Here is a 71,249-nt window from a genome sequence, read left to right as displayed (position 1 = left end):
CACACACACACACACACACACACCCCCCAAAGTAATACAGGAAATTAGGCATTTTAACAACTAGAGCCAAAATAGACAGGTTTAAGAATACTCACTGGCGAGTTCTGACTGGAGGAGTTTGAGGATTTGGCTTGTGCACTTGGGCCTGTACCTGTAATATGGAGCAATGGACATGAAGAATAAATACAGTGGTGTGTTGAGATTTGGATTTAGTCTAGAGATAGATCTTATAAACAGGTTATACTAGTATCCTCACAGAAAGTCCATGACACATTCAGGTAAATCTACAAATACAAGACATTTAGCAACTCTCAATGCCACACATAACCATCATGTACCTTGAGTCCTCTGCGAAAAAGAAATGTGGCCTGGCGTGCTTCCTTCTGAGTGTGCTGGACAGGCGGCAGTGGTCTGCATCAGTGCACCACAAAAACAGTAATGAAATACATCTGTGTATTCAGTGCAGGTCTATCAAAGTGTACTGTGTGTGTGTTGCTGTATATTGTATACACAGTTAACCACATAAAAGTAGCAAATTAAACTCTAGATCACACCTCTTAAAAATTTGTTTTGCCTCAACTGCCTGACTTACTGTTCTTACACCACTCCCACAATTCTCCTTGTATTCAGAGAGAACTGTACATTAGCACAAGTGCACCGAAGGACTGTACACAAGTTGTTATAAGGTGTTCTCACCGCCGTTGCAGCTGAAATGGTCTCCTGACTGATGTCGCATTCTGGCCTCTCTGTGGATCGGGCTGCCTGTACGGCCGCCTCTGTACCTCTGTCTTCCTGTACTGGGCTTCAGGGCGTTGAATGAAGGGCTTTGTTTTCTGTCTTGTTTTCTGAAAAAGGGAAGTGCAGTTGAAAACAGATACATCATAACCAAAGGCAAAACCTTTTAAACTGGACTTTCAACAAATAGACAGCAAGAGACGAAGGAAACAAAACCACCATTGAAATTTGAATAAATAAGCTGACTATGCTGAATCTATGGATTACTGTCTGAAATTAAGTGTGATGCAGCTTGATATGAGAACAGTTGCTTCATCATTTTAACTCTTAAAAGGACAGGTAAGCTCAGAGGGGACCCCTACCTGATCAACCCAATCAGCTTGAAAATATAGCAGTAGAATTTCAGTGTGTAATTTTTGTATGCGCTTTGGAAATAATTAGAATATAACTTTGATAAGAATTACAGAAAGTCAATGAATCCCCAAGTGGGATGACAACTGAATATTAAGTATGCAAAACACAGTTTTAAATGAGCTTACTGAAGTTTGATAGAAAAAGAAAAATAGAAAAGAAAAATAATTAAGGATACTGTGGTGGGCTACGGTTCAAAGTCCCAATCACATCTGCTGAGATTCTTATTAATATTAGCCTTAAAGAGATAACAATCCTGGGATGATGGGAAACAAAATGGAAAAGTTTCTAAAAAGGTCGTCTGGAGCAAGCAACAGAGAGAGGCAGCTAACAAAGTTAGCTTCTGGATAGATGGCAGCCGTGGATGTCTGTTGCCAGGCAACAGGATGTGGAGAAAACTAAACCTCTGGGCGTGATGAAGGTCAGGCAGATCCAGGTCGTTAAAGCAGGAGGAGTACAGTCTGTTGGTGTGCTTGCTCATAGAAAAGGCAAGCAAGACTGGCTTTGGTTACCAAGGTAACAAAATAATGATGTACAAGTTTTTGAAAAGCACTTGAGCTTTGTCTTTTCTGAATCTCTCTTTGTCAGCTAGTGCATGCTGTATAAGGTCTTGCCGAAGATCAAGCTTCGGTGCAACGCCACATAGATATAGTTTCAGTGTAATTCATCTTTGGTACTGTTTCTTCTCTTTTTCCTCCTACAGTCTCTGTGCTTCATTTTGTTTAGCTTTTCTTTGTTTTTACTACTTTAAAAATGATTTTCCTATTACACTTTGTATTCAGGAGACGGTGTCGTAGTGGCCAGCATTAAGCACTGTTTGAGTCTAAACATTCCTACTGAATAATATGCCTACTGAAAGACAGATAAGTTGACATGGTATTGCAAAATTGCTGTACCAGTGTTTGCCCTTTTCAACATGACACAAATGATATGCCAACAGCTTGAAGAAGGCTGCTAGTTCTATGTTGGATTTCTCAACATGTTTGTCCTCTAATACAGACAACTTACACCATTACAGAGAATATAATACATAATAAATGTTCTCTCTCTTTTTTTATTCGATTACATTAATGTTATGATGCCACAATAAGCTTTGTGCATAAATGCCAACGTTGCCAGCAGTCTAAAATGAGGTTTCAGGCCAATATCAGAGGCTACTGTAATTGCCCAGACACATGTTCCTAACCTGGTGTGCACGCCAGTATGTCCTCCATTAGCTACCTGGTTGATTGCTGCTCTGTTAAGTGTTCCGACTCGTTTCAGCAGGGTAGCTGGTCTCCTGGCTGCCAGTCCTGTGATAACCCCTTGACCCCGTCGTCGACCCGGTGGTGGAGGGACCCTTCTGTTTCTTAACTTAGGTGCGCCTCCTCGGGGCACGCCACCTCCTGGTAAAGATAATATTAGCGACATTACACATGTACAGGTTTGTTTCGACAGAAAAAAAACAGTAAAGCTTACCAAGCAAACAAGAAACGAGAAAGTGTTAGCACACACCTCTCTGGAATGGCCCAGCAGTCCTTGACGAAACTCCCTTTCCTTGGGTTAAATGGCCTTTCTTCTTGACAGGTCGGCGGTTCACGGTGGCCTGTCTCCTTTTTAGCTGTTGCTCTTTTTTGTTCAACCGAATGATGTCATCTGTTAAATTTATCACACGATAAACAAGGCGTCTAAATGCTCAAATTAGATACATTTAGCTAGCTAGCTACTGGCAACCTCCCACCAGTTAGTAGCAAACATTAGCTAGTACTCTATTTTAGTAACGTTTGTGTTAGCCATCGGGGGCCTTACCTAATGACATGTCGACTTTGTCGGGAACTGCTGGTCTTCTCCCCCGACCTGCTGTAAAATAATTTTTGTTCATGCTTTAAAACCACAACAAGAACCCCCGAATGCAAAGAGAAATGCAATAATAGTTGGCAATCGTGCCAGCTGACCGTCCCTTTTGAGGCTACGCTAACGTAACAGAACCGCCTCTGAAGTACGCAAACGGCGCCGCGCATGCCTTGCAAAGACGTTCCATTGTCATTGTGGGAAATGCAGTTCAATCCAACAAAAACAGTGTGTTATAAAACCTAAACAGCAGCGGGCTCGTGAAACCGGTTGTATAATAGGAAACAGCTAACGTGTTTCTCGTCACTGGACTGCTAAAAAGCCCGCTTCTCTGTCGGAGGTTTCTCTCGGTTCGCTTCAGACTTACTTCAAGTTTTATTTATTGTATGTTGCACTGCATTTGGAGGAGGTAAGTTATATCTTCAACGCGACGGTCATTTGAATGAGAAGCTTCTCTAGCTAGTCGTGTTGTTGGCTTTTTTTCTATCGTCACTATCTGGCATGTGTTTCTTAATGCATTCTGTCTTCACAGTTAAGTCCAACATAAGCTTGTTATCGTTATTTTTTGGTGTCTGTAATGTTTTGCAAACGCACGCTGTTATCATGAGTTTTCCCCCACCATTTTCACTGTGGTTTACCTGCAGCTCATCTTTTTCCTCTAAACCAAGGCAACTCTTGAGGCTTGCTGCCCACAGTAATCAGAGGCCCTCCTCAGTATTCTCCTGCCTGACCAAGTCATTCACCAGTCAAACCATCATGTCAGGCAAAAAACGCAAGGCAACATCTGCTGCTGCTGCTAAAGACCCCAGTGCCAAGCAGCAGAAGTTGGCTCCCATGGAGGAGGAGAAGGAGGAGAGAGCTGGGGGCTGGCTGCAGGACCTTGTGAAGCAGCAGAGGACAAAGAATAAGGAGATGAAATTCAACAAAAAGCGCCTCCGTTTTATATCTGACACTGAAAAGATAAAGCAGGGCTCAGAGGGTGTCTTGTACTGGATGTCAAGAGACCACAGAGTACAAGGTAAACACTCACAACAACAACCAGCAGTGCAATGAGAGACCTTTTTGGACTTGTATTTTCTCCATGTCTCCATTGGCAACATGTTTTCTGTGTTTCCCCTCTGTGTTTTAGATAATTGGGCGCTGGTCCACGCTCAGCAGCTTGCCCTGAAGGAGAACCTTCCTATGCATGTCTGCGTCTGCCTGGATGTCCCAAAATCAGAACTCTCCACTCTGAGACATTACAGCTTTATGCTGAAAGGTCTGGAAGAAGTTGCAAAGGTATTGATTATGATTTTTTTGAATGTACTGACCACAGCCACAAATTCCAGTAGTGCATTAGTCATTTTATCCATTCATTTGATTAACAGAAAAAACACACATTACATTACATTTATTCCATTAAATCAACCAGATCAAGAAATACCACCAAACACTTGCAGGCTCTACAAAAATGTATTGCTTTCTTTTTTTATTTAATACAAATATAAAATGAACACTTGCAGGTTTACGTTGGTTAGAATCTGGTAACTTTCAGACTCCGGATCTGGTAACCTGAGGTGGACATTTGTCATTTTTGACGAGCTGAAAATATTAAGTCAATGATTGTATTGACAGGAAATTAATCACTTAAAGTTATGATGTATTAATTGTTAAGGTGAATAAACAAGTAAAAATGCCAAACATTCTCTGGTTCACGCTTCTCAAATGTGAGGATTTGCTGCTTCACTTTTTATCATATCAAACTGTTGGTCGGGCAAAACAACAGGGTAATTGTGACAGGCGTTTTTGACTACTGTATAAGGTTTTAAAGATGAAATGATAAACGATTGAGACACAGATTCAATAATAAATCATTATTTGCAACCCTAGTTAAAATCAAAGACAGGTGGCTCCCTTACATGTATCGTTACTGAGTATAGGTGTAGTTACAGATAACATTACAGTGTAATGTGTGAAGGTTTGGGGGGCATTTATAAGGCACACAAGTCAAATACATTGTTCAAATAACATCCAATTTCTTGGCCCGTTTTTCAGTGGTTTGTGATCCAGGTACTTGAACCCACAACCAAGTCTATAACTTTGTTGTTCTGCTACCAAACAGGAATGCAAAACCTTAGACATCCAGTTCCATTTGCTGCATGGTTCAGCAGGGGAAGTTCTCCCTGGCTTCGTGTCAGACCGCTGCCTGGGGGCGGTGGTGACAGACTTCTCCCCCCTCAGAGAGCCACTGAAGTGGTTGGAGGACGTCAAAAAGAGGCTTCCAAAGGACATTCCCCTCATACAGGTAAAAACTCTCTGTCAGAGAGGGAGAGAGTGTTGATGGGATGCTCTGCATCCTGGTTATTTCCGATTGGATATTATTGTTTGATTTCTCCGTCATCTTTCCCTGATGTCCTTACTCTGTTTGTTGTCCTCATCACATTGGTTCGCAAAGAAATAAATATGAAAAACGATGTAATTGACCTCCCTCTCATTTTATGTGTATTGCCTTTATTTGTGCACATGTGTGCTGTCAGTATTTATACACCTCATTTTCCATTTTATAGGTTGATGCCCACAATATTGTTACCTGCTGGGAAGCATCGCCTAAACTTGAGTACGCCGCCAGGACAATCAGAGGAAAAATCAACAAGCTTTTGCCAGAGTTCCTCACTGATTTTCCTCTTGTAGAGAAACACCCCTTCACAGCTACAAGAACTGCCAAAGTAAGTGCTACACTAACAGTGAAGGGCACATTCAGATTGTTGTGAATAAAAGTTAATATGCTGCTGTAAGGAGAATAAAGAAATCATGTATTTATGTTTTTATGTCACATTCAAGGACTGAATCAGTTAAGACAACACAATTGTAATTTGGCTTCTCCTAACAATATTCATTTGGAAGTGTTTCCTAAGATCAATACAAGGGATAAGTCTGCTGTCAGTGAGCTCATTGATGGGGAGTTTGGAAGTCAGACTGCTGCAATAAAGCACTTTGTTCAACCTTCAGCCACTCCTGTTCTCTGCACATTATTTATTGACGAGTGAATATAAACAGAAGATTTTTTTGACTGTTCAAAAGTTAAAATTTCCTTCCCAGCACTAGGTATTAAAGCTGCAGAGGTGTGTGCTTTCACTGCAGTGCTGTGATTGATATGCAATTCACTGGTTTGAGCCTCCTGATAACGTAAAGTAGATGAAAGGCTCAGAACTTTCTTCACCTCTTTTGATGTTTACAGTGTATATTTTAGTTCAACACTGTCAGCTGTGACCTATTTTTCTCTTTTCTCCAACCTTCACCTTACAGCCAGTAGACTGGGACAAAACCCTAGCTTCCCTGCAGGTTGACCGAGCAGTCGGAATGCCGGAGTGGGCTAAGCCAGGCACCAAGGCAGGGATAGCCATGTTGGAGTCCTTCATTGATGTACGCCTTAAACAGTTTGACACCCAACGCAACGACCCCAATGCAGCCGCCCTCAGCCAGCTCTCCCCTTGGATCCGCTTTGGTCAGTAGTACCATAAAAAAGATAGTGGGTGTGAATTTAATGCATGGCTGTCAAAAAAATTACATCCTATGTCTTTTTCTAGACACTTTTCCTTAACCTCAATGAAAAAAGGCCATGAGGTGAAGGAGAATTCATAAGGACTTAGCACACGGTTGTCTTTTCCTAAGAGAAACCAACTTTATTTATAACACTTAAGATAAGTACAGTGACAAACTCAATGCTGTACAATTTATGTAAGGTTTCCTGTCCAAAACAGAATCACAACTCCTAAGAAAGGATGTTTTAAATTTATACATAGGTACTTTTACTTTTACTCACATGAAGTAACAACAAAATAGATACTGTTGAAAACAAAAACAAAACAAACAGGATTGAAATGTTGAAGTAATATAATAACATAAAAGGAATATACAAGCAGAGAGAAAGTTGAGCCATTAAATTAATAATTAAATAAAAATAAGGAATTGAGGAAGGGGCCAGAGTAAATTATATTCAAGTATATAGAGTTTCCTGACATGGATAAGATGGACATTGCGATGTCTATTTTTATGCTGACGATACCATCTTGTACACCCTCAGTTCTACCACAAGGCCTTCTCCAGGTTATAGTCTGCTTTTGACAACTGTCAGACCTCTGTTATTCATTCAAAGCTTGCTCTAAACTCCAAAAAGACAAAATGTACATATTTCACAATAGCTTTGATGTTTCTTCTCCGATCTGTACTCGTAATGGAAATATAACGCTACAGTACAGCATTATAAGTACTTAGGGATTTTGTTAAATAGCAGATTGTCCTACTAAACTCACGTTGAACACAAAAACAAAAAATTCAGATTTTGGATTCTTACCTAAACAGAACTTGTTTATCCTTTCAAAACAGAAAAACCATTATACAGTCCACCATCCTATCTACATTGGATTATGGAGATATCCTGTATGCTCATACGACTTGACACTACCATTAAACCACTGGATGCCATTTACCAGTGTGCCATTTGAAAGTAAATGACCATGACACCAGATGACAGAATAGGTTGGCTTTAAAAGTTCCTCATACCAACTCTGAACGGGGGAAGACACCCTTTTGTAATTGCCTCCTGATTCTGTCCATCTTTATCTGCCTCTTTTATCTTATCCTCTTCAACCATCTCTTCTTCCTCACTTCAGGCCACCTGTCAGCCCAGCGTGTGGCGCTGCAGGTTCAGAGCAGAGGGAAGAACGCAGGTCAGTCCGTCTCCTCCTTCATCGAGGAGCTGGTGGTGCGCAGGGAGCTGACTGACAACTTCTGCTTCTACAACAAAAAGTACGACAGCGTGGAGGGTCAGTTGAGTTCTCATTAAATTGCGTCCCGTTCACTCTGTTGTGTGGTGTCATTTAGATGAGTCATCTGCTCACATCTGCTCGCCAGCTGTATTAATTTGTCTAAATTGATAGCTTGTAGAGTATGTTTGAATTGACTCAGCTATTGAAGTTGTCCTTGTTTTTTTTATTGTTCCCTTTGAATGTTCTTGTATTGTGTGTGTGTGTGTGGGGGGGGGGGGTATTCAGGTGCGTATGAGTGGGCTCAGAAGACGTTGAAAGATCACGCCAAAGACGAGAGGCCATATCTCTACACGCGTGAGCAGCTGGAGAAAGCAAAGACACATGACAAACTGTGGAACGCCGCTCAGGTACAACAAGTGTTTTCGATTTAAACACATTTGCTCACTAGTCCGTGTTCAGATTTGTTTCTTACTGCTGTTTATTGCATGTCTTCATTAGCTCCAGATGGTCACTGAGGGGAAGATGCATGGTTTCTTGAGGATGTACTGGGCCAAAAAGATTCTGGAGTGGACTTCTTCACCAGAGGAGGCGCTCTCGATCGCTCTGTACCTGAACGATCGCTATGAGCTGGATGGCCAGGACCCTAACGGTTTTGTCGGTGAGGATATAGATTAAATTCTCATTTGTGCGAGCGTGACACTAATTTACTGAATTACTTTTCTCACATATTCATGCCACCCCCGCTGTGTTTCCCTCCTGTAGGTTGTATGTGGTCTATTTGTGGCATCCATGACCAGGGCTGGGCAGAGAGACCCGTTTTCGGAAAGATCCGCTACATGAACTACAAGGGCTGCCTTCGGAAGTTTGACGTAGCCCGATTTGAGAGAAAGTACTGTCCCAAAAACCTTTGAAGCATAAAATGTTTTGAAGGATGGGAATAAAATGCCTGACAGCCTATATCTCCTACACCTGTACCCCAGGGAACATTTGTACAGCCTATCTTGCAGTGGATTGTCTTCTTTTCTTTTTCATTTACTGCTTGTTTTGTTCAAAACACCCAGTATGTTGTTGCTTGGGGCTGTTTCTTTTACTGAATATTCAGACATGTTTATGCTTATCAAGACTGTAAACTGTTTACTGGTAGTTTACTCTATGGTGTGCTGTTGCTTAACATTAGATTATGATCTGTGGTGCCTACTTAGTAAGCAGAAAGAGCTTTTACTTTGTTTTATGCTACTTTTATATATTATAAATTTTATTTTACACAAAGGATGCCTTGTTTGTGGTTAGTAGTTCAACAACTGATTCCACAACACATGCTGTTCTTTTAGAGAGTTCCTTTTTCTAAAAAGCCCTCTTTTCATACCAAACTGTAAACAAAGTTAAAGTCGTAAATTTAATGAAGAATTAAATTTGATCAATTCTAAATTTATTTAATAGCACAGTAGCTTGTAGTATTGCTATCTACAAGCTACTGTGATAGATCGGTGACTTTCAAAATAATCTAATCAAAACAGTACATAGATGCTGCTGTTTGTTTAAAAACACATTTCAGCATCAACTGTCAAATGGATGACAAAAAATAATTTTATTTGTGAAATTCATGTTCTTTAATCCAAAATAGGAAACAATAAAGACAAATATGTACAGTATCACATGCTCGTATTTGCAGAGTTTGGGTTACACAGTTGCAAATGTGTTTTTATTGAGCAGTGATGTAATTAAGCACAGACAAAAACTTTTACCCAACCTAATTAACTGCACCCTCAGTAGTGGATAAAAACAATCCCTCTAGGTAACAACGCACTTAACACCGTTTTGCAAATGGCAAAATGGAACCTCCTCTATGCTTTGGGCTCTTTTATTGTGTTACTTCATTTCAGGTGAAAGAGATATGTCTCCCAAGACTGCTTTCTTGTGCTACTTAGCTGAAATCAGTTGATTATAGTTATAGGGAATAAGAACATTACAGTATAATATTTTATACTGTAATTTACTGGTTCACGGTCCTCAGCACTTAAAATTGTTTTATGTTTCAATCACACTGGCTATTTGCTTTCACATGCTGTTGCAGAAGAAGAGTAAATCAGTTCTTGATACGGTGGGTGGATGAAAAACAGCAGGACAAGAACTGAGGTTTTAAACATGAGTTATTTTCCTTTAGGAAATAAGCTTGCGTTGCGTAAACCCATAAAGCAGTATGTAGAATAAAAAACAATCACGCTTTAGCAGTATGTCAATTATATTCTAACTAATCGTGTCTTGTGAAAATGCAACATTTCTTCACATAAATTGATTTGGTAGTGATGTGTGGTTTCACTCAAAGCTGTTGTTGCCACATATGCATCTTATTCAATGTGCTCCCCTAACCAGTCCCACAATAAAGTCATGCTTATAATGGAGAACGGTGTGGGTATACGAGCTGACAGGGATGTCCATATTTAGATGTTCTTCTTCTGCCACAACTGTAAACAGATGAGCCGTATTTCATGTAAAGAATTGTTTTATCCAGTGCTGAAACAATAGGCTTGCTGGAATAACAGTATTAACACAGGACATTGCATCAACACTGACTCAAAGAGGATGTTGCTGGTAATCTTCAAGCTTTATAGTTGGGGGGGCAACTGGCTCTCCTGCTTTATTAAATAGATCATGGCAGAGTGACAGGAAACTACTTGAAGTCGCAGCTTTATAAGAATACAGTCACAGCTCTTTTTACACTGAGGTCTAAGCTTGCTGGCATAATTATGGCAGCCGGTATTTGGTTTCTGATAGAAAAATGTGCAGCAAGCCAGCCAACCTTTGAGCTAAATGCTAACGTTGTTGTCCCTAGAGCCATGCCGCTAGTCCTCTTTTCATACCGAACCGTAAACAAAGTAAAAGTCAAACCATTTCAAGTTTCTTGATACATTTCCACTTTTCCAGCTGTAATGTATCTAAGACCTGAAACACAGCATATTTTGCCTTTAACGGACTTGTTTGCTTATTCTTTGCATACATCCACTCACAATCACTTTGAATTTAGAATTAGATATAGCCACACTGAAAATTGTTATCTACAAACTCCTGTGATAGATCAGTGACATTCAAAAATAATCTAATCAAAACAGTACATAGATGCTGTTTTTTTTAAAAATACATTTCAGCATCAACTGTCAAATGGATGACAGAAAATTATTTGATTAGTGAAATTCATGTTCTTTAATCCAAAATAGGAAACAAAGAAAATTTTTGTACAGTATCACATGCTCGTTTTTGCAGGGTTTGGGTTACACAGTTGCAAATGTGTTGTTGTTGTTTTTTTTAGCACTGATGTAATTAACCGCAGAAACAAAAAACACTTCTACCCAACCTAATTAACTGCACCCTCAGTAGTGGATAAAAACAATCCCTCCAGGTAACAACGCACTTAACACCGTTTTGCAAATTACAATATGCAACCTCCTCTATGCTATGAGCTTTTTTGTTGGTGTTGTGATAGTTTATTTCAGGTGAAAGAGATATATGTCTCTCAAGATTGTGCTTTCTTGTGCTAGTCAGCTGAAACTGGTTGGTATAGTTACAGGAAATATAACCACACATGTGAACCTGGTGGCGCTAGAGGAAAAGTCACAGGATCAACAAAGTCATTAGGATTCATCCTCTGGGGACCATGAATGTCTGTACAAAATTTCATCCACCAAAGCGGTGGGCCGACAGACAGACTGACATTGTCTTCCCTAGAGCCACGACGCTAGTGGCTAAAAACACAAAAAGATGAGATGTTTGGACCACGTGAACCGTGACTTTCTCCTGCTCTCCTGGGGGGTTTCTTCTTCTTGACTTTGCAGGTGTATGAGTCATTTCAGCACAAGAACATCAGACTTATGAACATAAGGAGAATGCAATCACAGCAGAACTCCTGTGTCCTGGGATTTACCAGTCTTTTGTGAAATAGCTTGTGTATAAATTGAGTGCAGAGCTAATCTCACCCACTAAGACTGGTATAACAAGAAGAAAATGAAAACAGTGAAGCGGTGCCAGAGTTTAATCAATGTGCTGTTGATATCCCCTTTTCCCTTTTATCTACCAATATTTACAGTCTCTGAATTACTTTTTGCTTACACGGACATTCGCCACATTGTTGTAAGTACATTTTTCTGCAAGTACGTGAGCTTATTGCGCCAGGTGCCCAGCTGAATAATGTTGTGGCACAACCTTGACACTCCAATAATGGTCTGTACAAGCAATTTACAGGAGGGAAGGAGAGAAAATGCCCTCAAATGGTGTTTCTTACATTATCATTCACTGGCCAGGTTTCTTTAAAAGAAAATCCATACCTCACATGCCCACATTTGCCCTGGAATCTGTGATACATTAGCATTCAGTCTCATTTTCCATCCGTTCATTCTCTACACCCGCTTATCCTGTTCAGGATCATAGGAGGAAGTGATAGCATTCTCTATGTGCTGGGCCAATGCATGGTACACCCTATGTTGAGTTTTGTAATTAACCAAACCGGCATGTCTTTGGACTGTGAGATGACACCCACACACACAAAGAGAGAGAACAAGCAAACCTCAGAAATAGCCAGAGTTGTTGTAGGTTTATTCCCGGTGAGGCAACAGTACTAAACAGTGATACACTGTGTAATACAATATACTCACCAAAGAATACTCACCATTGTGAGTTATATGAAAAGGTTGGATGGTCATCACTGGCATCTAGAAGGCATCAGCATACCCGTGTCTTCAGTTGTAAGGCCTTGCTATCTAAGAACTGCAATGCAGCTTGAAGTTAGAGACACTCTGAGAAACTTACTTTACTAGCTTATATTTCTAATAGTATTTGTGAGTGTGTACATGTAATTTGTTCTCAGGTCTCTTTTGCAAAAGAGATCTTGATCTCAATGACATTTCCTGAAGACATAAAGCTTAACATTACACATACATTTCATTCTCTTAATATAATAGTTGCACAAGTGCTGGAAGGAGGACTTATGCACCAGATTTACTAAATTAAATAAAAGATTATATTTAGTTTATTTACTGCGGGTGGAAGCTGCTGCTGCTGCTGCTGCTGCTGCTGCAGCCGATGTGCTGCTTTGCTACGCAGCCAGTGTAGACAGGGTGTCAGCGTCACTCGAATCCTGTAAATCATGTACAGTACATGGACAATCTAAAGAAAACTGTATTAATTGATTTTTTGGCCACTTGGGGGAAGCAGAAAAAAATGGAAACAAAACATAAACATATTATCACCTTTAGTTGATATGACGTGCTAGCAAACACATGCTAGCTCTGTAAGGCCATCTGACGAACATCATTAAGTGCAATGTCGTTACCATAGACTGTATATAAAGATGGACAACGCATCTCCACTTCCTCCCACTGTACAAAATGAAGCCAGCTGCAATCTTATACTGGCTAAAAATATTGATTAGTGCAGTTTTAAGTTTAGTTTATGAAGTTATTTGATGGTATGCATGCAGCCAAATTTACACCATAAACTTCACAGTTTCGTATGCTCCACCCCTCTGCTGGATGTTGGGTTTTGGATATACAACACTGCTTCCACGGGCTGCCTGTGCTGCTGATATTGAATTCTAAACCAAGGTGCACAGGGCTGCTGATGGAGCCCTAGCCCAGCCCCCGTGCTCTGATCTCTGCTTAACACGTCAGGTCTCACATCTGTTGTCTTTCTCAGCTGCTTTTCTTGTTTTCATGACCTTGAAGCTCCAGTCAGACCATCAGCGTCAGTTCCCTTTCTCACGCTTAAACTCATCTCATCATGAACCGACTCACATCATCCTTTCTGCAGTGAATCTTATCTCCTCCTCCATATCCTTCTTGTGCTTCTACATTACCTCCTGTCCCTGCACTTGTTTCAAATGATCATTTTGGTGTCATGAGAATATTGTAAGAGTTCTGTAGCTCCTCGGTTTCCATCCCCTATCATCTGCTGCTCTAATAGAGGTGGTCTATAAGTTGCATTAACTGTGTCAATAAAGATTCTAAATTAAAAATTGTAACTCTCTACTTACATTATGTTGTGAGTCAAAACATGTCAGGATGATGCATGTAAATTACAAATTTCCATGTAGGCTGAGTTTGAACAGAAACTGGTTGAAAACCAGTGATGTGAGGCCACAAACTTTGCAATTCATCCCTTCCACAACTCCTACTGAGCATCACATTGACTTTCTATTGTTTCCAATTCTGGGATTTTATGGTTTTCAAGAAGTGGAAATTTCCAGATCTCTGCTCATTTCTGTGAGTGAAAGTCAAAATGAAACACATCATACTTCTCATTTGGGTTGATTTGTGCTTTAATTTCACAGCACGCCACATTCTGCTCACATCATTTTTTAAAGTTAAATGATACAGTCTGCTCCATATTGTCATATCAAAGTGCCACGGGTGGTAATAATAACCGCTCTTGAATGAATACCATTACTTGGGTGATGCTGTGACGCGGCCTTTTAAACGAGTCTATTTGTGGAGCCGATGGGTAAACAGTGTATTCTGTTATGGTGATGGACATTGTGGGTAGATTGTTGTTCATTAGTGTTGGTGTGGCACACTGATAATACTGTGCCATTACAAAGTGATTTGTCAGTATCCATCAGTTAGCTCATCTTTGTCTTCTGTTCTCCTCCTACTTCATGTCGTTCATTATTTAATTTTTTCCAAATTATTGACCTGGTGACATCATCTTTATCCTTAGCCTCTACCCCTCATAATCATCATCTCCGTTTGTACAAATTAGTTTTTCCCCTGCACTGTGTGTCACCCAAAGTTGAGATGAGACAGCCTAGTGGAAAGGTTCTCTTGGCATACCTCATTACTCATAAATAACTTGTATTGTTCGGGCAGCACTTTAACCATGATGTTTACACAGAAGTGCAAAGATTCATTATACTAATTTGTTTCCATGTCAAACCAGTAATAAGAACAATAACTCTGCTGGCACATCGCACCAGCAGCACTGATGTTTGAAAGCGGGTCATGAAATCACATATACTATTTCAAGGGTACACGCTGAGAAAAACATGCATGCTTTTATTAAACAGTAGAGAACACTGCATCAGATCCTGTGCTTTATTGTATTTTTATAAATATTACATTCCATTTCTGCCAATAGCTCCTCCAAAATGTTACACACTGGCCCTTTGAGGCTTGTCACGTAGCCTTTGCTCACATGGTTCTATCCATGCAGGGTAATGTCTGGTCATCTTCATCTGACATCCCCCACCACTTAGAGGGTAATATCCTTCCATTTGGGGCTAAGACCTTCCCATTTGAAGATCTATGGGCTACTTATATGTTCGAATGGGTAACAAATTAAAGGAAAAACCAACATAAAGTGTCCTAGTAAGGTGGTGGAACACCACAAGTCTTCAGAACAGCTTCACTGCTCCTTGGAATAGATTCTTTAAGTCTCTGAGCGCTACTGCCATTTTACATTCACATTTATTTAGCTAACCTCCCATAGGTGTTAGTTGCATTTCTCCACTCAAATTCAGTTTTTCCTTTAATTTCTCCCTCATCTGTGTATAATATTCTTGGACTTCCTTTCACCCAGACTGGCTCAGAAGAGCCTAAGTCCATTTCGTACTGTTGGTCATTGTCTCGCTCAAGGTGCTGCGTTGGGTCATCTGTAATCTGGAGCGAGTTGGCCGGCTGTTACAATAACAGGTAATGTGACTGAACATTTCTCTGAACCTGGTGGACATGAGGCTGTAGAGGATGGGGTTGATGGCAGAGCTCAGGTAGAAGCAGACTCCGGAGACGATGTGGACGTGCTCGAAGACCCTGAGGTGCTGCTCAGACGAGGCGTCAATGTAGCTCCATATCAAGCGGTCCAAGTGGAAGGGAGCCCAGCAAATGCCGAACATACCCACCAGCACACCTGGACAGGCCAGATGGACAGTTTAGGTGAATGATAGTCAACTGGACAGATAGATCAACAACACGCAAATGGAAACACACATATATGCATACTTTATACACCCATGATTCCCAGACATGTTGAGAATCATGACGTCAGTCCAATTACCAGCATGTGACAGACAAGAAGATAAAGCTGAGACAGATGGGCGTGTAAGTTAAAACTAGTTAAACTGAAAAATTGCATGAAAAAAATAACAAATGCATATGGGAACAATGAGTATAAACACTCATGCACACACATCAGTTTTCTGCTCCTTAGCAGCTTGGAGAAAACGTGACTGAAATGACACCTACACAGCATTTTGGTGACTTGCAGGTTGCGTTTGTTCAGCTTCTGCATGTTGGCCCTGGAGCGACTTTCTGGTCCGAAGCTACACCTGGTGTCCACCACGGTCATCACCCTCTCCCTGTGCAGCCGCAAGCCAATGAGCAGGTAGAGAATGCTAATCATCAGCATGGGGAGCAGGAAGAAGACCAACGTGGAAATCAGGATGATCTGGTTGTATATCCTGGTGGACTTGACCACAACTGATGATGGAGATGTGACAAGGGGAGGGAGTGGGTAGAGTAGATTTGTCAGTAATCATGATCCCAGGTGTATACATGGGTATTATAGCTTCACATACCACTGCAAAACCTCATTGCCCTTTTGCTAGAGATGGCCATATCGGTGTGTCGGTTTGTCTACCACTTTGGTCCAGACTGAAATATGCCAATCACTATTAGATGGATTGTCGTAACCTTTTTTACAATTACCAAAGTCAGTGTTCCTACTGACTTTTCTTCTAGCACCATTAGCAAGCTGACATATTAGGTTTTTAATAAAATTTCTTGACAGCTATTGGATGAATTACCATGACATTTGGTATAGATATTCATGGTGTCCAGAAGATGAATCCTAATGACCAGCAGGTTAAAATTTTCACTTAGCCAGTCAAATATCTGTTACATACTGTTCATGGTTCCCAAATAATGTACCCTAATAACTTTAGTGATCTCCTGACTTTTACTGTAGCACCACCATGATGTTGAATTTGTGGTTTTCAGTGAAATGTCTCGACAACTATTGAATGGAGTGATATGACATTTTGTACAGATATTCATGTCCCCCTCAGGATGAATCGTAATAACGTTAGGGAACCCCCTAAATCTTCAGGTCAAATTTTGAATTTATCCAATACTTTTCTTTATGACCAAATACCTGCTTGGTTGTAGACTCTTAAAATAGCAAAAATAATATATAAATCATATACGTACAGCAGATAGCAGATCGGGGAAACTGTCGTCCAAACCTTGGAGGCAGCACCGAAATCCCATGCAGACTGGTGTTTGGCACAGCACACAGCATGGACAGCACCCACAGAATGAAGATGACCCTCTTGACATGAGCATGTGTGGTCATGTATTTGACTTTGAGGGGGTGCACCACTGCCAAGTAGCGCTCCATGCTGAGCGCTGTGACGTTGAGGATGGAGGCGAAGCAGACGGTCTCAAACAGGAAGGTTTTGAAGTAGCAGCCTCCCTCCCCGAGCACAAAGGGGTAGTTCTGCCACAACTCGTAGAGCTCTAACGGCATGCCCAGCAGCAGCACCAGCAGGTCAGACACAGCCAGGCTCAGCAGATAGTAGTTGGTGGGAGTCTGCATCACCCGGTAGCGCAAAATCACTGCACAGGTCAGGAAATTGCCCAGTACGCCCACCATGAAGATGGTGAGGTAGGTCAGACAGACTGGAAGGAACACAGGGGACCTCAGAGGCCCCAGGTGCCTGGCCAGGTACTCCTCCTCGCTCAAGCACATGTCATCCAGATCTTGTTCTGTAGCATTAGCCAACACCCAGGAGATATTCATCCCACACACCACAGCAACCTCAGGGCAGCCTATGTCACTGAAAACTTGGTCTCCAGTTGTGAAAAGAGCTGCACGGGAGCAGTTTAGCTCCGGCATGTTGCTGATTGGCAAGAAGGTTATTTGACTTTCTAACCTAATGGAAAGAATAAAGAGGAGACATTTTATAAATGAAGTTCAGTTCACTCGTCACGAGGAGTATTACTCAGCCTGCGACAAGTGTTGTGTAATGTCTTTTGTGGGTCAGGATGGAGATTTCCAAAGGGAAAGGGAAGGACCTCTCACTACTTTGTCTATTAAATGCAACAATGTTAGGGTCAGAAAATGTATTGTAAAACTGTTGCCAGCATATTTGTAGCTACCAAAAAAACTTAAAGGCATGATATACCTAAAGGATATCCTAATTTTCTGACCAGTTCAGTTACAGCAGACTCATGTTACCAAGCAGCTGTAACTTAGCTCTCGTCTATAACAACTATAGCAGACAAACGAATATGCTCATAACTGGAAGCAACATGCAGACAAAAAGCAGCCTAACCAGTTTGAGGAATAAATTCTATATGCAGTATCACCACGGCAGCAATAATTACGATCTCTGACACAACTTGTCATGTTCTCGTAGCCTTAGACATGTAATTTTGCTGGGAAAAATCAGCTTTCTATAATTTGCTTAAATATGTTTGGTATACTCTCTTGTCCACCCACAAAAAAATGTTGTTTAAGAAGATGCTGTCACACTGTTCAGCAGAATACTGACTCCAGAGAAGCTTTTGTTTAGATTCCCACACTGGATTTGTTTATCCATTCAACATGCAACAGAGTTATTAAGATAACTTCATGCCAGGAACAAAAAAGAAAACACACCTGCCGTTTGTGGGCTCCTTGAGGGCTTTATCCTCTTCTTATTCACAAGATGAATATTTGAAGAAATGTGAGCAGTTGCGTGATCATCATTTTTCTCTGCATCCTGGACTTAGTTTATCTGGCACTTTATCTTGACTGCTTTGGTGCTTCAGTGCATCACTGCTGCCTTGACTTCCCATATTTAAACGATACAGTTCACCCCACCTCTCTCTCTCTCTCTCTCTCGCTCTCTCTTGCTCTCTCTCTTTCTCTCTCGCTCTCTCGCTCTCTCTTGCTCTCTCTTGCTCTCTCTTGCTCTCTCTTGCGCTCTCTCTCTTCATCACTAGAGCATTGAGTTTGCAGCCTCGACCATTAGCCACCTTCTTCAATTCAACTTCTTTTCATCCTTTTCTCTCTCTCACTCTCTTTCACACCCACCCACACACACACACATACACACACACACACACACACACACACACACACACACCTTCCATTATCTTTATATGTGAGTCTACAGAGACTCTATACCTTTTCATTCTCCATTCTATTACTTTTCCCATCGAAAGACCACATATTGCAGCAATGAGAAAATTAAGGCTGAGATTGATTTGACCCTGGAACCCATGGCTTGAGTGTGTGTGTGTGTGTGCGTGAAGTGGGGGCGTATAGAAAAATAATTAGTAATGTTAGTATTCCCATATATTCCAAGTCAAAGACTAAACAAACAATAATCAATAATAAAATAAGAATTTAAAATGAGACACAAAGATAACAAATTGTGGAAGATTAAATCCTGTGGCTAAGTACACAGAGTCACGCTTCAGTCTTGTTAGGCTACTAATCAATAACTATAAAAAGCTCTTAAAGGACCCTGCCTGGACACATTTTTATTTGTATGCTATATTTCAATACAACCACAATGACGACCCTCACTGGCCAGTGAGAAGTTGTGTTAGCATGGATTCAGACCAAAAATAGCCCTGCGTTGGTGGGGTTGTGTTGTTTAAGGTACCGGTGAGACAATGAAATCTAATCCAGGAAGACCTTTTTTTTTCACGCAGGGCTACTGTCGGTCTGAACACAGCCTTTATAAACTGACAACAATTAGCAAGCAACCTGCATCCCCTTGGCAACCTCTTTTCTCCTGATTATAAAACAAGTCAAACTAAAGGTATTTTTTGCCAACGGTCTTGTGCATGTTTAATGTGTGCTTTGTTGTTATTTTCATATTTTAAAACATAATTAGATCCAGCCTAATCTAAGCTGCACTGCATGATCAGCACAGTCTCATTGCATCTTATTTCATCACATCTGCTGTGACTCGTCAGAGAATGAAAATCAGGGTAAAGCCATCTCAATGTGCGAACAGATGTTTTGATTTCAAGTGATTCATGCCTTTCAGTACCTTGTGTTCCTGCATTAAACGTACAGCATGTGAGTCATCAGGTGTGTTACCATGATTGAACATTAGGAGGTAAAATATTTTGATCTTTAAGGCTCAGATGTGTATTTTCTCTACTGCAAACCAAAGCCTAATTAATAAGAAAGACTATGTATGCATGTGTACCGGGGGGGAGAGCTGATTTGATATGCTGATGATCGCTCGGCTAATAGACCAGCCCAATGAGAAACATCCTACGCAGTACATTTACCAACAGGACGGGAACAGGGAATTGTGTGTGCAATAAATCAACAGAGCTTCTGTCAGAGGGCAGAAAATTCCGAGTTTTGGCCGGCTGCACACGCCTGTGTGACTGTCTTGTAACCCCACCTCCCCATTTCTCTGCCTCCCTCTGCAGTGGTGTTTAATTCAATCACAGCTTTAAATCCCAATGCAGGGGCTCCAATACTTCCCCAGCAGGAAACTGACATGTTCTCATTGGTGCCTCCACTTAGTCGAGCATTAATTGGGCTTCTGACTGACTGAGACAAAAAGCTTTGATTGTGACGAGACCCCCCTCAACGTCTTTTTGAAAAATTTGGGCTCACGGTGAGAGTGTATTTGTCCATTCAAATGTGTGATTATTTTATCAAATAATGGGGGTTTTTTTCTAAAACTGTGACCACAGAACCAAAAGTCACCCTGTGATCTGTACAAAGACATGGTAAAGGGACAGTCTGCCCACATTACAAAAATCATATTTTGGTGGTATCTAACCATGCAGATAGTTTTATTTCAGCTTGCTGTGTCCCTGTTACTGATAATCCACAGACCTCACTGTCAACAGTTTTCATTGGAGCTACTTTCTACTGGTGAGGGAGTAATTCTTCAATGCTGTGAACTCAAACAACAAAATTCTATTAGCCTCCAGTGTATTGGGGTCATGGCCAAAATCTCAGAGTTGGATAAGTAAAATCCTGGCCAAATAAAATCAAAACTATCTGCATGGAGAGATATCACTAGAGCAGTGGATCCCTATCCGGGGGGGTTGCAGCATTAATCTGAGGGGTTGTGAGATTATTAACAAGATAGAAAAGAAGAAGAAAAACATTTCTGCAACACAAAATGATGTTCATTTGTTTCTGAGAACATCACTCTTTGGTTGAACTGTTCATAGACAGATGCAACCTGTGACGAGGGGTCATGAGTTAGCTATACGGTCACGAGCCATAAAAACTGAGAACCAGCTGTGAATTAGACGCATTGGATGACGCCCTGTGAATCAAACAAAGATTGATCTGAATACCCAAAAGCATACACATGAGAGCAGGTCCAACACAACTATTAATGCTACCATGCACTATGCTCTTAGACTAGACCAAAATCTTTTAACATTTTTACTGTGCAACATCATGCAGTAATATATATAAATGACTTACTTGCAGAGGTAAACGAACACACTTTTAAATGTCAAAAATGGCTTTAAACAAATGTACAGAACAAGAAGTTAGGTGAAAATGTAAATGTGGCAAAAACAATGCACATGTTACTTCAGTGGAAATCTTTTAATGGCCAGCATGAGCAGCAGGAGTGATTACAGCAAGCTAAAAACGATTTAAATTGTTTTAAGACAGACTTTTAAAAATGTGAATATGGAATATGGTGTGTGTTAACTTTGTATTCCTTAATAGGAAATCATTAAAAATTACATATGTGAAGACAAATTAGTACATAAAGAATGAAAATTCTTCTTATTCATTACCTATTCAGCCTATTGCCACAGGTTTTCATCTACACCACATGCAGTGTTGGCCTCGTCCAGGACACACACGTGCAGCCTGGAGAAGGTTTTCCTGCTCACATTAAATTCTGTCATGTAGGCTACCTTCCACTGCCTCGCTAACAAACCCTTCTCTATGTGGTCGAAAAATAGCAAACAAAGTGAAAGAAACAGAAAACCCGTGGCGTACAACAGCAGAGTGATGTTAAAAAAGTGTCCCAAATAACAATGCAGTATGACTGCTCTGGATGCCCGGGCTTCTGCTCTTATTGAAATATTTTACCTTGAGGAGCATTAAGGCAAACCATCATATGTGAGGTGGCAGGGTCGCGGAGGAGCCCACAGTGGCTGACGGCAGCTCACAGTGTGACGTTTCCTCCATGCCAGCACCGTTTTGTTTGCATATAAGAAAGGATATCAGGAGGATTTATGTCAGGAGGATTTATTTTAATTGTATACAGCTCTTCTTAGGCTCCACCTGCGCCTGGGGAGGCTGCATGAAGGAATCATGTCTCCAAAGAAAAACCCGGTCTGGACTCAGTATATGTTTGTATCTGTTCTCTGTTATATTTGAATGGTTGCTCCCTCACAACTGACTTGCAGAGTGGAGTCTTAAACTGTGAGGTGCGTAGGTCATGTGCAATGAACAGCGCCTGCAGGCTCTCCACTGTTCTTCTCGTGGATGTTCACGGGATGCAATCACAGTCCACCTCTCTTCTCCAAGCACCATGCTTTCAAGCTGTAAGCCAACCCTCCGCTAATCCATTAATCTATAGTATTTACATGGTTTATGGGTGCCACTGAATTTCATTATAGGAAATGGGATAATTGCATCCTTGTCAAATTAAATCCTTTTTTTTTAAAGAAAAGATCAGCGCTTGCATTAAAACTGCTACCTTGGAAACACATATCAACTCACATGGTTCATTCTCTTAAAAAAAAGGAAGGAGGATAAAAAAGTAATTTTTTAAATTATTTTTTTTAGTAGTTACTGACAGCTTCCTATGAAGGGTCTACATTTATACACTGGGTACTGGGACGCTGGCATTTTTACAGCAGTGAATGCAGTTACTTCTAAACGAATCTGACATTTAAGAGCACTCTCTCGATGTTTCTAATTGCATTTTTAACATACATTTCTTTTTAACGAGTCAATCTATTAAAAAGGCCAGTCCCCCCTGTGGCTAGTGGCTCCTCAGAGCTACAGCTGCTGGATGGACGGTGGAGAATACACAGACAGTAAAACAGCTTTTACAGACTTTGGACTGTTTCACATTGATTTTGACAAAGAAGATGTCACAACCTGAAGATGTCACCTTGGGCTTTAGGAAATTGGTGTTTCATAGACTAAAATGTGGAAAATAATGAATAGATTTATTGATAATGAAAACAATCACCAGTTGGAGCTCTACTTTGTACAAACATAGTGGAGTGAGAAGCATGTCTGCAGAGCCCAGTGTCTAGATGAATGTTGGATATCAAGGATTTGTGGCAGCATAAAACAGGCTGCATAAACTGTCAGCAATTTTGAGGTGTTACATCAGTTCATGAAGATGTAATCCATAGGTAACACTTAAGTGGTTTAGGTGCAGAGTATGAAATCAGTCGACAGCTAATGGAGATAAGTATGGTAAGGTCTATTCTGTATATTGTCTTCCTTTCTGAGGTGTTTTTTTCTGAAGAGAAGGACATCAGAAAATGTGAATATGTGTGGGGCATTTCATGATTTGAGAGGTGTTGCTTATCCCTGTTAAGATGACTGTTACTATGCAGCTGGATTTACACTGCAGGGGGCTTGAGGCAAGGTTTTTTTCAACCAACAATAACAACATGTACCAAACGTGACTCATCAAGACTGAGATATCCTGACTTTTTAGTCTAATATGGGTGAAGCTTCAAAAACACTGGATCCTACATTCCCACAGTGTACCTTGAAAGCATCTTTTTAAGACCCTCTTGCCTCCAAAATGTCCACTTCTTTCAAACACCTCCAGATTTAAATGCAGGCAATGCTTCCTGAAAGGTTTCAAATCTTCAGTATTTCTCTCCAACAGTGAATATTTATTACTAAATGTGCAACAATCAAAGTTAAAGTTTTGAAAACAACATCTTTAGGTATTATTCATTATTATTTATTATTACAAAACTCAGCTAACTTCATCAGGAGCGTGTGGGTGTGGTTTCATTAGATTTGATTGACAGTGGCCTGGCAAGAAGCAAACAACTGTCACGAAATTTGATTTAAATGTTGCTAAACCCTGATTGATGAACGGAAATATGTGACATCACCTTTTGCCAACTAAGTCCCGACATTTAAATTAGTGAGGAGAGCACAGACAAACCAAAAAATACAGAAAATATTTCATATAAAATAACCCAAAGTGTTTGAACTTTGATGGCATCATCAGCGTTATTTCTCCTCCTCCAGAGCCACAGAAGACCTTTTACAACTGTTTTCACAGGTTGAGTTCCTTGTGACGAGTACATTGAATTTCATGTGTAAAATCGGTGGAATGCCCCTTTAATAATTGCACAAGCTAGTTCCCAGTTACCCAAAAATTGAAAAACAATGTGTGTTTCTTTCACAGGCCTTCAATCAGTGCCAGCAGTGAGTCAGCTAAGTGTCTGCAAAACACCACAAATATCATTACACATATACGAATGCAAAATGTCAATCAAATACATTCCACCCCAGCGGTTTGTGCTACAAAACAAAATAGTAAAAAAGAGGACCTTCATCACAATGCACCAGGATCAGCCAGATTTTTAAATACAGTTTCATTCAAGGCTATTTTATTTAATACACCCTTGTACATACACCATCCCCATGACACTGCTGTCATATGTAAACCTGATAATAGTGAAGAAAGAAGATGCTCAATCACATATTTTTATGGCCTGAGTGTGCGGTCACTACCACAAACACTTGTGGTTTATTTTTACTGCTAATGTGATCTTTATACTTTAACTTCTCTTGAAGGACCACTTACCTCTGGTTACATGTCAAAATTCAATGACCCTGGTACTTGTGTAAACCTCTCAAAGCTTCATCTGAAAACAAGGCTGCCGTCTACGTTTCTGAAAAACAACATGAGTACAAGATTTCAACTCGACAGCGAGAACATATATATTAGGGTGTAAACTATATTTGTGTCATGCCGACAGACTGCTAGTCTGACAGTGCACAACACTGCAGGAGTTATGTAAATTCATGACAGGCTGGTCCATTAGGCAGAAAGATTTCAATGAAGACTGTGTTTGGATGATTTCAAGATGACCTAACGTAACCTCAGAGTCATGCCGGGTATATACTGTAGATAAATAGCTGCAGCACGGCATACTGGTGGTGCAGTTCAGCTATCTGTCCTCTTCAACAGCTCAAAACTGTGTAATCCATAATTATGTTTATCCCCTCTTTTGCAGAGGTTGTTAGACTTTCTGTCATTGCTACTGACTTCATGGAAAGGGCAGCAGTGACACTCTGTCGTACTATTGCTTCTCCAAACTTGGGTATGAGCTTTTTTTAGATTCAGCCACAGTTTACAGAAGAGTACGTAGCATGGGTGCCAGTGATATTCGCTCACTTCACACACTGTGAGGACAGGTACTTAAGGACATTCCTCAGAACAGTCTGTCAGAGAGAACTCACTCACAAAATACAGTTTACGATACAGTTGAGCTTGCTGATGTGGTTCTGCTCTTACAGATGCCCCTAGCTGTGGTAAAACAACTGCGTGGAATACACAGCAGCAATGATAAGCGACATGCAGGCAGCATGCCAAATAATCTGATGAATAATGTGGGAAACAATCAAGAAATGAAGACTCTCCACTGAGTATGTATGCAAACAAGGGGAACCAAATCAAGTGGACATCCGGGTGAAAGAGGCAGCATTCTCACGTTCACAATGTGAAGCATGAAGGCCTTTAAATAGACCGCCCAAATCAGTGCAAGAAGATGTGACAGGTGCTATATGCCCGCTGTGTTGCATGACTCAGAGTACCCTGTCACAACAGATTTATTAGTTAACCTGAGACTTTCCAGGAAAAATCAACAACGATTTCTGTGAAATTCTTACACGAACTTCTTTATAGTTTGGGCAACTATATTGTTTTATTTACCTGAGTTGCTCTGCCATATAGTGAAGGTCCAGTTTTTAGCCTCAAAATGAGCCCTTGACTCTGCTTCCAACATTACAGGCCTGGGTTCAGTGCACTAACTTTGTCCTCCATGTACTACATGACAAGTTTGTTTACAAGCCCACTTCTCATGGGACACTGGAGGGGTTTTTTTGGGGTTTTTTTTTTGAGCATGTGGTTGACTTTATACAAAAAAGAAACAAAATCCCACATTATAACTCTGTCACCCATCTGGTCTTTCCATTGTTAACTAAACAACGCACTCAGATGTAGTCTGAAAACTTGCCCTTCGGTCCACAACTCCACAGTCAGACTGAAACTGTGTCCTGATTCCATACACAAAGCTAATAATACAATATGTGTACTATATACTAACTTACATAAGTATGTTTTTGCTGTCAGTATACAAGAAATGAATGTTCTTTTTTATTTTGTACTGACAAGAAGTGATACAGTACATGTGCTGGCAGACATCAATCAAACAATAACTCTTGTTCAAAATATTCTAAGCCTTCCCCGAATATTTTTTAAATTTTTTATAGATTTTTACTTGTACATACATTTTTAAGACCTAACAAACCATCATGAAGAGTTCTCTGGTATGTCCCCTGAATTTAATTAATTACTACGTATTACTTAGTACTTAATTAAAGGAATAGTTTGACATTTTGGGAAATACACTTATTAGCTCTCTTGCCAAGAATTACATAAGAAGATAGATAACACTCTCATGTCTGTACGGCAAATATAAAGCTACAGTCAGGAGATGGTTAGCTTAGCTTAGCATAAAGACTGAAAACAGCTAGCCAAGCTCTGTCCAGAAGAAACAAAATCCACCTACCAGCACCTATAAGTCTAAATGACTTCCTGAACCAGCCAGGACTCCAGGACAGAGCCAGGCTAGGTGTTTCCCCCTGTCCAATCTTTGCGCTAAGCTAACAGTCTTAGCTTCAGATATACCATACAGATGTGAGCGTGGTGTCAAACTTCTCATCTAACCCCCGGCAAGAAAGCAAATAATTGTTTTTCCCAAAATGTCGAACTATTCCTTTAATACTTATTTAGTTTGTATTTTATTCTGTGTGTTGAAGTCTTTTTTTATTTATTCATATATTTTCATTATTTGGAAACCTGTGGTGCCAGGAATGTAATTCTGGTGGAAGATACTAAATTCCTTTCATTTTAATTTGATTAGTTTTATGCCAGTCAAATTTAGTCTGACAAATATTAGAATCATCCCTGAAAAACCCAACATGTGCAATGTTTGTGTACTCCCACTTTATGTACTTAAAAAAAAAAACACGATCTTGATGTCTTTAATGGTAGATATAACCGTGTTTGGAACTGTGAATGATGTTTGTATGTACAATAATGCACATTGTATGACGCTGATAAATTCTATCTCAATGTTTGTTGATACAAACTGCAACCTTGGAATGCCACTTCACAAAGAAAGGGCAAACTAGTTTTCCAAAGATTTACCATTATACTTTGAATTGTTTTATTAGATCTCCCTCGAGCTGTTTCATCACCATCCACCATTTCTTTTAAAGTCTTGCAGCTGTGAGTAGCTCCTATATTTGCTCTCTATTATGTGCATTGCACTGTGTCTGTGCATTGTCAACAGGACACTCGAAAATCAAGTGGAGTTAGTAGAGCCTTCATTCTCAAAACCTGCTCAGAATAAGTATGTAGAGTTTACTTATTACACCTTTCTGACACTAGGAGGCGTTCCCGTTCCATGAGTGAATGATCCTCCCCTGAAGGCATGAGGACTATACCTATTGAAGCATACAGCAGGTTGCATCATGATGTAATATTCCCTGTGTCCTCATGCCAGATAAAATTACTGCGTCCTCAACCCAAATTTCAGTTTGTGTAACAAGCAGGCTTCTCCCTCTCCTCGCTCTGTGTCACCACCCGTCGCAGGGATGAGGAGGAGTGGAGGGCTCGGAGGGGGCAGACAGTCACAAGCGCTCATCATCATCACCACTACCTTTAAATTTGGCTGTGGAGTCATTTCTGCTACATGCAAGTTTTTGCAGCCTGCAATTCCTCCCAGGGGGGGTTGGTCCGGCTAATCCGCTCAAACACGAAATAAAACTTTCTCAAGGCGTTTGACTCACATACACACGCACACACACACACACACACACACACACACACACACAGCATCACCCTGATCTCATTATGAAAAGGTTTCACAGAGCCTTCTACCTATAGATTGACTCCTCTGCGTTTTTCTCCAAGCTGAGGCCCATGAGGTCATGCTAGGTGGGTCTGCAGGGGAAATTAATGTCTGTTTGGTGCACAGCTCCTACTGTTGGGGGAGGCAGTAAGAAGTCTTTATATATATGGAGGCAAACACTAAACTAATGCGAGTTTATGGAAGACAGAACAGATTATTCTATCTGGTTTGTGTTCATGAAAGGCAATGACAGAACAATAGTTGTAGCAAGCAGATACAGAGCAACATTAGCCTATGATCCCACTGGAGTCGTGTTTTTGCTCGATATTTCCCTCAGGAGTTGTTGGAGACAAAAACACAGCTAAAAGGAGAGTGAATATTGGACTTACATTTGCTAGGTGGCCAAACAGGCTCCAAATGAATGATAATGTTGCTCTGTAATTGCTGGATGTGTAAATAAGCAACAGTTTGCTAAGAAGTTCACCATTATATCAACATAAAAGGTGATGATATGTCGATGTTGTGTTCACACTTGTTTGTGCCCCCAAGTAGCCCAATAAATGAGTTATTTGCAGGTTTAAGTACATTTTGCTGCTAACACGTCATACGTACATTTTGAATGCAAGACTTTGACTGGTAACAGAAAACAGTCAGTGTTATATTGCTACTTTTACTGAAGTAAATTATATGAATACTTCTTCCATCACTGAGAATGTAACACTTTGTGCCCTGTGTTGACCAATACAAAAATATGGGCATGATTATGAAAAGTTAAAATACATCAAATTCTGGGTGTATTTTTGTGGTTAACTTTCTCATCAGGTGTCCAAAGTTCTAACAGAAGAGGTCACAGGACCTCTTGTACTGGCTGAATTTAGCCTCGGGGGAACACATGAGCAGCCTCTGCAGCAATCTGCTCAGCCTGCATGATCATTTTTTGTGCTTGAGTAGAACCTGAAGGGGAGGACGCTGCTGCCTGAATCATTTTGCAGGTTGTGCAGGGTGAGGAAATACTCTGTTAAAGTGTGGACCTTTAGCTGGTATGACTGGGACTCCACCTGTGTGTGTGGTGATGGTGGGGGGGTAACAGCAGACACCGCTTATCTGGACACTTGTTGAGGAAAATCACATGTGATGAAGAGGTCAAAAGCCCTCGAGTTTTCTAGCTACTGAACATTATCATGTGTTAATAATACTAGATGTAGAAAAGGCTCTGGGTGTCACGTTTCTCAGCATCTGTATGCATGAGACTCAGAAATACAGCATGACCAGAAAGTGAATTCATTATATGATGGAAGCGCTTGCATGAACACATTTGCATTCAGTGAGTAAACAGAGGGATCTGACACAACTCTAATGACCACAAGCTCGCACAGGGTGCTTCACTCTGACCCGCTGTGGCTGCAAGGAGTGAAATCGCTTCTCCATTGAAAGCTATGGGGGGGCAGCCATTTGCTACCAACCAGCGTTGAGCTCATAGTTAAAACCATTATAGGCCTGTGTGTATAAAACAGAAACAGCAGCGGAAACAGCGGCCGCACTGTCTTTCACTCTCCGTCCTCTGTTATCTAATTTGTCTCAGTCCCGTTTGATCTTGTCCCTGCTCCATCTCAGCTGATGAAAAACAATTGTCTGTATTCATTTTCTGCCTCCACTCTTCTCTCTTCCTCTCCTCTGCCTTCCTGTGGGAGAACCAGCTGGCTGCGCTCTAGGCTGGTGAGGGATGTGAACGTAGAAAATTAGCAAACACGCCAAAGCCAGTAATTGTTAAATTGCAGCAAATGGACCCCATGTGAGCCAGGCAAATAAACTCAGAAATCAACACAGCTTACCCAGACCCAGTTTATCTAAATTCCAATAGTATGCTCAGTAATGGAAAAACACTGTAGAAATGCCATTTCAAATAGACCCCGATGTAATCCCCAGCCCACTGGGGTCCATTTAATCAATGCTACAGACATGAGCACAGAGGAGGAACAGTCTGCAAATGGAAGTGGAGTTCTGAGTCAGCTCACAGGAGATTAAAAAGTAGAGGTGGATGAATAATGGAGGAGGAGAATGGTGGGAAAATTGCAGAATGTGGCGAATCATCAATAACGCCTCCTGTGAATAATTCTGAAGGAAAAAAGACTTCTGCTGAAACTGTCTGCGCCCACTAAAATGGAATTGTTCTTAATTAGTTTTTGCTGTGTATTGCCTGACTGTCTGGATGAGCACTCTTTATTTCACAAGCGAGCTTCCTCTCATTTGCGCCTTAGATTACCTGCAATCTCCTCCTGAAATCCCCCATTTTGCATGCAAGCTCCTATAGAATAACTGACAGCTTTCCACTGATTAGCTGTGAAGTTTGGGAGTCAGAGGAAGTGGAGCCGGTGTTTGGTGAAGCTCTACACCCCGACCTGAAGCTGTGGCTGACACTGACAGCTTCATGAGAAGAGTCGATTCAGGAGCAGTTCCAGACAAACACGACGAGCTCCCCAAACCGACACCAGTTCATATTTAATCAACAGAACAACACGCTGACAGCACTGAGTGGAAAACCCAGCAGTGCTCGTGCCCTTAAGCAGCGGCTAACAGCCAGCTCCCTGTCTGAACATAATCATGTAGCCTATCATTACTTCTCCAATCAATGAGGCAAAGCACCACTCCTGCACTATTTCATGTCATGTTTCAGCGGTGCTTGTGAGGACTCTGAGCTCTTTATTTTGGCCTTGTTAGCATACAAGGAGCTCAGTCTTTTCCTGATTGTTTTTCCCTCATTATCTGTCAGTGTTGTAACTTTGCCTCCCAGTATTTGTTGACAGATCATTTTTCTGGTTTTCTCATATCAGCAGCCCTAAAGAAAAGAGATTGTCTACAAGTTTGTGTTGCTGTGAACAGAGTGCATTCTGTCCGTTTTATGGCCAGATTTTTTTTTTTTTAGCAGCTTTGGTTTGGTTGTGCTAATATTTTCACTGTGAGGCTTTAGCTTATAAATGAAATGTTGTACTTAGAGGAATAGTTTGACATTTTGGGAAATACACTTATTTGTTTACCTGCTGAGAGATGAGAAGATCGATACCACTCACAATGACGACTGGCCAATAGAGGGCGCTATATGCCGCCTTCCCTAAACCCTTGAGCCACAGAAAAACCCCTTAGTAATAATAATAATAATAATAATAATAATAATAATAAATTAAACAAATTGTGTTTTAAATATGGAGTGCACCCAGTAATATGCTAGAAAATATGATAGAAAATCATCTGCGCAACATACATGCTTTTCCCACACGTCCCCTTCGCCTGTCTGCGTGTCTCAGCAGCTCTGGGGCGATGGAGGAATCGCCCATAGGAGGCGGGTCTGTGTAGCAGTTTAACCAAACATATGAACATATGACATAAAATATAGTAAATATGCGTCCTCAAATCTAATCCGGGGCCCAGATCAACCTGACCTCATCAGACAGCAGGTTACCGAGAAAGGGAAGCATTGTGTCTAAGGCTTCTCTCGTTGCACCAGAAAGGCCTGGCTAGCTGGATGCGGTCATGTTAATGCCTTATTTTGCTTACCGTACTGGTTTTTTTTAGGGGGGCAGATCCAGCATGGACAGTTACAGGAGTGATGGATATGAAGCACCTGTCTGAGAAAGTAAGGAAACATGAGAACACCAGGGATCTACACATGGATAACGCTGTCCAGCTAACATTAGCCACATTAGGCAGAGCTAACGTCGCTACGCAGCTGGATGGCGGACACAGGATCACGGTGATGAAACACAATGAGGAGGTGGTTAAAAACAAGCACATTTTATCCAAAATAATCAACTGTGTGAAGCTTTGTGGGCATGACGAGACTGACTCCCCCGACAACCCTGACATTTTCAGGGGATTGGTGGATTTTGTTGCCTCTTGAAGCCTTGACAGCTAACTTACCGTGTTTTTAAAGGCAGTCAAAGACGGTACAAACCGAGCTGCTGGACTGCATGCTGTCACTGCTAAAGCATTACATTCAGGAGGAAGTAAAGAGCGCTGATTTTATCACCATTCAAGCAGAGGAGACAACTGACATTTCCCCCCCACTACCAGCTTGAGCCTGTGCTAAGCTACATCATGTTCAGCCCCAGTGTGTGTTTTTGTGCCATGTGCATAGTTGACATTTGAAAACAAATCTAATTATTCCATGTGTTAGAGGTCAGTTGATATTTACAAGATTGTTTGTCATTGTTTAGGGTATTTCCTTCTGTTAACTGTTTTGCATTGGTTATCAGGGACCCCACAATTTATTTTCAGTATAATTCAGTTTAATTCACTTGCAAGAGAGCTTTGAAGCAGAAGTTTGCTGGAGTTTACTATCTCTACACCTCAGAGCACCTGACTCCCATGCATAAGTGTCTGAACAGCAACTTAATACCACTAATAGCACTCCATGTTTACTTCTCCTGATTTTTGCCTCCCTATTGGTTTCCCCAACAAAACAAGGTCCACAGGTGCATCTCAAGAAATAAACATTTTCTATTACATGTTTTATATTATACTGAATTTGCCCTGTGTGTGTGACCAAAATAAGATGTCCTGATGTGTTTGTCAAGGCGTTACTTACTAGTTTATTTTATGTTGGAATAAAATCATTGTTAAATATTTAACTGCAAAGTAGGAATTCCTTTTTGATACATTCACTTATTTTGCATTAAATCATATGGGATGTTTGCTGAAATTTACTGGATGTGGCGCAGCCTTACCTAGAAAATTTTCCACCAGCCGCCACTGGTAAATATGAAGCTGCAGCCAGCAGCCGGTTAGCTTAGCTTAGCGCATAGACTGGAAACAGGGGGAAACCAGAACCTCTAAAGCGAAAGTAATGAATTTGATATATCTTGTTTGTTTTATCCGTACAAAGAGCGAATTGTAAAAATGACTATTTGTGGTTCTACGGGGGGTTATGCATTGGACTATTTCTTGGCTGTGATTTCCTGCTAATCTAAGCTAACGGGCAGCTTGTAGGTCATGTTTAACTGGCTTGCTGCAAGCATAACTCAACTTTAATGTTCAACTGAGGGTCAGAGTTCATTCTTGGTCAGTTCCTCATCACAAGGTCCATTTAGTAGCTGTTGTGGAGCTTCCAATCATATCACATGATTTTCATCAGAAGATGGGGTTTGCCCAGTTGTCATTAAATTGTAGATGTTGAAATTTCCATTAAGAAGAAGAGGAGAAGTCCTCAAAGCGCTAAGAAAAAAATGGAAACTTGACTACAATTCCATGACAGCTTTGCAATCTCTGTCTGCTGATGAAGATCATGTGATATGAGAGAAAGCTCCAGAACAGCTACTAACTTATCAGGAACTAGCTTACATAGGCCATTTGTTCCCTGCAGTAGGATATATTGTAAATTATGCATCTAGGAAGAATATGAATAATAAGTATGAATTATGCTTTTTTATTCAAATGATAGAAATGAGGTGCTACAAAAGAAACATACATAAGCCTAAAACATCAGCAGGCAACTTGCTGCCATGATGTAATTTTTAATAGAAAATGGCTGCATGTGTCTAACATAAATCCACAAGTACTACAGACACACAGTTCTATGTGCACATGCATGTTTATTATACACACAGTGCAGTGGATTGGACAGCCTCCATAATTCACAAGTAGTTTGCAGGGGACAGTCTGGCTTTGTGGAGATGTTCTGTCATCCCCTCTTGTCAGCTTAACACGGCTGTCCCACAGAGCTAGTTTTCATTCCCTCCACCTCATCCTTGGCTCTTCATGTCTCCTCTCCATGCTCTGTAAAATATGTATTTTTCCCCCTGAGCCTGAGAACTGATTTCTCATCTGTAGCAGGATGGGAAGACTCTCCAGAGCAGCAATTCTTTATTCCACCTGTCGAGGCAACAACTGAAGCACACACAATCCCAGTCCAGTCAGCAACTTAAATCTTGGGATTTGACTGCCAGTTCATCATGTCGGAGGGGTGAAAGGTTGCACTGGAACAACACCTGAAGATACAGTACCGATTAACTTGAAAGCATCACTGCATGTGGCTCTTTTGCAGTCAAAGAGATACCATCAGACCCTTTTTTTCCCTCCATACAAGGAAAGCAAATATAATGGGCTTGGCACACTCTGCAATCCCCATCAGTCAAAATTTGGCTTGTCAGGATATTTCAAAATAAGAGAAAGAATGAACATGTGCTGTAGTGTGTACTTTAAGATACTGGGGGAATTCAAGGACTGTTGCAAAGCTGAATTCATTAGCAGATTTGTAATTTTTGTCCAAAACACTCTCTTAGTCTCTTAGGAGCCTCTTAAACACACACAAACAAGCGAGCTATGAGGGATTTTTAACAAATAAGAACCACACAGCAGCAGTATTTTTGCACTGTCACATAGCATTATTTACATGACCTGTTCATAATGACTGTACTGATGCTGCCATGAAGGACACTATCTGTCCTTTTTTTTGTCTTAGTTTGAATATAGCTGGTTAAAGAGAGCTGTCCATCACTGGTTTCAGTAGTAGAGGCTGACCCAAGCCTGCTGGGAACTGAACTGTAGTTAATTAGTGCACAAAGCCTGGGGTACAAAAGAAACTTTGGGGTGGAGGTGATGGGGGAGCTGCTTGGAAGTGGGCGGTGTGGGGATGAAGCGGGGGATCTTGAGTTTGTAGCACAGAGGGACTTTTGGGGGGAAACTTTGTATGTGTGTGTTCCTGTGTTGGGGTTCAGCAGGAGGGGGGTGGAAGCAGTGGGAGTAGGGGCACAAAGAGGGATGAATTAGCAGTGTGAAGGGGAGCCTTGTCCCTGAGCTGAGATTGACTACCCACTAGCACACACACACACACACACACACACACACACACACACACACACACACACACTCTCTCTCTCTCTGCTGGAACCCGCCAAGGGACAAAAGACACGGTGGGTCTGGTGGAAAGGGACTTTAAAGGAGGGACTGCAAGACGGAGACTGCAAAAGGTCAAAGTATGACATGAACTAATGAGGACAGGCAGTCTGTCAAGACTTTGAACTGAAGATAGAGTATCACTTTGATGAGTAGTAAAAACTGTATCTTCTTTCATAACCGCCCAAGAGAAACCTACTATATGTTACAGCAGCAGCCTGTTCCTATGGGGCCTCAGTGTGTGTGCTGAGTTTTCAGTGGCATTACTGTAGGTCTAGCTACATGTAGACTTTTATTTTGTAATTGATCAAATAATCCTAAAATATTTGTATGGTATCCATGAACTTGATCCAGTTGATTAGACACAGTAAAATTTGCGGATTTGCTTTTGTTAAATCACCAAGTGCAACTCAAATCACAGGTGGTTATTATGCAGTATCAGCCTCAAAGGCCACTCAATAACCCGCGGGAGGCGCTGTGTGTCCATTGTTATCAAAGCTCATATTGACGTTCTCCGCCAATGCGACCACAGTCCATTTAATGCCAGAATTGATCGGCATTTAGCGGCAGTGAGCGGAACGTCCAGGCCGGTGATACCTGCTGCCAGGACGGACAAACACTGCGCGCTGGTGGCCGCTTCAGTCTGCTGGCCAACCAACCAACCAGCCTCCTCCTCCTCCTCCTCCTCCTCCTCACCCTCTCATCCTCAGCGCCCCCCGCGGGCTGCGTCAAGCAACACAGAGACATGCAGAAGAAACCCGGAAGTGTAGCACTTTTGTCTTCAAAATAAACGCCTAAAATCTGGGTTTAAATCAGCAATAGGTTCAGTATAGAGCTCATCACCCCAATCAGTGACGTCAGAACAGGTTAGTTTGACAGGTGATGAAAAACAGCCGCTTTGACATCACTGGTTAGGATGAGGTCATCTTCTGTCCACAGACAGCACAACAGCTGCTGTCAGCTGTCAGCTGCTGTCATTACCAGGTGTGACTCACCTTTGAATTGCACTAATTAATGTTGATATGAGTTGTAAAAAGAAACAAAGTGATTATATAAACTTGATATGGTATTGTGACCACAGACTGTGGGATTTTGTTGTGAAAAGGGCCTTATGGATGGGCAAATAAAATATTTGCTGATCTGAACCATAATAGTCAAAATAAAATTCCCGGTTTATTAGTTTACAGGCCATGACTACATATATGACTAAACTAATGTATGTGCTATTGGAGAATAAGACGACTTAGAATTTCTACATTTCTACACAAGAGGGGAGAGAGTAGATTATAATCAAAATAACCTATTTGTACAGGGGATCTTTTTCTACATTTTACAAAAACACAAATTCTTCATGGGCTTTTCTTTTAAGATAAGATCAACTTTATTGATCCCATGCAGGGAAATTATTGTGTCGCAGCAGCAGCCGATGTACAATAACAAATGCTTTTAAGTGCTTTTAGTTAAAAAACTAGAATACTATATCCAACATTAAGTATACACCAAACAGAATTACAAAATCATAAAATTTTACTACGTTTTCCCCGTACTATTATTTAGAAAATCTTGACCGGAAGCTAGACGCTAATTGTGCCTATAATGACAGTGCCGGAGCCCCAAGCCCCCTCTGTATCTCTGTCCCGGTGTTGCCATTCCGACGCACATCCCTCGCAGAGGAGCAACAGCTACGCGGAGTTGGCCAAAGTGGACTACACAGATTTCTCTGCGGACAGAGACGACTTCATACCCGGGTGTCCATCCTCTGCTCGGGGAGGGCAGCAGCCGAGAAATGCGCCCCTGGACAGAGGTTCGGTGTCGGTAAAGTCAGATAAAGAGAATGAGACTGAGAAAGGGCGCAGTGTAGCGCTCCTGCAGCGTCGCGTTCACAGCACAAGGAATAACGGGACCTGATTGAATGCAAAATAAAGAAGCGCTCGGTTATTTTTGAGGGTTTGGGTAGAATGGGGCGGTGAGAGCCCTCATCACAACTGAAGACATGAGAATTGGGAGAGGGACAAAACGCTCGGCTGCGGTGCTCTGTGTTTGAGTCTCCATCCATCCGAAGGGTCCAGTCTACACACCTTTATTCATGTTGCAAAAGCCTGTTTTATGACAATGGATTACTTGCTGTGGGTGTGCAGCCTCATTGTGCCCGTGGTGCTGGCTGTAGAAGGTATGTCGTTTTATATTTTCATGACTACTTTTGTGTCCCGTGAATGAACAATAGGCTGTTTGGATGCATTTGAATCTGGCAGTAACACCTTATTGTCACCAAGCAAAAATTACCATTAACACAAGGAAGACCATGTAGGCTATAGGAACAAAAGTAACCTACACAGTGTGTGTGTGTGTGTTTTTTTTCTGACAATTTGAATCATATTGGGGTCAGTCCATCCCTGCAGTTTAAATACCAGCAGTCATTTATGCTGTTTCTATAGGTGGAATTACATCTGCAAGCAAGACTCCGTTCATGTTTTGGTTAATTAAAGCTGTTAATATAATGCGGACCCGCTCTGTTAAATAGGCAATTCCGCTGAGTATCAATTTGCTCTCTGATTGTAATCCATGTACACATGTATCAGCACGCCCCGTTCCCTCTATGTGTGGTGTGTTTAGTGTGTGTGTGTGTGTGTGTGATGACATCCCAGTGTTTCCATTGCGGCTGAAGGACTGCCCTGTTGCTATTGTCCCTGTTGTTGTCACACCCACAAGCTGAGTGAGGATGCCCACCTGCCCCACCTTTTCTCCCCAAGGCACCAGGGAGGTTAGATTCACACCACAGAGACAGTACAGAGGGGCGTCCCTCTGTACTGTTTCTCTCTCTGTAAAATAGAAACACACCCCTCACATGATGAATGCCAACGGTTTTAAACCTGCTGTTGGGTTCACCCACCAATAAGTGCTGTGGACGCTTAAAGACAGATCAGAGCGAATCAACCCTGGCCCCTGAAGCGCCACAGGGACACACATGTGAAACGCATTAGATGACAAGTGTGAATTAAAGGTCAATGGCTTAACAAGTATGCTGCAGCCCCTGAAGCTCTCTCCATCACAGAGGGAGTGTTGCTCCAGGGAGAAGCCCACCCTCGCCCCCGCTGCTACCCTCCCAGCGACTTCTCTCTGAGCTGTAGCTACATTTCTCTGCCTTGCCTCCTTCTTTCCCTCCCCGTCCAATCTGCCTCTCCTGGACCGTGGCCAGCCTGATCCCTCATCAATTCTGGTGTCAGCAAGTAAATCAATGCAGCGGCAGCAGCCCTTCAAGTCCCAGTGGGCTCTCACGCCGTGATGATCAGCCCCGTTTTCCACAACCGGACCGCAAACTGTTACTCAAAGCTCAGGGGTTAACTAATGTTTGTCCTCTGAGGATAAACATGAAGGGCAGATCATGGGATGGGTTTAAATAAGGGGGGAAAGGGAGGCCTTTTTTCAGCGAGTTGCATGTCAGTTATTTAGCTGCTTACTTGGTGGATTTCAACACATGGCTTGAATCTGGAATTTGTGTTTTTTTCAGATTGGCAAGTGTTTGCGCATGGCTGATGCAAGCTGGACTGTAACTTGAAGTGTCTGCTTATTTACAAAAGCTACAGTGATGACTTATCTCCAATTCGCACCAACAGACTGCAGTAAAAGCTTCAGCAACTGTGACATTTTTATGTTGTATTACTCTCATTTACAGTCAGCGTTTACTGTACTCTTACTTTAAAAGCTCATAAACTAGATGGATGACCACTCAGAAAGCATTTTATAAAATCATCTACAGGATGTATATGTGTGATAGTAGGAGAAGCATTAAGCATCAAGTTTTCAGCTGATTTTCACATCAATCGAGAGCTTCATTCACATTTTCCTGCTTTCTATACACCAGAATATCAACAAGAATAAGTAGGCTATTTGTTGACCTGTAAAGGCAGATACAAGCAGTTCTGAAGAGAGATTGAATTGGGTCAGCTTGACTTGGTCATAAACTGCTCATCAAGCATCAAACTGAGCATCACTGTGTCTCTATACAGAGAAACATGCACTCAAATACAAATGAACCTTTGCTTAGAATGAGCTCAGAAGTAAAGATTTTGGGCTAGAGCACCCGATTTTTGTACACCTATTTATAGCCACACATTTGATCATCCTCCGATCACTGATGATGATGTTTGGCTGTTAATATTTCATATGTTTGCTTGTTGGCAGCGAGTGTCAGTGTAGTACAAGGCGAGGCCTCCCTTTCATGGTGCACCCGCTCTCACAAAGTGAATAAAACATTAGCATGTGTGAGCTCCCAAAGCGCACTGAGAATTGACAGTAGTGTGGCATTTTGGCTCCGGCAGGCGATCAGAAAAAAAAAACCCAACAGTAAATGCCACGGGTGGTGATGCTCTAAAGTTCCCACTGCAGCATTGTTTTCTTACCCCAGGGGCAGAATGACTTCACCACTGCTGTAGTTTTATGGGAGAGGGGGGAGATTTCTGGATTTGAGTTATAGCAGCGAGTCGATCTCAGAGGTATTGTAAATTTGACAGGAAGGGGGAGAACTGTGGAACAAATGGGATCTTTTTCAATCTTAACCGGTTTCTAGGATTTAGTGAGTTGACGATAACACACTTTGAGAGTTGTTGGCGAACGATAACCTTTTTCATACTGAAATTTGAGTGTTTTAGAGCAATACATGAGCCGGAACTCAGATGTTAAGCTTGAGGATATACTGTGTCATTCCCTCCTGCTGGCTAATAATAGTTTCTATAAAAATACCATGATTCTTTCAAATCTTTGTAGAGAAATGCTGTCTTCTCTTGCTCCGCAGCGAGGTCAAATGTCAGGTTCGGAAAGAGAATAGCACCTCTAGAGCTGCCAGGGATTCAGTATCTTGCTCGAGAGTGCTTCAGCAAGGGGAAATCCTGCTCACACGGGGGCTTGAACCCTGCTTTTTACAAATGTAGGATGGGCAACCTGCTGCTCCTGCATGCGCATTGTGTGAGGTGAAGCCTGTTTAAAGGAGCATCAGCTCAGGCCTGTGGTTAGCTGAGGCTGAGCGATTCTGTCTCTGTTGCCTCTGGGCACCGGGAGAGAAGAGAGAAGGGGTGACGCACCGGATCAGACACCCAAGGGACGGGCTGGATCAGCAGCATGTAGTCCAGGAGTATTCACTCAGCTGTGTGCCACAGAGGGCCGAGTGTAGCCAAGCGGAGACAACAGCCTCTGATTTCACTGATTAGTTCCTCCTCTCTGGCTCTAGTCGTGCTAATCAGTAAAACAACCTTGTTCACAATTGTATATTTGGGCTCGACAACTGAAGTTATTAGCTGCTGTCGCTCATGTCCTTACACACGCAAGTACAGAAGACCAAGAGTGCTATTATAAATGAGTAACAGGACTTGCTTATGTATTTAAAGTCAGTAAATGTACATTCGCTTTGTGCATAAATATTACTTATTAAATATTAAGCAGAGGTGAATGTGATCTCCATTGTCAACAAAGATGGAGGCATCCACTCATTTAGGAATACATTTCTTAAAACACTGTTATCTGCACATAAAATTGGTCTGGTTAAGGCTACAAATCACTTGCTTAGCTAATCCATGATTCCTGTAGCTCACCATTAAAAAATGAGCAAGTGACTGTGAGTTCATGTGATTAGTTAATGCTTAATGGATCATCACTTAATGATTGTTAATTCAAATGTTCTTAATACACTAATTTATATACCACCAAATTAGCTGGAATCCAGTTACATAGAAAAGGGCTTTTTGATCAGCTTGAAAACAGAACTGTATAGAAATATGAAAATTTTTATATCAAACTGATAGTCATGTGCAAGCATCTACATGTTGCTGCCTGACTTGATGATCCATTAACTAATCACATAAACTCATAGTGACTTGATCATTTCTTAATGGTAATATCAGGAATTCATGATACATCCTGTATTAATTCAACCTTTAAATCATCATGAATCATGCTTTAGTTATGGATTACTTAAAGGAAAAGTTCAACATTTTGGGAAATATGCTTATTCGCTTTCTTGTCGAGAGTTACATGACAAGATTGATACCACTCTCATGTCTGTCGACTAAATATAAATCAAGAGTTAGTAGCCGGCTAACTTAGCTAAGCACAAAGACTGGAAACAGCGGAAAAAAGCTAGCCTAGCTCTGTCCAAAGGTAACAAAATCTGCCTGTAGTTTGACAAAACCCCCCTGTAAAATGATGATTTGTTGTTTTTACACTTCGGTTTTTGTAGAGATTAAACAAACAAAATAATGTTAATCAGTGAGCTTTACAGGTGCCGGTAGGCAGATTTTGTTAGCTGACCAGGCTAGCTGTTTCCCCCTGCTTCCAGTCTAGCGCCATCTCCATATTTACCATACAGACATGAGAATGGTATCAATCATCTCATCTAACGTTCGGCAAGAAAGTGAATAAGCGTATCTCTCAAAATGTTCTCGTATGTGTTTTGTACCCGTACTATAAAGTATTACTGATTTTTGTCTCAGCTTCTGACCAACATGATCTGTCAAACTTGACATTATTGTGAAGGGTAACAAAACGCTCTGAGAACATTTCATACGTAGTTTTTCACTGCACATCAAATACCAGTTGACAACTCTTGTCAACTTGTTCCCATTAACACACACAGCGAGGCTAATTTGCATAGAAACAAAGAACTAGGAAGTCTTACTACTTGCTTTTGGTCTTGTCTGTAACTTCAGCGTAAACGTGACCACATGAAGCACTAAAATGAGGAGAGATAACTGTATTTATTTCTAGTATGATCTCTGCCTTTTTGCAGTCTTTGGTTACAATGCAAACACTCATTTTCTTGACTCTCCATGGCACACAGTTGAACACAACAGATAGTAATCTATCCTGTTGGATGTAGAGCTCTCTATTCATTATCTCTCGTCCTCTAAAAAGAAGAAAAGCCATTGTGGTTTCTCTAACGAACACACAGCGCAGACTGTAAACACTGCACATATCTCTAGCTCAGCAGCTACAGATGGACCAGAGATCTATTCACTCAAACTTATAGATATTAATACACAAAAGCCAAGGACACACTGTACTGTAACTACACCGTCTTGTGTCTTTAAAGCAAAACATAAACCAACATTATTATTATTATTATACAACCAACATTATGGTACCAGAACAAAGCTGTGTTTCGGAAAGAGTGCTGCTGTTGTTCTACACAGGACATGCTATTTGTTTGCCCTCTCACGCCCTCCTTTAGCACCGTTATCAACGACTTGTGAGCAAATGGTGCACAGCAGGCGTCGTGTCATTGAGTCTCCATGAAGAAAGTGTAATTGTTTCAGTAATTATGTGCTAACTACAACAGAACAATGGGAGGCAATGCGGCCACAGCTGCATATTGAGAACCAAGAGAGGGGTTGCTTCTTCTGAGGTGTAATGAACTCACTGGACCACCACTCGGGTGACAAGTGATTGACAGCCAGACAACAATGCTCATTGATCCTGCTGTTTATTCTCTGCCTCTCCTCTGAACGTCTGCCCAGCTCTCACCTCCTCGCAAAGTCGTAAACAGCTAGGTGAAGAAAAATGCTCCGATCACCTGTTAACTCACATTTGACAAATCTCAGTTGATAGGCGACACTTAAGGCACCGTCGGGTGTTTTGGGCAAAAGTCTCCCCTTAAATGTGATATATTAAATTTCCCAGTGCTTATATGACCTCTCTGAACCAGTGCTAGTTAATGGAATATTTTCCACTGAAGGCATCTTGGAGGATGCTTTGTTCTTAGTTCCACAAATGATTAGTGAAAGAAGTGCATTTGTGAGTGCCAAATACAAAGAGAGAGAAAGCCTTAATTAGGCGGCATCACAGATATGCCATGATTGTCAGTGCTTTGAAAAACTGAGTGCATGTGGGTGCAGGTAATGAAAGAGAGGGAGAGGAAGTTGTACCTGCATCCTTTGTCAAGCAGAGGGAACTTGTGTGTGTGTTCCTTAATGCTGTGCAACAATTTGGTTTTTCATTCGCACAGCATTTAATTCAGGTTTGTTAACCCTCCTCCTACTCTATTTTTTTTTTTTTTTCAGAAACCCTTATGGACAGTCGGTGGGCAACCACAGAGCTGGCTTGGACCACGTTCCCAGAGAGTGGGGTGAGTTAGTGTGTGTGCATGTGTTTAGTTTGTTTTGTGTTCCTTTATTTATTTTTTTAACAACATTTGTTCCATTTGCTTGTTAATAGAGCCCAGTCTGCCTTGAAAAGCACACCTCCTACTGTTTTATATCTTTGTTTTTGCAGTGTATGTTTGCTTTCTTGGATACTAAAAAGCAAATGAGAAACACACTGTGTGACATTGTGTAGAAGACATCAAGGATTTTCAGTATTTAGAAAATGTTAAAAGCTTGAACAAATATAGTCCTTTAAAAAAACAAATGAGCAAGCACGCAGATACACAAAGCAAATCGCCACAGTGTGTAAGGCCTATTAGGTAGGTTCTACCTTGCATGTCTCCCCAGGATAGAGAGCCTGATAATTGAAAGCATGTGTCTGTGACTTTTATAATATGGGCCCAAGAGCGCATTTCAGACAGAAATTAAGGTTTTCAGTTGATACCCCCTATAGGAATTGTGAAAAATAAAACAACATGAATTTGACCCCAGGGCTAACAGCCTGACAGACCTCCCCCACTCCCGGCCAGTGTAATTTGTCTTCGCTACGTGAGCGCAAAGTCAGTCAATGGAAATGGTGAGTTTCCATGGAAACGATCTTCGGCAGCCCTCCTCCTTCCTTTCCCTACAAGGGCCTGCTCTGAATGTCCTAGCATCCATGAAGTCATATGTCACGACTGGCGACGCAGCCCCTCTCCTCACGCCTGACAAGCCCATACGTTCCGGGGCCGGCAATTATCATATTTGTCAGGTAGTGCATCAACGTGTTGCTGGTGATTTACGACATCTAATGCTGACTCTTGGGCTCATCGTTTGGGAATAAATTGCACAGGAGCTCAGAGACGTGAGATGAGTTATGCATTATTTTCTTCCAGTTGAAATAATCAATTTCTGGGAAGCTCATTTGTTATGGAAACGAAGCATTCTGTTCAGGGGGGAATTAGGGGAAAAATCAAACAAGATTGACTCCTCACAAGGTTATTTCCTAATGGACTAAATTTATTGACCAACGCAGCCTTTTATCGTAGCCTGTAATGTTAGTTACCATATAAAGGTCCAGTGTTAACAACATATAAAGCTATACATTGACATGGTTCTGATTTTTTTTTTACATTGACACAGACAGAAGTCATGTCTTGTTAGTGCTTAAATGATTCTTTTCAAAGCTACATGATGTAAAAAGACATCAGTCCACCTGGTATATTAACCACAACAGATGCAAATATCTGCTCTCGGGCTATATGTGTAGGCATGGGAAAATATATATGCAATATATTCTGCATAACCTGAAGTGCTCAGGAGTGCTGCCACAGTGCAATCACACTGACAGCGTTGCATTTAGATGGCCATTTTAATAAATAACTCACCGCATTATAGATATACAATGTACAGTTTTATGCTCTCATCTCTCTTAACACAGATAACAAATTTATATGTTATAGAAACCAAATCTCCTCTTGAGGCTATTTCGATTGCACTGCAGCAATTATAGATATGAGCACTGCTTCCTATAAGTGCAGTTTGTGTAATAGCCACTGTAAGTAGACTTTGATAAAGGCCTAACCAACACATTTGTGATGGTCTTAGCTGCAAAACATCCCTCTTTTTCCAAACCTCCAACCCGTGATCAGCATCAGAACTGCTAGTCAAATAAGCATAATGCGTGAAATGTGTTTTAATGGGAAAATGTTTTCTATTAATAGTCCAAAGTGATTGGAATTTTCTGAATGATTCATGCAATTAGAAGCATTTTAGCAAATTATTCCTCACAGACCACATGTACACAACACACTGTGGGAATGTGCAGCATTTATATATTCTGTTTGTATCAGATGTCACTTCGCTGTTTTGAATGCCCTCCATGCTTGAATGGTTTGCATTAGGATGCACCGCATTTAACATTGCTCAATATTAATTTACAACATATTGGATAAGTGTGGTTCTGTTGTAGCTCAGCTGTTGCTGAATGAGCGATAGAACTGTTGCCACATTAAGAGAAAGCATTAGATAATCAATTCAATTTAGCCTCATTTTATTTTTAAACCTATTCCACTCTTCTCCGCTTTGTCGTCCATAGTGCTCACAGTATTTCGTATTTCCAGCTGTCATCTCTTCCTTTGTCACGGTGTCTCTCTGTTGTTTCTACAGTGGGAGGAGGTTAGCGGCTACGACGACTCCATGAGCCCAATCAGAACCTACCAGGTGTGTAATGTTCGACAGCCCAACCAGAACAACTGGCTCAGGACGGACTTTATCCCCCGCAAGGGCGTGCTGCGTGTCTACGTGGAGCTCAAGTTCTCTGTCCGTGACTGTGCCAGCATCCCCAACATCCCCGGCTCCTGCAAAGAGACCTTTAATCTGTTTTACTATGAGTCAGAGGGGGACACAGCGACAGACACCAGCCCTCTGTGGAGGGAGAACCCATATGTGAAGGTGGATACTATCGCCCCAGATGAGAGTTTCTCTCTGCTGGAGGCGGGCAGGATCAACACCAAAGTGCGCAGCTTTGGCCCCCTCTCCAAGGCAGGCTTCTACCTGGCGTTCCAGGACCTGGGCGCCTGCATGTCCCTCATCTCAGTCAGGGTTTTCTTCAAGAAGTGCTCCACCACCATCGCCAATTTCGCTGTGTTCCCAGAGACTGCTACAGGGGCAGAAGCCACCTCCTTAGTGATCGCACCGGGGGCCTGTGTGACCAACGCTATGGAGGTGTCTGTCCCTCTGAAGCTGTACTGCAACGGGGACGGCGAGTGGATGGTTCCTGTGGGCTCGTGCACCTGCGTCGCTGGCTTTGAACCTTCTGCAGACGGCACTCAGTGCCAAGGTATGTGTACTTAACAACATTTGGACTTTTATTTAACCAAACTTCCTTTATATGCTCAGTGCAAGTCACCTCAGTCTGTGCCCTCTTCGCTGCATTTATTGTGTGGCTCCTGAAAGGGGGTGAAGGAGGGTGGAGGAGAGTATGAATTAATGAGGTGTTGCAGAGAGGAGCAGCATACAAATATTGTGAGAGCAGGACGGGAGGGAGAGAAAGATAGCGGGAAGGCACAAAATAGAGAGAGGAAAAGGCAGATAATAGAAGGGAAAGGCGTCCAAAGTCCAGAGAAGAGAGATATTAACGGAGAACGAGAGATAGTGTGAGTTAAAAGGTGTGAATTGCCAAAGATGGGATGGGAACAGCAGCCAAAAGGAGAAGAATGAAATGGGAGGGGGGCTGCAGGAAGTCAAAGACAGACAAGCAAAGCCTCTTCTCACCTGGGCGTGAGAAATAGTGTCTAACATGCGCTGGGGAGCTCATTCGTTGCCATTTGGCGGCTCAAGGTTAAAAGCTTGCCGCCAATGCCTGATAAAAAGCTCTCCAGGGCTTCAGCAAGCGGTTGCGATGAGGAAGTGTAATTTCCTCCGCTGCCTCCCGTTAGTTAATCTACAGCCGGCCACACTCATTAACACCATTCCAGACCAACGTGAGCCAACACTGCCACGCTAACATTAATCACTCAGACATTTCATTTCTTACCTCGGTCTCGCCGCTCGCTCGCAGCCAAACGCTGCATGAGATGGAGAGAAGGTGAAGAAGAGGAGGAGAGAAGAGGAGAGGAGAGACAACAGAGGGGGGAAAGGGAAACATTAGTGTATCAAAAACAGGAGAATCATGGTGCCTTCCAAAGAGGTTTATGGATTGAAGCAAGACGCTGGGGTGATTCAGCATCCTCTCGAAAAGAAGCGAGGAAAACAAACAAATAAAAGAAAATGATGATGCACTGTGTAATAGAAGAAAAATAAATCAGATCAGAGAGTGTGGAGCCTAAAGGTCTCGGTGAATTATGAGAGACAGAAAAAAAAAGGAACATTTTCATCTTATCTTCTTTGGCTTTTTATTGCACGGTTTTAGTGCCACAATGCAGGGCCATTAGCTGCGCTGATTTTCCTAAAAGTGCCATTGTTGGAAATTAGGGAGGAACTTGAGTTCAAACTGAAAGACCACTTAGCCTAACTAGTTAATCACACGCTCTCTCTCACTGGCTGGGGTTTATGAGCCCTCACGCTGACAGGACAGATGTTTGCCAGAGACCCCACTTTTACACCGCCAGTTAGGAATGTGGCAAACAGTAAAACGTGGGGCTCTGGAGGCTGATATATCCAGACCTTTTGCTACTAATCCCCTTTATCTGAATCCTTCTTTAGTCTGGGCTTATGCTGGTTTATCCTTAAGACTCAATATCAGCCAACCTTCAGCGTGACACTTTGGAATTCAAATTAATCGCTTGGACACATCGTCTAAGATTACCATAGTTTTTATATTTTCCTAATAACTCTCCTCAGCTAATTTACGTCTAGTCTGATGTCCCTTCATTTGAATTGATTTATTGGCTTATTATGGAGCTGTTCTGCATGCATGTGGAGAACTTGTTTGTATTCAGTGAGGTGGTTTAGAGAGCGGAGGACCGAACAGACACACATTCATGCCTAAACCCATCAATCACTTGTTACTTTTGGGTGTATCCCTTTTCTCAGAAGCATTCTCCATCCCTGTTTGTCTGACAACAGCAATCTCCTGTCAGTAATCTACATTCATCTTTATCCTTTTTCTTCCTCCTCTTCAACATGAAACTTAGCTGTCATCCCGACTCTCTTTTTGGGGAGATTAATGTCACCTGGTAGAGAGAGTGAAAATGAAAGAGCAGATGCAAATATATAGATAAGGCCCAATGCTTAAGTGTTCACCATTTCTCACGTATGCATCAGCATTTTCTCCATAAATATTGAGCTTCGCAGGTACTTCACAGGTACAATTTTTGTTCTGTGACAGATGTGACAGCCGCTTGTCTTTTAGATAAGTGACAGCACAGCCTGTTTTTGTTTTTTGTTTTTTTGTTCTTATTGTCCCTTTTATTTTCTCTCTCGCTCATCCAGCTTGCATCCGTGGGACCTTCAAATCCAAATTTGGGGAGGGATCCTGTTCTCCCTGCCCGTCCAACAGTCGCACCAGTGCACGTGGAGCCAATATTTGTCCCTGCCAGAATGGTTTCTACCGCGCTGACAGTGACCCCCCTGACTCTGACTGCACCAGTAAGTCATCCTCCACTGCACAGACTAAAAAAATCCTTAGATTCTCTTATGCTGAGTCTCTTGAAAAGTCAGAGGAGTAGAAGTAACATATGGTAAATTATCAGTGCCAGGTTGTCCAAGTCCAACTGAAATAAAACATATACTTGGTGTTTTTTTGACTTGTGTACTTATTTGGTTGAAATTGTAATTACCAAAAAGAAGAAATTTAAGGCAGCTATAATCGATATTTTTATAATAACAAAATCAAATGAGAATGTGAAAACAATGTGACAGTGTGAAAGGGGTTGCTTGTAGTGATGAACCTGAATCTGTAGCTCCCATTATAGTGCTTATAGCTTATATTGAGTTATAGTGAGCTTCAGCTCATTGCTTAGCTCTCCGGCTGCAACTTTACTGTTTTGGTTCACTCTCACTGCTCTCACAGTGTCACTTTCAGGCCACAGCAGGCAGCTGTTTTCAGCATTAAAGCTCTTTAAATCCACAGTACACAACCTGCTCAGCACCAAACAGCAGACAGACACAGTTTGCGACTAGCTGCTGAACATAGTGGAGCATTTAGCAGCCATATTTTTCCCTCAGGAGCTGGTAGAGACCAAAAACAGAGCTAAAAGAGAGTGATATATATCCGCCAGGTCACCTGAAACACGATTCCAAATGAATTATAAAACCCAATGACTCTTCATTTACTATCATAAATGATAAAGAAAAGCAGTAAATCCTTATAATCAAGTAGCTGGAACCAGCAAATGTTTGACATTTTTGCTTGCAAAATAACTGAAACGATGAATCGATTATCAAAATAGTTGGCAACTAATTTTCTTTTAATCGACTAATCGATTAATCGACTAATCATTGCAGCTCTAGTTAAGTTTGTTAAGTGGAAGCTAATTAGCCTAGCTTCCACTTAACAACATGATGGGTCCGCCCTAATGTTGTTAAGGGACAGACGTCTTAAATCACGTTAACCAGCGCTATGTGGGCTTGTTGAAAAAGGGGGAAAACCTTCTTGTATCAATGTTTGTGGGCTGTACTCTAGTTGGTAGCACACCACAGAAGTTGACAGTGCGTCTCCTAGCAATGCAGGCTGTCAAATGTCAGTCAAACACAGCAATGGAAACACCCACCCAGAGTCCTGAAGCTTAAAAGCTGTTTCCATAAACAGTTTTATCCTCTTTTAAAAAATACATGTCAATATTTCTAACTAGTCTGGTCTGGTGCTGACATGCTTGTTCTGCATGGACGGGCCTCTGAGAGAATTCCCAGCAGTCGTGCTGATGGAGAGCGACATGTGCTGCCTTGACCGTGTAAAATCACCCCCCAGGGGCCTTTCACCGCGTTAAATGACACACACGGCCCACAACTGTCTTCCCCAGATCCTTGTCACAGGAACACTGTGGACATTGACCAGCGCACACGGACAGGCGGGCAGGGACACAAGCACCACCTCCAACTAAACACGCAAACACACACAAACACACACACACACACACACACACACACACACACACACACACAGGCCTGACAGTTCTGTCCCTGCGGTCTGTCAGAGCTTGTGCCAGGCAGCCTGTGCTTTGTGTTGGAAGCGGTGTGTTGCACAAGAGAGGCTCAGCCAGTCAATGGCCGGCAGCTTGGGCTCAGCGTGTGTTTTAGACGGGTGTCCAATTAGAAGAGCCTCCACTCTGAACTGTGTCTGCCTAATTAGAAAGGACAGGGCGAGTGAAACGCCGCTCAGGGCAAGCTGAACTCAGAGGACAGGCAGTTTTGGCCGACGAGAGCTGATGGCCTGAGAGCCTTCCCTTCTCTTCACTCTCTCTCTCTGCTTTGAGACAGTTTAGACTTTCTGCCGCTGGAAGCTTAGGAGAGCCCTTCTCTTCTTTCAGTGCAATGGGACGAAAAGCATGTGCACTGAACCAATCTTTGTTGCCTTCCTCTGTGGTTATCATACTTTATCCAGGTTTCAAACACTCTTCACTCAAAACGGAGCACGGCTTATTGAAACATGGCGGCCTTGGGTTATACCGATACAAGAACATGAATTTCTATCAAGAGTGGATTAGCCAAGTTCCACGAGCGCCAAGAGGGTTTAAGCATAGGAGTAGACGTGGTTTACAGTGTAGAGCTGTACAGGATTGTGCTTTTCATAAAGGAACATTACTTAATGATGAACAGTGGTGTTCTGCTTGTGCGTGACAAGTTGTATTTATCCTCCTGTTTCTGTCGTTTTATTTATTTTCACCAGGAAGGATTTTTCCCCTGTTGATATGTTTTTACATGCATCCGTGCCCTTTGCTCCATCCTAAGGATTTGTTTGGATGCATGCAAAGCAATTTAACATATTTATTTGTGCAAAAGGATTTTATAAAAAGAATAGGGTTGCACTCTTTGCCTATTTCCGTACATGAAATACTTCCTATTGTTGCCTTATTACAGAGATATTAAAACATTTCTTCTTTCACCACTGAGGGAGGATAATGTAAGCACTGCATAGGGAACATGACTAAAGCCTCAGTTGTGTGTTTTTTCTATTCTGCCTGCCCACCTTCTTAAACACCTACGTGTGTGTGTTTATATGCAGCGATCCCCTCAGCGCCTCGCAACGTTATATCCAGCGTGAACGAGACCTCGCTGTCCCTGGAGTGGGAGGAGCCCGAGGACACAGGCGGGAGGAGCGACCTCGTCTATAACGTGGTGTGTAAGAAATGCCTGCGGGACCGGAGCCCCTGCACGCGCTGCGACGACAACGTGGACATCGCTCCTCGCAGGCTGGGGCTGAGGCAGAGGAAGGTGGTGGTGAGGAATCTGCAGGCTCACACCCGCTACAGCTTTGAGGTGCAGGCTGTCAACGGGGTTTCTGGGAAAAACCCCGCCTCACCCAGCTACTCCACAGTCAACATCACCACCAACCAAGCCGGTTAGTAGAAGAAGATCTGTCAGTGACATTGGATGTGTCCACAAACCAAGTTAATTCATAGAGCAGCTCAGATCAATACCACTTAACATCCCGATGAAACAGAGTGGTTAGCTGATCCTACATTCAGTCAATGTCAACGAGTGTCTTAATGAGTTCGTAAGTGTCTAGAGCAGTATTAACACCAACAAGTAAACATTGTTGAACAAGCTCAGTGAGAGCGACAGATGGAAAACCCTCAGCTGGAGACCTGCTTTTCTGAGGGAGGCACATAAAAGGCAGATGAAATGTTATGTGTACTTTATATCTCCACTCTCAGCATTCAGCACACTGTCAACCAGGCGTCTTACGTTACATCACTGACAATGTCACCCTTCAACTCCACTTAATATTTGCAGCGTCATCATCAACCAAACTGCTCAGCACCTTTCACAGACTGTAATTACTCTCCCAGTTAACCTGCACTTAATCCACCTTACTGCAGTTTATGGACCCAAGACAATGACTGTCGATTGAGTCACTTTCAGGCCTCACAAATCAATAAACTGCAGAACAGTGAAGGTGAAATATGTACCGTTTTTCTTAAACCGTTCAGGATGAAGTATTTTGAATAATAATTATCTTACTGTGATGGTTTGTGACTTTCAAAGAGATGAAGTAGCTTTCCACTATCCTAACGTGGAATGTAAACCGTGTCCTCTCTGATGTCCATCCGCAGCACCTTCAGCAGTGCCCACCGTCCATCTGATGCGCTCCACCTCAGACACGCTCAGCCTGTCGTGGCTGCCCCCTGAGAAACCCAACGGGGTCATCCTCGACTACGAGATTAAATACCATGAGAGGGTAAGATCCTTTTAGCCGTTGCCTTAATGTAGGTCACAGTGCACGCCTTATTGACTCTGAAAATCTACTTTTCCAGCCCTGTACAGAGAGAAGTATTTTTATGGATGCTGAAAAATTGAATATTGAAATGTGATGTGTGTGGGGGTGGGATTGTTGGAGTCTAGAAATGTTTATTGTTGGAGAGCATGGGTTAGACTCAGCAACCGGTGATGTAAATGCTGCGTCATTGGTATTGATCAAATTCGCTAGTAAAGCCCAGCAGATATAATATGGCCATTTTATAACCTTTGATGGTAAAAACCTAGACCATTAGACCCTTACTGGGTGTTCAACCTGAAAACAACACACTGCATTAAAAGAATGCAAGGGTCTGCATTGGTTCCAGTAAGGCCAGGTTTAGTAATAGCTGCATTTGTTTGAAGGTTTAACGACACAAAAACACCACAGAGTGTTTTTAATACTATTAGGACTATGGAAGGTTATCACAGCAACATCATGTTAACATCAACGTCATCTCACCTCCATCTCGACAATTATGAGGCAAATGGTAGCTTTACCCCGTACACAAAGTAATTTACCAGTAAGGTGCATTTACATGTATTTGATTAGCCAGTTCACTGCTTTGCTGGATGACTTGACATTGGATTGCGGCAAAAGTTGAGCCTGGTTCTACTTTTTGGCTGGAAAATTCAGGTTCAGATGTTCAATACATGTACGGATCTTCAACACAAAACTCCCAAGTTGATAATAATATAATAAAGTGTTTGTTCAGCGAAAAAAAAACCTCTGTTTTCATTCCTTTAAGGGTCATTGTAACTGATAGTAATAATAATAATAATAGTTGTGTAGTCCCGTATACCATGAAACCATGGTATTTTCTGAGATGGTTATCGTACCATTAAAATCTCATACCATTTCAACTCCATACTAGACTAAGGAACGCTGTCGCAGCAAAACCTTTAAGTCTATTGAAATGAGCAATGGAGCATTTTATTGCTCATGATATCAATTTTTAATTTGTAAGGTGAACATTACGTTATCTCTTCTTTCAAAAGCTACATAGTATTGCTTTATAATGCTAACTGAGAACCAAAAGATTGATTCCTCACCTACGAGCCATCTGAAAATCATCAGGAAACACTTGACACTGCCGCTTTAATGATCTTTTGTTTAACTTCAGGGCCAGGCGATGTCCCACACCGTAACGTCCCAGCACAGCTCAGCCAAGGTGGAGGGGCTGAGGGCCTCCACGCCTTACGTGGTGCAAGTCAGAGCTCGCACTGTTGCTGGATACGGACGCTACAGCAACCCCATGGACTTCAGCACCAGCCTTCACAGTATGGACAATCTCCCTCCTGCATTACATTACATGTCTGTTCTCGATGATGTGCTGCTACAGTTTTCTTAATGAGGATTCAAGTGCAGTAGTTTTTATGGCTGCCTTAATTGGTAGCCATTACACTTGCAGTACAGGCCACCCTTTAATCTCTTAAGTAGTCTTTCTGCTGTTATTTACTCATTTGTGTCTGCGTGTGTTGCGTGGTCCAGGTGACCCTCAGAAGTCGGTGCAGGACCAGCTGCCTCTCATCATCGGCTCGGCCTCCGCGGGTCTGGTGGTCATTGTTGCCTTGGTGGTTATCGCTGTTGTCTGCCTTAAGTAAGTGTCTGATTTTTATTACTGACAGCCTGAAGTACATGTTTCATTTTGTTAGTCTCGGAACAAAGAGGCTCATTAAATTTTAATGTGCTTTCAAAGGGCGTATACTTACTCTATAGCATCAAAAAGGAGCTCTGGAAGAGAAAAAACAGAGCTGCTCTTTGAGTTTCTTCATTGGCAGATATTAGTTTGATTTGCTGTACCTGGACAGGGTCAAGAATGATTATTTGATTATTTGCTGCTTGTTTACAGGAAGCAGCGCAGCGGCTCAGAGCTGGAGTACACTGAGAAACTGCAGCAATACAGTAAGTTTCAGTGTTCAGCTTGGGAACTCCTTTGGTCATGCCAGTACAGTTAACCAACTGATTCAATCAATTATCCAGTCACCTGACTGAGGCACGAAACCATTTGCCTATTTGCTCAGAGGAAGTCCTGACCATGTTGCCTGCCTGATGTTTGGCACTATACCCCTGTTTATATGTGAACTTCATAAGATATGTTGTTTTAGTGTATATTTATGGTGCATTTTTATCATCTGGCTCACGTACAGTCCATTTTTTTTTCTGTTTATCAATGGGCAATGCTGTAGAAAACAAAGACAAATTTACTGTAGACCTGGGCAATGAATCACAATAAATTTTACACCGATTTAATGTGGAATCATCATCATGATGTGATCAATTCATTTTATTGTTTTTCAAAATTCTGTTGCAATCAAAAAAATAATTTGACATTTTGGGAAATATGCTTATTTGCTTTCTTGCCGTGAGAAGATCGATACCACTCTTGTTTCTGTCCATTAAATATGAAGCAAAAGCCACGAGGCGGTTAGCTTAGCTTAGCATAAATACTAGAAACAGCTAGCCCGGCTCTGCCCAAATTTAAAAAAACCAGCACCTCTAATGCTCACAAATTAACACGTTATATCTCCTTTGTTTAATTGATAAAAAATACGAAGTGGCCAGGTGCAGTAACATCTTGAAGTCTTGTCAGCACTGTGAGGTTGCCAGCCAACTAGCAGAGTTTCCAAGAAGTAATGGCACCCAGACATGAAATAGTCCAGCTCATAACAGACCATAAAAACACAAATTGTTGGTTTTACACTTCACTTTGGGCTAGCTGTTTCCTCCTGCTTCCAGGCTTTATGCTAAGCTAAGCTAATCATCTCCTGGCTGTAGCTTCATATTCATCATAATAACACGAGATTGATATCAAACTCTAACTCCCAAAACATAAATTTAATGATAACAATTAAATTGACCATTAATCAGTTTGATTATTTTATATGTATGTTTGTACATTTGCCATATTGTGATACACATCTATATATATATCGATAGGTATGACTAGATGCTGACTTCTCTCTCTTCCTCTCAGTTTCTCCGGGGGTCAAAGTGTACATCGACCCTTTCACCTACGAGGACCCGAACGACGCCGTCCACGAGTTTGCCAAAGAGATAGACATCTCCTGCGTGAAAATAGAAGAAGTCATCGGTGCAGGTAAACTACGCCGTTGTTTTTGTCCGCGAGGACGGAGAATAATTCAGGTCTATTAATCATTTATTTGAACAGGAGTGTGCCATCAGGCCCTGAGGTCTGTTCTGTAAGAGAGTCCTCTCTGGGAGAAAAGGGTTAGGCTTCAGAGTGTACATGAGAGCTGTGGGTGGGAAGGATTGAAGTGAAAATCTTCTCTGTAGCTCTTCCCCCTCTAGTCCGTTTTTTTTTCTTCTCTCCAGCGGCATGTTGTGTCCTAACTTCACCTCAAATGACGGTCTGCTCCTGCTCGTTCAACCTTTCTCCCTCCCTGTCTTTTCTTTCCTTCTTTCTCTTTCTGTCTCCCTTGTAAACACTCGTACTCAGAAACCAAATGCAAAACCCCCAAGTTCCTCGCCCGTCCTCTGTCTCCCTTCACCGCTGCCAGGTTGCACACTCGATCGAGACCGGTCACTCCCTCTCTCCCCAACATCTTTGACCTCTGACCTCCCGTCCTTTCCTCTTCTCTTTTCTAATCCTCTCCCGCAGTTGAAGCCGACTCCCCGACTCTTTCAAATCAGCTCCCTCACTCCCGAATCCGATCAGTAACTTTCCCTCTCCCTGCACATTCCCCAACTTCTTCTTTCCCTCCACCTCCCCTCTTCTTTCCTCTGCTCACTCAACCCCTCTCCCCCATCACCCTCACCCCCTCCTCCCCTTGTTCTCTCAATCCAGGTGAATTCGGCGAGGTGTGCCGCGGACGTCTCAAGCAGCCCGGTCGCAGGGAGATGGTTGTGGCGATTAAGACGCTGAAAGCCGGCTACACCGAGCGCCAGAGGCGGGACTTCCTCGCCGAGGCCTCGATCATGGGCCAGTTTGACCACCCCAACGTGATCCGGCTGGAGGGCGTCCTGACACGGAGCTGCCCCGTCCTCATCATCACCGAATTCATGGAGAACGGAGCGCTCGATTCCTTCCTCAGGGTAAGCTTGGCGGGAGGTGCGTGCCGCTACACCTCTGACAGGGAAGATTACTTTCTGTTTATATCAAAGCTGAGACGACACCTCTGGGTTATCGGAATGTTTTACTCTCTGTAAAACACCCCGAGGCGCTCACTTGCTGAGTGATAGAGATTAAATGTGCAATATAACGCCTGGAGACAGGCATAGTGTCTCTGCTTGACGTGACTGACTGATGCTGACAGGCTTTCCGATTCTCAAACTCCTGGTGGAAAACTGTCACACAATCTTTGGATAGGTTTGCTTCAGTGTATTAGAGAGTCTTTGTGTGGCTACAGAATACATTACTGATCAGAGTTTTCGGTTCAGACCACCACCACCTACACAAAACGCTGAACAAAGGCAGGATGAGAAATGAGGTGTCACACAGTACATTTCCAGCTGCGTGGGGGCTATTACATGTCATTTACATTCAATAAAATGTGTTTTCTTGCATGGCTGCACTGTGAAGAAGTCTACCTACTGTAACTGTTAGGCTGGATGAGGCTACTTAATGCTTCTGGTGAATCAATGCCATGCTGCTGGTCTTAAAAGCAGCTATCTCTAAGAAATGTACAGCTGATGTTTTGCTTAGATGATGAGAAATGTTGGGCAGCGCTATCAGTGATATTGATGCGCCTTGACATTGACCAGCTTGTTTTGATGTCTCTTCACTTTTGTGGGGTTGATGCAATATAACTGCAACAGCTCGGGTTCAGTTATTGGGGACCTTTGTTGCATATCGTACCTATCTCTATCTTGCCATGTTTCCCATGGACATAAAAAGGCATCATCTCCCCCCTACTATTATATTAGTATACTAGTGCCTATACGTACATTTTTTAAAGTTGTCAAAACATAAGCAGCCGTACAAGAATGTTGCCCAAATAAAATACCAAAATTGACACAATTACTATTTTTTGTCAATACCTGGTGCTACAGACACATTTCATCTGGTCGAGCAACAGAAAATTAATTGACAACCATTTTTTTAGGTAATCTATGAAGCAAAATTGCAAATGTGCTGGTTTTAGCTTCTCAAATGAATTTTCTGCTTTTGTCTGTTTTTCGTCTTTCTAAATTGAATATATTTGGGTTTTGGATGGTTTGCTTGGAAAAAACAAGCAATTGGAAGTTGTTCTCTCGGGCTCAGAGAAATTGTAATGAGCATTTTTACATTTCACTTTCTGTCACTTTATAGACCAACAATTTATCGATTGACTGCGCAGGGGAAAAAATACAACAACAAAAAAAATGAACAGATTTGTCAGGAATGAAATTAATGGTTAGATGCAGCTGAGAGTCCAGCCTGAGCTTCTTCCCAGAGCTGAAATAATTAATCAATGAATTGATTGACAGAAAATCTATACATTTTCCTAATCAATTAATTGTTTAAGTCATTTATCACACCTTTGTTTTCAAAATAATGTAGGTGCAGAATATACAACTGAAGCCTGAAAATGTTCTTTATTTCTTGTTTCTCAAAAAGTGAGGATGTGCAGCTTTTCTCAGTTTTCACCATAAATTGAATATCTTTGGACTGATGGTCGGACTGAACAAGTTAAAAACAGATGTTTCTTTGGGCGCTTTTCACTATTTTCTGAAATTTTTTAGACTCGATGATTAATCGTAAAAAATAATCGTGAGATTATTTGATAATGAAAATAATTGTTAGTTGCAGCCCTACTTTTCTTAATATATCTTGTTGTGGGGGCGTTTTTTGGTAACACTTTCTATGACGCCCATGTCTACAATGCATTATAAACATACTTATAATACATTATACTCTGCTTATAGCACCGCATAATTATAGTTATTAGCACTCATAAATATTCAAAATGCTTTATAACAATAATCATAACACATTATAAAGCATTTTATATTGACTTATAATGTCAAGTATCATAATACTTCACAATTGCTGGTCTCTCGCTGACATTTTTTTGCAAGGATCATAGTGTATTATAATTCTCATAGTTGTATACATTATAATCATTTTATAATGCATTATGATCAATATATGTATAACTTATAACTAATATTTATAACTTCTTAAATGTTAAATGTTGTCTTAATAAGCAGCCTTACAAGAACTTTGCAAAAATGAGAGTTAAGTTAGTGAATATTAGATTAAAGAGGTAAATGATCTTGACAAGGCATTCAGTGCTGAATATTGGTACTTAACTGCCATTAATACTCTTTTTAATGCTCAAAAAAGCATTTAGAATGGATACCAAGCCCAATCATTTCATCAATTAAAATTAAATTAATTGACAACATCAAGCAGAATCGCTTTTGCTGCTACCAGCTTCCGATAAGTGTGAATTTGCTGCTTTTCTCAGTTTTTTATCACTGCAAACTGAATGTCTTTGGATTTTGTATTGTTGCTCAGACAAAGCAAGCAAGTAGAAACTAGCTGCAACTAACGATTATTTTCATCATCAATTAATCTGCCAATTATTTTCTCAAATAATCATTTAATCAAAAGAGCCCAAGGTGGCATCTTCAAATTGCTTGTTTTGTCCAACTGACATGTTTACTATCATATAAGTCATGGAGAAGCAGTAAATCCTCATATTTGAGAAGCTCAGAGCAGCAAATATTTGGCATTTCTTCTTATAAAGTGACTTAAATGATAAATCAATTATCAGATAATTGCCATTTAATTTTTCTGTTGGAAACATCACCGTGGGCTCTTGGACATTGTTATGGACACTATCTACAACCTGACATTTTATAGACCAGACAATTAATCTGTCTAAAAAAGAAAGGGACTGATTAATCAATAATGAAAACAATCATTAGTTGCGGCCCTGCATCTGAGAGTCCAGTCTGAGCCTCTTCCCTCCTTCTCACCCACTCCTCTCAGTCAGCTGTCCAACAAATAACACGAAAAACTCCCCGGCCTGTGCTGTCCTCACCCCCGCTCTCCCGCCAGTGTCACACTGCCTGTGACTCAGAGGAGCTCTGAGTTCTGCTTTAACGAGGAGACTATAGAGTTAATGCACACACACACACACACACACACACACACATATATGCACAAACTGTCCATGTGTGTCATGCACATGAGACTTTGTACTGCAGCTCCCTGGAGACATGGACACACACACACAACGTATGCACATGTAGAAGCAGATATACAGAAATAACACACACACACACACACACACTCATATGTACACTCCACCGTGGCTTTGAGGGCCTGATATGAATCATAGGTGTTTACACATCCATCCATCCCGGCTTGTTTTGCTGTCAGACTTCATTGGAGTGTGCAGACTACAAAGCAGAATGTTTATGGTTTTGTCATGTCATGTCTTGTGTTCTTTGCTTTCTCATTGTGAATCAAAGAAGGGATTGATTATGTTGAAGATTGTTTTTTTTCCCCCTCCAAATTCTACCTCACAGCATAGTTTCAGCTTCATCCAGGTTTGCAGAACAAATTTTCTTTATTATCAGTTAATTGTGTATTGATATTCCATTGATTGGTTTCAATTCGCACACATCAGGTTTCATGAGCCTTCACAGGTCGGAGTGCTGATTTATTATGATCTTGAGTTTATCCCACTGTCACGCTTCAGAAACGTGGAGAATTGTAAATTAAACCCTGAAAGCCCTAATCTCACATTTGTTTCATGCTTTTCAAATGTTAACATAAAGGCGCAAAATTCTGCAAATCAAGGACTTTCAAATGGGAAAAATAAGCTTTGAGCAACACGCTATTCTAATTCAGTTGTTGGGCCCATTTTACTTTAATGTTCACAAGCAAAAAAAAAGAAAAATGCAAACAAAGCTTTGTGTTAACAACCGTGCACTGCCTGTACCTGCAACTAGTTTGTGTCAGTTGGAGAATGAAAAAATACCTGCAGTTGTCTGGTTTTGTTTTCAGCTCCATTTTTGTTTTTGTGTGTGGAGTCAGTATTGAGTCTTAATGGGTTTAGTAAGACAGTAAAGTGTCTAATTAATCAGCTAATTGGACAGCATGCGTGAAAAGGTCAGCTGTCACTGACTGTCAGGAGCAGCCGTGAAGCATTATGACAGATGTCATGTTTATATGGCCTCAGTGACTGATTGGCTGTCTTTGGTTCTTTCTCATTCTCCTTATCTCCCATACTCTTCCCTATCGTCTCTTTCTCCACATTTCAACACATCCTGTTTTACTCAATCTCATTTTTCATTCCTTCGCTTTCCTCCTTGTTCATTAACCGCCTCTCCCTCCCTCCCTCCCTCCCTCCCTCCCGCTCTATGTCTGGCTGTGTTTTTGTAGCTGAACGACGGGCGCTTTACAATGACACAGCTGGTCGGGATGCTGCGTGGCATCGCTGCAGGGATGAAGTACCTGTCCGACATGAACTATGTTCACCGAGACCTCGCTGCCCGGAATATCCTGGTCAACAGCAACTTGGTCTGCAAGGTCTCTGACTTTGGCCTGTCACGCTTTCTGGACGACACTTCCGCTGACCCCACTTACACAAGCTCCCTGGTCAGTATCATGTGTGTGCGTGTGTGTGTGCTAACGCTGCTCTGTGTTTGTATACTCTGAGAATGTTTAAATGAGCTTGTTAATTTGATTCCCTTCAGTTGTTTCACATGTGCATATGGATGCATGTGTGAGTGTGTGTGTCAATATTTGCGTTAGCGTGCGAGGCCGTCTGTGAAATTTGCATTAGCTTCTGCATGTGTGCTGTTATAGGACTGAAGTGCCTCCCAGGGTGTTGATACCATCCCCCTCTGTGTGTGTGTGTGTGTGTGTGTGTGTGTGTGTGTGTGTGAGCAGGGAGGGAAGATTCCCATCCGGTGGACGGCACCAGAGGCCATCGCCTTCAGGAAGTTCACCTCTGCTAGTGATGTGTGGAGTTACGGCATCGTAATGTGGGAGGTGGTGTCCTATGGAGAGAGGCCATACTGGGACATGAGCAACCAGGATGTGAGTTAGCTTGACAGTCTTATGTTACAAACTCGTATCTATAGACCAAATGCACATGAAGGGAGTTTTATGTCTAAGTTTGGGGCCGGCAGAGAGTTTCTCTGAGCTGTTGCGGCTTTGATTTCCAGCGTGACATGTTGGACCTGGGCCTGTTCTGCTGTCTTTATCTCTTCATTGCAGATGCTGGTGCAGCTGTGTGCCTGTGTTCTAGTTTTTACCACCTTATTTACAGCCCTAGCCTGCCCACCCTCTTCAAATCCATACGGCGAAGCCTCCCTCCTCACACACACACACACACACAAAGGCATACTCATACTTTACAGGCGTTGTTACCTGTAGGCTATCTGCACTGCACAGACATCGTAACTACAGCAGTGAGCTTGCAGGAAAGAAAAGGAAATCTCTTGATTCCTCCTCCCTGAACAAAGTACCGAAGCAATGTGTACACCTCCACTTTATTCTCTGAGGAATAACTGCTTTGTATTGTGCTTCAGAAAGAGAGTTGTTACGCTGATAGCAATAAAGCAAAAAAAAAAGGAGCCGGAATGAAAAATGCCAGTAATGTATGTATAACTTTCATAACAGAACCCACATGCAGTAATGAAAGCATCAAAGTAGAGGCCTTCTATTGTTCCCAATAGCCTTTGTGCCACAGTCATCGCTCAATAAGCAACAGAGTCAACAAATGCGAGGTATAAACAGAGGTGCTCGCCAGCTAGAAGCACGACATAAAAATCAAAGGACAAGCAGCAGGAGAAGAGGAGTACAGCAGCAATGTTTTATTGTTCCCAAATGGCAATTTTATATTGTTGTGGGGAGTTAAAACCCATACAGAGCTTATGGAGGAAAACGCAGTTGCTAGGCGAAATCAAATCAATGAGCGAACGTTTTCATCCTCCACTTATTGTCTCTCCTGTCAATCATGCCAGTTTTGAAGTGACAACTTTGAGAAGACTTGAGAATATTGTTTTTATAGTTTTGTAAAGATACTGAAAGGAAGATTGGAATGTGTGACAGCATGAGCAGAGAAACTGTCTCATGTAGGACATAATACAGTAACTGGGGATTATTCTTCCACCACGCTAACAAAGGCCAAACAGAATGAGCATAATACAAATGAGTCAGAGCCAAATGTTAGCACTTTTTGTAAAAGCACCACATGAAATTTGCTTAAATCCTTATATGCAAGATCTTCGGGGTCGATATTTTGCACAGGGAATGTGATGCTAGCGGCATGGCTGTATGGATGGCAATGTGGGTCGACCACTTTGGTTCAGAGGGAAATGGCTTTACAATTATTGGATAGATTGCGGTAACATTTTATACAGATATTCATGGTCCCCAGAGGATCAATTGTAATGACTTTGATGATCCCCTGACTTTTCCTCTAGTGCCATCATGGGGGTGACATTTGAGGTTTTGAGTAAAATATCTTGACAACTATTGGATGGATTGCTAAGAAATTAGCTACAGATATCCAAGGTCCCCAGAGGATCAACATCAGGCCAAAATGTTAATTTGGCCAATTCTTTGGTTAATAACTAAATATCTAACTAATAACATTCTCATCCGCCTCAGCTGTACTTCGTGTTTAGTGCTAATTAGCAAATGTTAGCATGCTAACAGGCTAAACTAAGATGATGAACACGGGAATCATTATCTGCTAAATCGTAGAAAAGGTTTCAGTCGTAGTCATCTGGACACTGTTTTCAGAATCAAGACGTTTCGGCTCCCATCCGGAAGTCATTCTCAATTGGTCAATTGAGAATGACGGAGCCGAAACATCTTGATTCTGAAAACAGTGTCCAGATGACTACGACTGAAACCTTTTCTACGATAGAACACTCCTGGACGAATGAGGGACTACACCGTATTATCTGCTAAACATCAGCATGTAAGCATTGCCATTGTGAGCATGTTAGCATGTTGATGTTAGCATTTAGTACAGCCTCACAGAGACTTTTAAGAATGATTTCCTGTCCCTCAGGTGATGACAGCGGTAGAGCAGGACTACCGGCTGCCCCCGCCCATGGACTGTCCCATGGTGCTGCACCAGCTGATGCTCGAGTGCTGGATGAAGGAGAGAAACCTGAGGCCCAAGTTCTCCCGCATCGTCAGCACCCTGGACAAGCTGCTCCGCAATGCCGCAAGCCTCAAGGTGGTGACCAGCACCTACTCAGGGTGAGTCTATAAGCAGGAATAGAGGAAGCGTTTAATTAAAGGCCTAAGTCGTTTTCTCACACTTTTCTTCATTCATGACATAGTTTATGCCTTAGCATTGTTCTCAAACTGCTTCTTTTCATTAAAGTGAATGGAGAGAAGTTTCAAGGTGGATGGCAAGTGTTTGCTTTTGGAAATGTGTTATATCGCAGCTCTTTTTAGGAGGAGCAAAGCTCTTCACTGTTGCCACCTAGGCAAGTTTATTGTGAGATTTAGCAACTTTTCAGACAAACTTGCTGAATGTACTTTCTAAATAGCTGCGTCATGCAGCTATGTATAAATGGACCATTGTGAAAAATCTCAGTTCAAAACAGCAACCAGACTTTACAGTAAATGCAGAAGCTCATAGTAGAAATGTTAGAATATTTGATAACAAATTTGCAGGAACTTGCATCATAAAGTCTGTAATATTGGCTGTGTTGGTGCAGTTTTCTTGTGCTGTTGGCTGACTTGGCAGCTACTGTAGCCGACCATTGTTGAAAATATATCCATTATTCTGCTTGGTTTTCCATATAAGCACAGAATGCTTTTGAGGTTTTTCTACAATAACAGCAGAATAGTGCTAACACAAAAAAGGTGATGCAATTCTCTCTCTTTCATCTTGTGTGAAATTGTCCCCTGTATTGTATATGACGGCTGTGAAGTGCAGGCTGAAGACGCCGCCTGGTGCAGAGACGAGCAGCGCCGAGCCTCTGGGTTCTTGGAATAAGATGTCACTGTAACAAAAATATGGCTGGCCTAAAGAGAGGCACAACAAGGTTCATGCTTGTTGGGTTTGGTTTGTTTTATGCTTTCGGTTGATTTGGGAGGATATTTCTTTGAGCTGAAGAGTTTTACTGCCAGACAGACGTCTGCCTCTTTTTCTCTGACACCTCCCTTGGAAGTGTAGAAGTTGACTTATTCATAGGTAGCCGTCCTGACGTTGACGAGTTGTTTTTAAGCTTTGTTTTGAGCACAGTGACTCCAAATGTTCCAGCCTTTTTAGTGACGTGTTTGTTCTGAATTTTGTTAGCCTGGCATCCAGTCAACAGTATGATTAGTGCTGGTTTAGATGCTAGATCCTCAGCTCTGTAGTGATGTATAATGAATCAAGCGCACATCCTCAACTCTGTGGCTCTGACTATGCGATAGTTTCCTGTTTCCGACACACAAATTCATACATACAGTATCCAGGTCTTGTGCCAGCTCCTTGGCTCGCAGTTTCACTCTAACACGAGCCCCAAGGGCAATTCCTATGCCAGGATTTGGGCTCAGTGAAGCTAATTGTGTGTGGAAATGTAATGGCTGACCTCGGTTTAATTCCCCCTATATTTGGCTGGATGCTGGAATGTAGGTGATAGGACAGACAGCAGCCAGAGCTGCTGATGTGGAAAAGCAGGAGGTGATGAAGTGTGAGTAATAAGGGAGATTGAAGAGAAGCTAAAAGAGAGGAATGTGTTTAATTAGGTTGCTAATGAGCTTTTTAATGCATCAGGGGAGGGCGCACCCAATGCTGTGATGGGCGAACAGGAAAGGGATGTGTGTGTGTGTGTGTGTGTGTGATGCTTGTGTGTGCGTGCATGTTATGCTACGTGTCGCTGTGTGCAGATGACATGCCAATGATTAATTTATGGCCTCATCTGTATGCAACAGCTAGAGAGATAGACAGAGAAGGAGCAGGAGGAAGAGAAGGAGAGCGAAAGGGATCATGTTGTCAAAGCATGATTAAGAGAGCGTCTTCCATGTTTGCATGTGCAGCGGCGAACGCTCGCTCCCGCTTACCTGCCATTGGCTGCTCAATGATGTTGGCGCAGATAACGGAGGGAGAGAGAGGATATGAGATGCAGCACTATCTGCAGAGTATCTTCAGCCACGAGGGCCTTAAAAACAAGGACACTGGCCGAGGAACAAAGGACACTCGGAGGCTGCAGCGCTTTTTTTCCAAGACAGCTGAGAAATATGTTGAACTTTTATTAAAACTGGAAATGTGATGAATAGATCTGGCTTGGCATTTGAGTTGGACTATCGCAGATGAAGCTCTAGATCAGCAGATTTGAGCATATTCTAATGGTGCTGTATTTTTATTGTTTATAACCATGAGGTCTTAGGTGAATATACGATGCAGAATTTAGCTACCTTGACACTAAGATGGATTAGACCTTTATCCTCCTTCAATGAGAGCACTTAGCGGAGTAATAACGAGCTGTATCTTTTGTTTAAAGTGGCTGTGAACCTGCTGCTGACCCGTGTGGCTTTGTGTTGGCAGGGACCTGCTGCGGCTCGGAGGGACGCTGCCGGGACACAACAGAAAGAGTCCGGACAGCAGTCAGGAAATCGTTCGGCAACAGATGAGCCAAACTCTCCCCATCAGAGTGTGAGCAGCTGCAAACCGGAGGATACAGAATGAATAAAAACTACCTAGAAACTCTGACATGAAGAGCCTGATGTAAAATAAAAAGAAGCTCCGGCTACAAAGAGAGAAAGAGGACCGTTATGGAGATTTGGATCTCAATTTGGAGACTGATTTAAAGAGAACTTTCCATTGCAGTGTGTGTGTGTGTGTGTGTGTGTTCATTACTTGACACTTGTGGATTTGTGACTATTGCCATAAAGCCAAACTTCCTATTGCCCCCTCTCAGGTTGTGTTTGCATGTCTGCATGTGTTTTCTGCTGGTTGGGAATCAGTCTTTCCCTCTCTTTGCCCTCAGACTGAGGACCGGAGAGCTCACACAGATGATAGGATTCAGTGTCTAGACGATACAACAGTGCCAAGATAAAGCAAACATTTGCTTAAAACCAACTCTTAAGACCGCTCCACATCTGTAGACCTTCAATCCAATCAATCTTTTTTCTTTTTTTATTAAACCCAACCAACCCAACCTTTTATTTTGCTTTTTGGAAACAAGAAAAAAACACACTTTTCATCTGCTTCCTCTTAAATACTGTCTTCCACATGTACTGGGAGATATACGTGTTACAAATCTGTACAAAGCATCCGAGTCTTCACACCGTCTCTCTGTCAGAGGAGAGATGTAACTGACACTGTGCGGGACACGTCATGTGCATGCCAAAGTGGAAACTTCTTCATGAGAAAAGTACAAATAAGTTCCACATTAACTGTTGCTTTGGTGGCATTTTGCTGTATGGACTTTAACGTCCATGTTTTCTTAACCATTATTTGATTCATATACGCATTGTTTTGAATGCTAAGTTATTATCTATTACTGCAAAGAGGTGTTTTTTGTGTTTTTTTACAAGCACCGCGGCTTAACTTTTTTATTACAATGCTTGTTTTTTTCACACATTAACAAACGAGACAGACATGAATGAGTGAATGAAGAAGGAAATGTTCTGCTCAGACAGAATAATTACCTTTAAAAACACTGAGGAGACTTTGTCCAGATCGGCATTTATTTTTAAATGAAGCGCCCGTGGTAGTGCTGTGTTGTATATTTTACTTTGGCAAATGTGTTGCAGATCAGTGGGAATTTAAAAAGGTCACTATCCAGATGATAGCTTCGTGACCTTAATATTGACCTGACCTACAAACAAATCACGCATTGGTTCATTTCTCCTGACATGTGTTTTCTTCAGCACGCCAGCTGTCAGCACAGTTCCTATCTTAAACAACTGCCTGTATATAATACTATATTTCTATTAGACCAGTCGGCTCAGCATTTACAACTATCTGACCTGACTTTGGCCTCTCTATGACCCTCGTTTATATGCTTGTTTGTTTAATGTTGAGGAGCAAACAAATGAAGAAATTGCATTTTAATGGTCATTGCATATCTGAAACTATATGTCACAATGAAAGAAGAAAATGTGTGTCTGTTAGGGCAGACTTTTTCCTGTGCAATTAAAGGTGTATTAGATTGTAAAAAAAAAAAGCCAGAAAACTAGAACAAAAATAAGCATTTCTCTTTCAGTATTTTTACGATAATCATATGCAAATAAATTATTAAACGGATCTCTGTTATTCTCTTTGATTTCTCGTCGGGTTCACCAGGCTGAAGTTCCAGGTCTCCTCTTATCTGGTCGAGGGATGAAAAGAGGGAATAGCAAGTGTGTTTTACCTCCTCAGTCGGAATATCACAGCAGCTTTGGATGGGCTCATTAAGATTTAAGGTTAATCAAAGGCCGGTCCACGTGGCTCGCCAATTAGTGAGACCACAGGACTATTCTGGGGATTTCAGTCTCTGTTGCTGCTGGAGAGGCTTCAAGGAGGCAAAGTTAATCTGGCTTCACACCAAATGTCAGTGTTGTTTGGCTTTAATCTGTCAGCCAGGACACAAACTCCACACCAGTGCAGATGAGTGAAGCTGTCAACTTCTGTTTCTGTTGACTGAGAGGAAGCTCGTCTACTGGGGGGCTCCGAAGGTTCATACTTAACCATTTTTGACTCGCTGCTCAGACAGCAGCTGTATGATCAGTCACCAAAGGGAGGACTGGTGGCGTCGTGTTTTCTGCATGTTCTCTAATCATCTCTGCTGCTCTCACAGGATGTACACACACTAGGTCAACACAAAGGCCAGATGGAAATGTGCAATATATACAGACACCGAGCCACTGTGTAAATCCACTGGGCGAAGCACGGAGCTTGGCATTTATCATGTTGGTTAAAACTTTGCAGGTAGACAGCAGACAAATGCTTTGTGGTGGTATAGCTGCTCGATCTGTTGAAAGAAAGAAAGAAGATGTGTAGAGATGCCTGACCTTGGAGAATATTGCGGATACAAGCCTGCTGAGAGGAAGTCTTCCAGTGAAAAGCTGTATTTTTTTTTAGGACCTATTTTGAAAAGGGGCCCAGCTTTTAATCAAGCTCTAAAACACAAAAGGAGCGTATATTAACTGTGTTTGCTTGGTATTTTTCATTGCATCTGACATAATGTCAAAAGTGAGATTTTGCATCCTGTTTACCATTTCACATTTGGAGCATTTCCAGCTTTGCAGGCCGCTCTGGCTCGCTGCTCACTGGAGAAAACATTCGCAGCCCTCCATCTCGGCAGAGCCGGATGTAATATTTTTCACTGCTGCATCTTAAAGATGATGCAAAATGGCAGCAAACCTAAAGGAAAATATCTCATTATCGTATTACAGACCATTAAGTGATGAGAAATCAGCTGCAACAGAGTGTCAGAGATTTTAATGGCCGTGCTCGGTGGAGGGAAAACTGAGGAAGTGATGGCAGGATGACGGTTTTTTATTTCATGGTTGCTGGTTGCTCATCAGTGACCAGACAGTCTGTGGTTCAACGTCAAATCCCTACATCACCAGAGTGATCCCCACGATTACTGTGAGATTAACGGCAGCTCGGCCTCTATACTGGATGTACATAATCACCAGCCAAGACAGGACACAGAAAAGAAAGACACTGCAAACACACATGCATACTCAGATGCATGACTATACACACTCGTACACCCCCCCACTCACACGCAAATCTGCTGGATTGGCAGTGATTTGTCAGATTTAGCTGCATCTACTTGTGTACCCCTTCTGAATGCACCAGCCAGTTCTCTTCCAAGCTCAAAGCTCTCATTTGCCATCCTGTCCAAAGCAAGTTTAATGCCTCCAATTACAGGGGGTCTGCAAGCAGGCAGATTTGGAGCGAGGAGGCTTGGCAGGAGAGTTTGCTACGCATCAGGGTCTTTTAGTGAGTAGTGATTTGCTGCTGCTGGTGCTGAAGCTGCCTGTGCCGGCTCATCAATGGAAAACTACCCTCTTTATGGTGAAACGCACGCAGCACTAAGCCGAAACTGTGAGGAGAGACACAAAAATATCAGGCTTTTTAACAACGCAGTACCGGCTCTTTTTCACACTCACTGTGGAGGAATTTCTGTATCTCTGCACCGCGAGCACAAATGGAAATCAAAGTCTTTTCAGCAGTGATTTTTATGTAAAATGTATTTTAATTGAATGTTCTGAAATACTGTACAGCAGAGTGGCTTGGTGGAAAGGCAGCAAATGAAGGAAACAGTGCATACATACAAGATAGCTGCAGTAACGCTGAAACATAACGTGTTATATGGTGCATTAAATGTATATGTTTTTTATCTTTAAAATCAGCTTTGATTTGACGGCCATGCTTTTTTCACCATTCATTTGTTTGTTTTAAAAGGTTATCTATATGTCTCTATAAACTCTAAAGTTTTGTTTGTTTAAATCCCAAAGTGGCCAATTTTATTCATCCATATTCATAACATTGATCATATGCACCAGAATTAGAGAGATGTAGAATAAGTGTCTCCATGAAAGTCAACATTTACAGGATCACTTTCTGCACTCCACATGGCAAAAAACCTTAATTACTGCAGTACTTTATTCTGACTATTAAAAATGTACTTGAATATGTAATCTATCACTCACTTACACCCACTGAAGACATTAAGTTCATTTTTCCTCTTCACAGACACTAATTAACCATTAAGAACCTTTAAAAAATAGTGTAATTTCCCAGTTTTCGCATGATTTTACAGTAAATCTATGATTCACAAGTTATGAGACATTCTTCTTTTTAGTCCAAATTAATGGATTACATTTACCATTTCTTGTAACCAGATTATTGTAATCTTGTTAAAGTTAATCCGTTACTCCCTAACCCCGGTCTTCAAGTACTATATCTGTACATTTTAAGCAGCTGGCCCTAAATGCAACTTTAATCTTTACTGCAGCATCATGTCTAATGAAAAATATAAATGGGGAGCTGCAAAACATCTCATTACAGAAATACTCAATTTCCCCTTCAAATGATTTGTTCACATTTCATTAAAAACAGAAACACCCTTACACACACATACATGTACACACAAATAATGCCTCCCAATTTCGCCTTTACCTCCCAGCAATTTCCTCATGAAAGCCTTCAGTGCTGCAGCGACTGATGATTAGCATGACAGTGCACTTTGTGCTCAGAGAGGCCTCCCCACCTCTGCCTGTCAGTGGCTTGATCTCTGCAGTGTGTGATCCATTAAATGGCCTCTGAAGCCCCGGCCATTGATTAACGGGTGTCAGTACCCTACTAGGTTTGAAGGACGGGATACTTTGCATCAGGAAAGTGGCTGTTGGCTGTTAGCTTAGCACAAAGACTGGAAACAGCCAGACTCTAATCGTGTTTTACACTTTCGTACAAAACCAGAAGTGTAAAAATGACAATTGGCCGGGGGTTATGTGCCAGACTATTAGACTACTACTAACCCGGCCAAGAAATAGAGAGCTGAAGTGAAACTTATTCTAATAAATAAACTTTGGTTGGTTTTTTTTATCCTGTGCTACTTCACGGGGGGAGAAATGACTCGAAGAAGACCAACTTCCACTGCTGAGGTCATGTGATTTCCTGTTAACTGCGGAGATCTGCCATTTTGTCTGCAGTGGATCAGAGGCTAGGCTGAGCTGAGTTTACTGAGCAAGTAAAGGTCCTGCATTCAAACTCTTACTTCAGTAAAAGTACAAAAGTATTAGTATCAAAATATTATATCAAAATTAAAAGTACTCATTATGCAGAATAGCTCATTTCAAACTAATATATATGATATCATTGGATTATGATTATTGATGCATTTATGTATGTTAACTTTAATGTTGCAGCTGTTAAATTCTAACTACACTGTGTACTGCTGGGTAGCTTAATCTATAATGATACATCACAAGTTATTTGTTGGTTATATTTTGTATTAATAATCTGGATCTGCAAAATAACTAGTAACTAAAGGTATCAAATAAATGTAGTGGAGTAAAAAGTACAATATTTGCCTCTGAAATGTAGTGGAGTAGACGTATAAAGTAGCATAAAATGGAAATACTTACTTATTAAAGTACAAGTACATCAAAATCGTTCTTAAGTACAGTACTTGAATAAATGTACTTTTTGTACAGATTAAACTAACTAGATAACATGTTAATTAGTGAGCTTCAGAGGTGCTGATAGATGAATTTTGTTACCTTTGGACAGAGCCAGGCTAGCTGTTTCCCCCTGTTTCCAGTCTCTGTGCTGAGCTAAGCTAATTGGCTCAAGCTACATATTTACCTGATATGAGTGTGGTATCAATCCTCTCATCTAACTCTCGGCAAGAAAGCAGATAAGCTTATTTAACAAAATCTCCAACTGTTCTTCTAATTAGCGGCTGCTAATCGTGAGGATGTAACGTTTCACAGCGAGTTGTGTGTGTGTTCGACTAGGAGGCCATGACTGCGCAAAAATCAAGAAACACTGTGACATTGTCCATTGTGCACTGTAAAAATATAACATAATACAGCCTGATGTAGCATTTAAAAGACCATATCTGACTGCCAGGGTGTGTTTCAAAGCACCAAAGCAGT

At 41.7% G+C, this 71,249-nt stretch overlaps 4 protein-coding genes across 6 annotated transcripts in view; 2 read left to right on the top strand and 2 right to left on the bottom strand.

Annotated features, from left to right (window-relative positions):
* The window catches only part of LOC122886395 (UAP56-interacting factor-like), a 4,360-nt gene extending 1,207 nt beyond the window's left edge, over window positions 1-3,153 (bottom strand). Inside the window, exons 1-6 of the mRNA XM_044218527.1 lie at window positions 2,935-3,153; window positions 2,641-2,781; window positions 2,368-2,531; window positions 697-845; window positions 339-411; window positions 96-151 (exon numbers count right to left, since the gene is read on the bottom strand). Coding sequence (XP_044074462.1) covers window positions 96-151; window positions 339-411; window positions 697-845; window positions 2,368-2,531; window positions 2,641-2,781; window positions 2,935-3,007 — 656 coding nt within the window. The 5' untranslated portion in view covers window positions 3,008-3,153. The remainder of the gene's footprint in view (window positions 1-95; window positions 152-338; window positions 412-696; window positions 846-2,367; window positions 2,532-2,640; window positions 2,782-2,934) is intronic.
* Window positions 3,154-3,194: 41 nt separating this feature from the next.
* Window positions 3,195-8,994, top strand: LOC122886393 (CPD photolyase). Of its 2 annotated transcripts, none has more exons than XM_044218524.1 (10): window positions 3,195-3,385; window positions 3,645-3,994; window positions 4,106-4,254; window positions 5,078-5,260; window positions 5,523-5,681; window positions 6,262-6,460; window positions 7,629-7,781; window positions 8,010-8,131; window positions 8,223-8,382; window positions 8,487-8,994. In XM_044218524.1, exons 1-10 carry the CDS (start codon window positions 3,363-3,365, stop codon window positions 8,633-8,635), a joined length of 1,647 nt encoding a protein of 548 aa, XP_044074459.1. In that variant the 5' UTR covers window positions 3,195-3,362; the 3' UTR covers window positions 8,636-8,994. The 2 variants fall into 2 exon arrangements, with proteins under 2 accessions (XP_044074459.1, XP_044074458.1); XM_044218523.1 differs by having other exon boundaries at window positions 3,200-3,385; window positions 3,621-3,994.
* A 5,749-nt stretch (window positions 8,995-14,743) lies between these two features.
* On the bottom strand, window positions 14,744-18,593 carry LOC122886394 (neuromedin-U receptor 1-like). 2 transcript variants are annotated; one of them, XM_044218525.1, is made up of 4 exons: window positions 18,366-18,593; window positions 16,913-17,637; window positions 15,950-16,183; window positions 14,744-15,614 (listed from the first exon to the last, which is right to left on the bottom strand). In XM_044218525.1, the coding sequence occupies exons 2-4, from the start codon at window positions 17,598-17,600 to the stop codon at window positions 15,304-15,306; spliced, it is 1,233 nt and encodes a 410-aa protein (XP_044074460.1). In that variant the 5' UTR covers window positions 17,601-17,637; window positions 18,366-18,593; the 3' UTR covers window positions 14,744-15,303. The 2 variants fall into 2 exon arrangements, with proteins under 2 accessions (XP_044074460.1, XP_044074461.1); XM_044218526.1 differs by having other exon boundaries at window positions 16,913-17,470; window positions 18,366-18,590.
* Window positions 18,594-36,332: 17,739 nt separating this feature from the next.
* Window positions 36,333-66,900, top strand: ephb3a (eph receptor B3a). The gene is made up of 15 exons (XM_044219851.1): window positions 36,333-36,893; window positions 42,772-42,836; window positions 45,001-45,673; window positions 47,767-47,922; window positions 50,498-50,833; window positions 51,549-51,673; window positions 52,854-53,010; window positions 53,222-53,330; window positions 53,583-53,635; window positions 54,708-54,830; window positions 55,539-55,786; window positions 60,072-60,287; window positions 60,582-60,731; window positions 62,719-62,912; window positions 65,197-66,900. Exons 1-15 carry the CDS (start codon window positions 36,830-36,832, stop codon window positions 65,306-65,308), a joined length of 2,781 nt encoding a protein of 926 aa, XP_044075786.1. The 5' UTR covers window positions 36,333-36,829; the 3' UTR covers window positions 65,309-66,900.
* The last annotated feature ends 4,349 nt before the right edge of the window (window positions 66,901-71,249 follow it).

The sequence above is a fragment of the Siniperca chuatsi genome, linkage group LG13, assembly GCF_020085105.1.
Source record: "Siniperca chuatsi isolate FFG_IHB_CAS linkage group LG13, ASM2008510v1, whole genome shotgun sequence".
Taxonomy (NCBI): Eukaryota; Metazoa; Chordata; class Actinopteri; order Centrarchiformes; family Sinipercidae; genus Siniperca; species Siniperca chuatsi.
This window is presented reverse-complemented; position numbering and strand designations above follow the sequence as displayed.

What these genes read in the sequence shown, in the direction of transcription:
- ephb3a (XM_044219851.1), top strand. Translation starts at nt 36,830, where the DNA reads ATGACAATGGATTACTTGCTGTGGGTGTGCAGCCTCATTGTGCCCGTG. An exon ending in AGATTAAATACCATGAGAGG is followed by an intron (nt 51,674 to 52,853) that starts GTAAGATCCTTT and finishes GTTTAACTTCAG; the next exon opens with GGCCAGGCGATGTCCCACAC. An exon ending in TGAGAAACTGCAGCAATACA is followed by an intron (nt 53,636 to 54,707) that starts GTAAGTTTCAGT and finishes TCTTCCTCTCAG; the next exon opens with TTTCTCCGGGGGTCAAAGTG.
- LOC122886394 (XM_044218525.1), bottom strand. Translation starts at nt 17,600, where the DNA reads ATGCCGGAGCTAAACTGCTCCCGTGCAGCTCTTTTCACAACTGGAGAC. An exon ending in TCCCCGATCTGCTATCTGCT is followed by an intron (nt 16,184 to 16,912) that starts GTACGTATATGA and finishes CTCCATCATCAG; the next exon opens with TTGTGGTCAAGTCCACCAGG. An exon ending in GCAAGTCACCAAAATGCTGT is followed by an intron (nt 15,615 to 15,949) that starts GTAGGTGTCATT and finishes TGGCCTGTCCAG; the next exon opens with GTGTGCTGGTGGGTATGTTC.
- LOC122886393 (XM_044218523.1), top strand. Translation starts at nt 3,363, where the DNA reads ATGTTGCACTGCATTTGGAGGAG. An exon ending in AAGAGACCACAGAGTACAAG is followed by an intron (nt 3,995 to 4,105) that starts GTAAACACTCAC and finishes TCTGTGTTTTAG; the next exon opens with ATAATTGGGCGCTGGTCCAC. An exon ending in AAAGTACGACAGCGTGGAGG is followed by an intron (nt 7,782 to 8,009) that starts GTCAGTTGAGTT and finishes GGGGGTATTCAG; the next exon opens with GTGCGTATGAGTGGGCTCAG.